The sequence below is a fragment of the Peromyscus eremicus genome, chromosome 9 (assembly GCF_949786415.1).
Source record: "Peromyscus eremicus chromosome 9, PerEre_H2_v1, whole genome shotgun sequence".
Classification (NCBI taxonomy): Eukaryota; Metazoa; Chordata; class Mammalia; order Rodentia; family Cricetidae; genus Peromyscus; species Peromyscus eremicus.
This window is the reverse complement of record NC_081425.1, coordinates 69,326,511-69,398,599: the sequence shown is the minus strand read 5'-3', so window position 1 is coordinate 69,398,599 and position 72,089 is coordinate 69,326,511. Positions and strand designations below refer to the sequence as shown.

The 72,089-nt window shown below is 40.0% G+C and overlaps 8 gene segments (V, D, J or C); all 8 read left to right on the top strand.

Moving 5' to 3' along the window:
* The first annotated feature begins 2,194 nt into the window (after positions 1-2,194).
* On the top strand, positions 2,195-2,950 carry LOC131919027 (T cell receptor alpha variable 22-like). The segment is given in 3 exon segments: positions 2,195-2,246; positions 2,416-2,783; positions 2,882-2,950. Coding segments are annotated over 3 exon segments (489 nt in total).
* A 4,678-nt stretch (positions 2,951-7,628) lies between these two features.
* Positions 7,629-8,138, top strand: LOC131919026 (T cell receptor alpha variable 13-2-like). The segment is given in 2 exon segments: positions 7,629-7,680; positions 7,840-8,138. Coding segments are annotated over 2 exon segments (351 nt in total).
* An 18,475-nt stretch (positions 8,139-26,613) lies between these two features.
* LOC131919025 (T-cell receptor alpha chain V region 2B4-like) lies at positions 26,614-27,200 on the top strand. The segment is given in 2 exon segments: positions 26,614-26,662; positions 26,851-27,200. Coding segments are annotated over 2 exon segments (399 nt in total).
* A 9,730-nt stretch (positions 27,201-36,930) lies between these two features.
* On the top strand, positions 36,931-37,707 carry LOC131919024 (T cell receptor alpha variable 22-like). The segment is given in 2 exon segments: positions 36,931-36,982; positions 37,151-37,707. Coding segments are annotated over 2 exon segments (609 nt in total).
* Positions 37,708-46,626: 8,919 nt separating this feature from the next.
* On the top strand, positions 46,627-47,266 carry LOC131920025 (T cell receptor alpha variable 13-1-like). The segment is given in 2 exon segments: positions 46,627-46,678; positions 46,838-47,266. Coding segments are annotated over 2 exon segments (468 nt in total).
* A 1,941-nt stretch (positions 47,267-49,207) lies between these two features.
* LOC131919023 (T cell receptor alpha variable 9-2-like) lies at positions 49,208-49,703 on the top strand. The segment is given in 2 exon segments: positions 49,208-49,256; positions 49,369-49,703. Coding segments are annotated over 2 exon segments (384 nt in total).
* A 10,329-nt stretch (positions 49,704-60,032) lies between these two features.
* LOC131919022 (T-cell receptor alpha chain V region 2B4-like) lies at positions 60,033-60,607 on the top strand. The segment is given in 2 exon segments: positions 60,033-60,081; positions 60,258-60,607. Coding segments are annotated over 2 exon segments (399 nt in total).
* Positions 60,608-69,586: 8,979 nt separating this feature from the next.
* LOC131919021 (T cell receptor alpha variable 22-like) lies at positions 69,587-70,331 on the top strand. The segment is given in 2 exon segments: positions 69,587-69,638; positions 69,808-70,331. Coding segments are annotated over 2 exon segments (576 nt in total).
* The last annotated feature ends 1,758 nt before the right edge of the window (positions 70,332-72,089 follow it).

Here is a 72,089-nt window from a genome sequence, read left to right as displayed (position 1 = left end):
TGTCCATAGGCCTGTGGATTTATGTCTGGGTCTTTGACTTGATCCAGCTGATTAACCTGTGTTTTTATGCCGATACCATGCTGTTTTTATTATTATTGTGCTATAGTAGAGCTTGAATAGTGATACTTCCAGAAGTTGTTTTATTGTACAGGATTGTTTTAGCTATCCTTGGTTAGTATTTTGTTTCTCCTTGGCTATTTTTATTTTGTTGAGTATTGTTCTTTCAAGGTCTGTAAAGAATTGTGTTGGAATTTTAATAGGAATTTCATTAAACCTATAGATTACTTTTGGTAAGATGGCCATTTTTACTATGTTAATCCTACCAATTCATGAGCATGGGAGAACTTTCCATCTTCTGATATCTTCTTCAGTTTCTTTCTTCAAAGACTTGAAGTTCTTGTCATACAGGTTTTTCACTTGTTTGGTTTGAGTTACCCCAAGATATTTTATATTATTTATGAGTATTATGTAGTGTTGTTTCCCCGATTTCTTTCTCAGCCAATATGTCATTTGTATTTAGGAGGGCTACTGATTTTTTTGAGTTAATCTTGTATCAGCTACTTTGCTAAAGGTGTTTATCAGCTGTAGAATTTCCCTGGTAGAATTTTGGGGGTCACTTATGTTTACTATACTATCATCATGCCTGCCTTCTTCAGAGTCTGACCATCTGCATGTGGGCATTTCTCCTGTTCCTGGGATCACACAACTCTTACTATGCTCTTCCCTGATCCTGCTTGTTTTATTCAGATTCCTGTATTTTAGTCTTCTTCATTAGAGTGTAAACAAATGCCCTTTTATGTAGTCTTAGTATTCACTTTCAGTAAAACTTTAGTCAATGCTTATGGATTTATTTTAAACTAAATTATATAAATCTAATAAATAGCATATGATAAGAAATATCAGCTTATTTAGAGGTCTAATCTCCATGATGTATCACTTTTAAAGTGGTTCATCTTTAACCCCCACTCCATCTTGACTGTCATGTCTTCTGACCATCTTGTATTCCCTCCATCAGGAATTAAAGGAGTGAAGCCCCTTGCTTTGAGGCATTATGGCCTGTAGTCACCTTTGTTGACAGTGTTGGTCCACTAGGGGGCACTGCAGACTTCCCAGAAATGACTTTCTGAAGTGCCTGAAGGGTTGGACAATTAATGAGACCAGAGAACATGTGAGACTATTAGTCACAGATGGCAAAGTTTATTCCTGGTTGGTAGCTTTGCTATTCTGTGGAACTATAAACCTAGAGGAGCCTGGAAATCCACTGTGAGGATGATTTCTTGAGAAGAGAAGGAAATAGAATTTTACTGGGCAACGTGAAGTCTGAAATAAAAACATCTAACTCCGTGACTTCAAGTTTTAACATTTTATGATGAAAATCCCCAGAGGTCATTGATGCAGAAATTATTCCTATAACTGTGATAGCCAAACTTTTCATTGTCTTCTCTCAGGATAGCAGGAACAAGAATAATTAGTTGAGGGGAGGAAAAATAATCAGGCACAAAAACATAAGAAGAAAATAAATACAGAGAACAACACTGAGCTTGAGCAGCACTGTGTGGGTCTGCAGGGTGCAGGGAAGGGACTGGAGAATGACAGAGGTGGAAAATGAATCAGGGTGAATGTTGTGTTCATTACCGGATTGTTTTAACAAATGAAATTTTCATTGGAAACATTTTCTTTGCAGATGGTGATCTATTGATTTCGAGAAAGTGTATATATTTCTCAGTACACATTGCACTCCTTTAAAGAGTTTTCTTTTATAAGAATTTTCTTACAACTGATTTCTCAAATTCTGTCAAATTATGGATAAGAAATGACTTACTCTCTCTGTCCTTCTATGCTCTGTGATGTACAGAGACTTCGCTCTTACCTGATATATCATCCCCTCCTCTCAAATGTCTCTTACTTTAATTGTTACAAACAAACAAACAAACAAGACAACTCAACCAACCCTCTTTAGTTTTCAAGCTGTAGGTGACATAGCTTTCTGTTCCCTGCAGGGTTTTCATCCACAGCTAGGGAGCAGTTATTGTGAGGCTTCACTGGGCTGCTGTGGGTGTGGATTTCCATCAAGATGAAAGAGCTCAGCTTTTATTGGTGCCTGGTGAACAAGGGAGAGCCTGCTCAGGGTTGGAACTAAGTTAGACACTGTCTGGAACTGGGGTGAAGGAGTCTCAGCAGTTTGACAGGATCCATGGAGAGGAGCCTGGGAGCTGTGCTGGGGCTGCTGTGGGTGCAGGCTTGCTGTGAGTTGTGGCTCTCCCAGATGGGTTAGGGGTGTTTCGGAGCTGCCAGTGGGAGGGCCAGAACAAAGCTGACCCAAAGCTCCTCGTGGCAGTCTCCCGGGATATCTGACAGGGTGGAACCTGCGGAAGGATTGCCTGTCATATGGTTTGTTTTCTTTTCTCTGACCAGGTGTGAGAGGGATGCAGGTGGAGCAAAATCCTCCAGCCCTCAGTCTCCACGAGGGGGACAGCTCTGCTCTGAGATGCAATTTTTCTACCACCATGGTGAGGGTGCAGTGGTTCCGACAGAATCCCAGGGGCAGCCTCACCAATCTTCTTTTCCTGACTCCAGGAACAAAGGAGAATGGGAGGTTAAAGTCAACATTCGATTCCAAGGAGCGCTACAGCACCCTGCACATCAGGAATGCCCAGCTGGAGGACTCAGGCACCTACCTCTGTGCTGCTGATGCACAGTGCTCCCAGCAAGCCTGCAGCCTGGCCCCAAACTGCAGCTACAGCCCTGCCCCAGGGAGACTCTGCAGGAGGCTTTGCACAGCTGTGGGGTTTCCAATTTATGCGTGTCTCTGTCATCTCTACTAACACTAGACAGTTCAGGATTGCTGTTTCACCCTTTTCTTACAGATTCCCATTTTCAGGAAGAAGTTCTCATGAAGAGTACTGGGACAACTGACAAAGATGACAAGGTTCACAGTACTGTCAGGTAGATCCACTGCACAGTGTTCACTGCTCTTTATTGTTCTACAAAGGCATCAAACAGACGTGCTCTTCAGGGAACAGAAAAGAAATGACCCAGTGTTTCAGTCAATTGCATATCTTTCAATTATCCAGAAGAATGGGACTTTTATTAGTTTTTTTGAGAATTTCATACAACGTACTTTGATCATATTCAGTTCTTCACCAGTTTCTACCAGTTCCCCCCCTCATCCCTACTTTCCAGATTTTCTTTCTTTGTTTCTTGGAAAAAACAAAACTTGGTAAGTGCTGTCCTTACCACTTGGATGTGTGGCTTTCACTGGAGTGTGGTTGACCTACTGGGGCCATGCCCTTAAAGAAAACAGATTCTCCCTCTCTTAGTAGCTATCAGATGTCAACATGTCCTTAGTTAGGGATGGGACTTTGGGGTCATACCCCACGTTGGAATTTTGTGTAGCTTGATCTTGTGTAGGTCTGTGTGTGCTATTCCAACTGCTTTGAGTTCATAGAAATTAATTTTCCTCATAATTGAAGACTCAATGATAAAATGTATCAATAAGGATTCTCAATTACATACAAATTATATTGGTTTAAATGAAAATTGCCCCCATGGGCTCATATATTTGCAGGCTTTGTCCCCAGTTGATGAACTGTTTGGAAAGCATTAGGAGGTATGGTCTTGTTGGAGGAGGTGCTGGAGGAGGTGTGTCACTGGAAGTGGGCTTTGAGGTTAAAAAGCTCACACCTGGCCCAGTGTCTCTTTCTCTGCCTGCTGTCTACTGATTAGGATGTAAAAACTCTCAGCTACTTCTTCAGGACCATGTCGGCCTGCTGCCATGCTTCCAGTTGTGATGATAGTGGACTAACACTCCGAAACTTTAAGCAATGCCCAAATTAAATTTCTTTTATAAGTTGCTTGGTCATGGTGTCTCTTTATGCCAATAAACAGTAACTAAGACACAAATAATGAAGCCATTTTTACTTTATCAGATTTCCACAACTTACAAAAAATATCTGAGAAAGTAATATTTCATTAAATTATCAGTTTATGTTTATAATAAAAGAAGACTTACACAAACCTCATTTGTATGAGTAATTAAATCATTTCAGAAACAGTGTTCTACTACAATCATCAAACCTAGATTTAATAAAGTCCATGTCTTCAACTATTCATCAGATGTGTGTGCTGCTATTGCACAGTACAAAATATAGCTGTAAAGAGCTCAAGTGTCAGCTTTGTCATTTCCCGAATTCAGATACTGTCACATGTTCATTTTGCAGTTCTATATTTCTGAGGAACATCTGACATCATCCAACTATACACCTTGGAGGAAGTTCCTAAAAGAATAACATTATAAACACTAGTGAGTGAAATTGTACAGGATGAGGCTAGAAAAGTCACAGGATATCATACATCATTGCACCAAACTCAAGATACACTAACAGAGCAATGTCAGTATTTTTTACTACAATTTTTATTATTTTTTGAACTGTTTATACAAGATGATTTGATTATATCCTTTCCCATCCCTCTAGTCCTCCCAGATCCTCCTTATCTCCCTATTTGCCCAACTCAATGTTCTCTCAAATGATCCTCAATAAACCAAAAAAAGAAAAAAAACCCCAAAAACCAAGAAGACAAAACAATCTCCTCCAAAAAAAAAAAAATCCCACTATAGCATAACAATAACAACAAAATCATACACACAAACATGTTTGTTTTGGTCAACTACTCCTGAACTTAAGGTCTGCCCTGGAATGTGATTAAAATACCTATTGTCACTTCACTGGAGAAAACTGATTTTCTCTCTCACAGCACGTATCAATGGTAAAAGGTTTCTGCGTTAGGGATGGGACTTTGTGTCTGCTTCCCCTTCTGTGTGCTGACTTGAAATTGTTCAGGTTTTGTGTACACTGTTACAGTCTGTGTTAGGGTGTATTTGCATCAGCAATGTCTATAAGAGAATATTGTTCAGAGACAAGTAGATGTAGTGTAGTGAATTCAGAGTGGTTAGGGTAGTGCTGGACTATAATCTCAGCACTTGAAAGCTGAAGAAGGAGAATCATAAGTTAGAGGCCAGCCTAGATTTCATAGCAAGATTTATCTTAATTCAATGAGATGAAGTGTGTCAGCTCATCCAAAAGTAAGCGAAAGCCAAGGGGTGATGCAGAAATGGTTCTGTTGCACCCTAGCTTGACAACATCTGAATGTATTCTAATCTTGGACCAGCATTTCTACAATGTTCTCTGTAGGACTTGTGCTGTACATGTATCAGTTGTGACTAGGCATGCAACTGTAGCTGTCTTTGCCCACCAGCCTCCAAGTTATGATAAGGAGACTTATTAATTATGAATGCTTGGCCTAAGTTTAGGCTTGTTTCTAGCCAGATTTTTTTAAAAAAGTTTAAATTAACCCATTTCTATTAATCTATGTACTGTCCCCGAGACTTGTTTACCTCATTTATGTGTTGTTCATCCTGCTATCCTGCTTCCTCCATGTCTGGCTGGCTTGCTGGCCAGCCCACTCTGGATGGTTCTCCCTCTCTTTCTCTTTCCTTCTCTTCCCAGAACCTAGATTCCTTCTCCTACTTATTCTCTCTGCCTTCTCCTGCCTATGTATTGGCCATTCAGCTTTTTATTAGACCAATCAGGTGTCTTAGGCAGGCAAGGTGAAATAGCAACACATCTTTACATAATTTAACAAATTCAGCACAAACAAATGTAACACATATTTACATCATTAACAGAGGCAGAAGAAACAAATGTAACACACCTTCACATAGTTAAAGTAATACTCTGCAGCATAAACAAATGTAACACATCTTTACATAGTTAAAATAATATCCCACAACATCTGTGTGCTTAAGGATAAGTATTTAGAATGTGGTTAGCGATTATACTGGCTTAGGAAAATGACAGTGGGAAGTTCTCTTTTAGAGGTCCTGACCTCTCCAGCCATGGGTGGTTGTTGAAGTTGACAGTACCCTCTCATTGAGTGAGCTATAAGTCCAATTCAATGGTTGTTGGTTACCTCCAAGATATAAGTGACACTATTGAATATTTGGATGCTGGTCATTGTTGTGGCTCTTAGGTATTACAGCTGGATAGGTCTATTGACTGCCCTTTTCCTTGCCTGGTTTCAGAATAGAGTCCTCAGGAAATAGACTGCTAGGTCAGTTGTAGCTCATTCTTCCAAGTCCTATGTCCAAAGTGTGTAATCTCTTTAGGAATGGGGACTTATCTTGAAATCTTTGAGTCAACTAAAGACAATAGCAATAGTCTATGTTGTTTTGGGAGTCCTGTCTTGGGCTGTCCTGACTGAAAATTGAAATGAGGTTTCTCATGCCAGGTGTTATGCTAAACAGTCTATGGCTCTAGGGGAGCATTATCACCCCAAGTGGAATAACATCATTTTGATTATTTATTTATGTATACAAATGCACACACACATATTACATGCAATTTGAGGCAAATAGAAAATAATATGATTGTCTGTGACTTTTTCAAACACCCTGAATCTTATTTATCCCTCCTTTCTCTTTCTCCCTGCTGCATTGATGTTTGTCCTCACTCTCCATTTAAAGCCCCCTTCACCTTTCCCATTTCCACTTCATAGAAACTGTGTCCTGCTATTGCTCTTTCTAGAGCTTCTTTTTCCCATACCCTCTTAGTCCCTGTTTACTGTCCTGGGGTTCATCTAGGTAATTCCCATTGAGGAACATTTCTATAGAACTGGTGGGTTTTGTGGGAGTGGGCATTGCTTTGCCTTTCATAATGCTTGTGTGTTTGTGATATGGTGTAGGCATGTAGATTTCTTTCATTTTGTCTGATACTGTAGCTTGCCTCTGTTGAGTAGAATTTGGTTTCTGTTTTTGCTGTTGCTCAGATCAGGTTAGTTTCAGATCAGGTTTGAAGGCTTTGTAGGTCAGTCAGAGATGCTCATTATTGATGGCAGGGATGAGAGTGATTCTAACTCAGTGGTTATCAAGTGAGTCTGTTGATATGATTCAGGTCTACGTCTGTGTGCTGGTGCAAAAGCTGTTCAAGTCCAGCTATGTCTGAGAGTGACACACAATGGTTCTAGAAAATTTACCAGTCTGGGTTGATATGAAGGCTGCAGGACCCAAAGCAAGCTTTCTGGGAATGTGGGGAAGATAAGAGTGGATGGGGATCTGAGACACTCAACAGGCTGGGCTGGTGCACAGGTGTGCAACCATAGCTAGTCCTGGGACTGTGAAAATTGAGTGGGTTAGTGGGAATTTGGAACACTCACTTGACTAAATTGGTTCACAGTTATGTGACCCTAGGTATGAGAATGTTGTCCTCACATGGATGAGTAGGGAGTTAGTGCACTCAGCTGGTTGAGCAGGTGCACAGGCTGTGTGAGCACAGCTAGGTTGGAAGAGTAAGGATGGCAGAGGTGGGCTGACTTCAGAATCTTTCCTAGAGTAAGAGAAAAACAAACTAGATTTCCGCAGTTAGAAATCTGACCACAGGATGGCAGTGCACCTCAGCTGATGCACAGAAAGACCATCTTAGTGAATTCTAAATGAACAGGCTTTTTCTTATTGGCTGGGCAAATAACTCAGCATGCATGATTGTTATAACAACAAAGGACCAACTGGAACTTTCAATTTGCTCAGAGGGCTAGAGACTGAGCACCTACAATTGATCCGAGTAGGAAGCACAATGAAGACAACTGTTCATGCTTTATTCATTATCCTCTGGCTGCAGATGAACTGTGAGTTGAGGAGTGTAAGATGACTGTGTATGTTAGTGGGAGGTCTGTGGATGCTCAGGAGAATGATTCATTTGAGTTTTCTCTATTTACTACAGGAAAAAGATAGGAAAGAAAAATGACTTGACAACCTTTCTCCTTTCTCTCCATCTTTCTGCACAGGGGAGAGCAGAGGTGAGAAGGTGGAGCAGCATCCTTCCACCCTGAGTGTCCAGGAGGGAGACAGCACTGTCATCAACTGCACTTACACAGACAGTGCCTCAGTCTACTTCCCTTGGTATAAGCAAGAGCCTGGGAAGCATCCTCAGTTCATCATTGACATCCGGTCAAACGCGGACAGAAAGCAGGACCAAAGACTTATCCTTCTGTTGGATAAGAAAGCCAAACACCTTTCCCTGCAAATCAAAGCCACTCAGCCTGGAGATTCAGCTATCTACTTCTGTACAACAAATACACACTGATCCCCAGGCACCTGCAGCCTGTCTTAAAAACTGCCACCAGATTTGGAGTGGCGCCTTTCTTTTTGCTATGTCAGACATTCTAAGACAACATTTTTCACATTGTTTGAGAGTGAAAACTAACATATAGATATTAAAAGTACATAAGATAAGGCCCAAGATGAACCAGGATGTTTAGTACATGTTGTTGTTTGATGCTTAATACTTACTTGGAAGTTCATATTTATTGTGTATAAAGGTGTACTGTGCACTATGATATCTTGGTTTAAGTAAACAGTGGAAATGAATAGTTTGATGAGTAGGTGCAGAGAGTAATGTCTGAAGTAAAGGGTAAGCCTTCACCTCCTTTCTGTGTGAGCTGATTCTAGCAAGTCCATGTGTTCAGCAATCCAAAAGCTCTGTATAACAGATTCGTACAGGAGTTGATGTTACTCTGCTTAGAAAACAATGCATCTAGTGAACTTAAACTTGTCATTCAGATTTCTTTTTTTTTTTGTTTATTCTTTTTTTTATTTTACAATACAATTTAGTTCTACATATCAGCCACGGATTCCCTTGTTCTCCCCCTCCCGCCCACTCACCTACCCCCAGCCCACCCCTCATTCCCACCTCCTCCAGGGCAAAGCCTTCCCCCCCCCCCCCCCCGGACTGAGATCAACCTGGTAGACTCAGTCCAGGCAGGTCCAGTCCCCTCCTCCCAGGCCGAGCCAAGAGACCCTGCATAGGCCCCAGGTTTCAAACAGCCAACTCGTGCAATGAGCACAGGACCCGGTCCCACTGCCTGGATGCCTCCCAAACAGATCAAGACAATCGACTGACTGTCTCACCCATTCAGAGGGCCTGATCCAGTTGGGGACCCCTCAGCCATTGGTTCATAGTTCATGTGTTTCCATTCGTTTGGCTATTTGTCCCTGTGCTTTATCCAACCTTGGTCTCAACAATTCTCGCTCATATAAACCCTCCTCTTTCTCGCTAATTGGACTCCCGGAGCTCCACCCGGGGCCCAGCCGTGGATCTCTGCATCCAGATCCCCCAGTTGTTGGATGGGGTTTCTAGCACGACAATTAGGGTGTTTGGCCATCCCATCACCAGAGTAGGTCAGTTCGGGCTATCTCTCGACCATTGCCAGCAGTCTATTGTGGGGGTATCTTTGTGGATTTCTGTGGGCCTCTCTAGCACTTTGCTTTTTCCTATTCTCATGTGGTCTTCATTTACCATGGTCTCCTATTCCTTGTTCTTCCTCTCTGTTGTTGATCCAGCTGGGATCTCCCGCTCCCCCAAGCTCTCTTTCCCTCGACCCTTGCCCTTTATTACCCCCACTTATGTCTAGGTTGTTCATGTAGATCTCATCCATTTCTCTGTCATTGGGAGATCTCTGTGTCTTTCTTGGGGTCCTGTTTTCCAGGTAGCCTCCCTGGTGTTGTGAGTAGCAGTCCAGTCATCCTTGTTCCACATCTAGTATCCTCCTATGAGTGAGTACATGCCATGTTTGTCTTTCTGAGTCTGGGTTACCTCACTCAGGATGATTTTTTTCTAGATCCATCCATTTGCCTGCAAACCTCATGATGTCATTGTTTTTCTCTGCTGAGTAGTATTCCATTGTGTATATGTACCACATTTTGTTTATCCATTCTTCAGTTGGAAGGGCATCTAGGTTGTTTCCATGTTCTGGCTATTACAAACAATGCTGATATGAACATAGCTGAACAAGTGCTCTTGTGGTATGATTGAGCATTCCTTGGGTATATGCCCAAGAGTGGTATAGCTGGATCTTGGGGGAGATTGATTCCCAATTTTCTAAGAAAGCGCCAAATTGATTTCCAAAGTGGTTGTACAAGCTTGCATTCCCACCAGCAGTGTAAATCCCTGTAGTTTCAATAACATAATCCCTGGTACCTCTGGGCTTTTGGCTCTTCAGATAAATGCTTTTGTAATTTTTGTGACTATAATTGAGTTGCCAAATATACATATACATAAAAACAAAATGTATCAATGTGATTGACCTTTTTTTCTCAGACTGTAAGTTGCTGAAGTTTATTCAAAGGTGAGTAATATATTGTATCAATATATCCAATGATCTATTATACAATGTCAAGGCCATATTTAATTAAATTATAGTAAAAATGGATTTTTATTAAGTAAATAGTTTTGGCTGTTTTTGTCAAACATTCAGAAAGTAACTGAAAAGGATAGGGATGTTGATTCACTCCATTGTGTGATTATGTGATTACACACATGTATCTTATACCAGCCATACTTTGTGAACTTCAAATATGAGCAGCACAGTTTATTTTGAAGAAACACATTATTTCTTTCCATTTATATATTTTATTAAAGATTCCACATCTTCAAGAAAATCAACTCTATTTCTACACACTCATTTTCTGTTGCTACTTTATCTTTCTGGTGTATGTGAAAAAGTGTGTGTATCAATCACTTATTCAGCTCTAGTAGTGGACAGAGAAGGAAATGAACTGATGGTTTCTACAGATTTCTACAGACCAATAGTTTTCTACATATTTCTCTGATTTATATTCATGTTTTGGAGGATTCAAATATTAATGTCATTTAAGGTGTATTTTTGAGTGGTGGATTAATCAATGGTAATAAAGTTGTATAAAAATTAATTCCTTAATATTCCTACTTTTGACAAAGTTGGGATAATTTCTAAAGCATCCACATTCTTCAAAGAATAGATATAATTAACTATTGGTTTGCTGAATGTGATTCCCTCTTGATGGTCTAACCCTCACTGACTTTTCTTACTTGCCCCTCTGTACCACTTGGTCCTGTATTAGAGAAGCAAGTTTACTCTTGATTGGTCCATTTCCCCTATATTTGATAGTGCCATGAAGGGCAAATATGGCTTACATTTTACTATTATAAGAGGAAAAGTATAATTAAATGATTATTGATTTTCCACAGTAGCATTTAAAGGCATATCTAATAATATCTAGGGTTGTAGCACCAGTGATGGTTTTGTAGAGGTGAATACCTCGTTAGTGTAGCTACTGCCTAAGTAAATTCTGTATTAAGAAAATTAGTAAAGAAAAATAGGATAAACTAGAAACACACAGCATCTACTATTAAAGTAAGAAAAAACACCTAAAGGAAAAATAGCGAGTGATTCTGAGGGAGAATTTGAGAAGTAGTGGCTACTGTCATTGAAAATTCTACTATGACAATCATGGTGGGCTGTCTAGTTCATACAAGTGCACAGCATGTGTGTTTCAAGGATTCGGAGTCAGTTCTCATCTTCTGCGGACTATGTAGATTTGCTGGAGATTAGTAAATATCTTAACTATGAGTAACTTTTTGATTACTATTATTTAAGGATGAATGATGTCATACTAGTTGGCAAAATGCAACCAAGGGGAATATCTTGTGCTTTGTCTGCTGACCTGGTTGAAAACTGTATTGATAAGGTAATTTCCAGAAGGTTCAGTGATACCTTTCTCCTGACCTTTTTTAAAGTACCACCTCATCAGGGTTCAGGCCATATAAAGAAAGAGCAGGAAGGACAAATTTTTGGCCTGTTGATGAGGGTACTGTTCATTATTTTGTCTCACTAAGTCTGTGGAAGGATTTCTGTATGTGTTTGGATAATCATGAATGTGCAGGTGTCTCTCTCCAATTATGCTGACTTTGATTCCTTCAAGAATTTACAAAGAGTGGTAGCATGGAGCCATATGGTAATTCTATACTTAGTTTTTGACAATCCTTCATACTGATATCTACAGTGGTTGTACAAATGTACATTCCCACTAGTAGTGTGCAAGGTTTCTTTTTCTCATATGTTCTCACCAACATTTGTTGATTTTTATTTTCTGTAGATTATCATGTTAATCCAAATAAGTCAGACTCGGAAAGACAAATACTGAATGTTTTCTCTCACGTGAGGAATCTAGATTTGAAAACAAAAAGATATGAAATTGGAGGGATACTATTTGCCACGACTAAGAGGAATATAGAATATGAGAGGGTAGGTAAGACTGCATTATAGCAGAATGGATCTGATTAAAATATGTTATACACACATTATCTGTACAATTAGCATATAGTAAAGAAGTAAAAATATGTATGATTTGATGTGCCTGTTAGTGACTAGTTCATGGAAGATAACATAAGATTTTCTAAGGAAGAGGAATGCAAAGGGAAGAAATACTTTGCACAGCCACTGTGGTCCAAGAACAAACACAGTGATTCGTTAGAGCCCTTGCTTGGTGTTCTGAGGATTTAATGTAGAGTCTTGAAAACACTCAGCAAGTGTTCTAGCATTGAGTTATGTCCCAGCATAATACAATAATTAACTTCAGCCTTAGCATATTATTCATTGTTTCCACTTTTTCAGAGGATAGCAGGTGATGAAAAAGTGAAATTTCTGAGTGAGTGTAAGGTATAACTCAGTGCTCCAGGAAACCTTTCTCAGTGAATAGAATAAATACAGGTAGGGAGCACAAAATGAAACTGGATTTTAGCCATTATGAATGTTGTAGATGGGAGTGTTTCTACTCTTGATGAGCACAAAACTATGTATTATTACTAATACTTACTGTTCAAACAGGGAATGAAATTTTGTAAAATTACTGTGGAGATATTTAAATGATCCCATTGGACCGAGTTCTTATTAAAACACCAGATTTTCAGTTTTTATGGGATTTTTGTCATTTCAAAGACAGAGCTGCACATTTCCTGCCATTCTAGAAAACATTTCATATGAGCAATGAAGTTGCAGCTATAATATCTATGCCATGATGAGCGCCTCTGCAAGATTTCACTCCACCAGACTACATTTCTGACTTTGATCATTTCCTTCCTCTATTGACAAAACAAACTAGTCCTTTGTCATGTTTCTGTACAACACATTGGATGTTAAATGCAGGCATTTCTGTAATTAAGATGGACTTACAGCACTTTCCCATGCATTTTTGTTGTTTCACTTTGAGATGTCCTTTATTAAAGATGGGAGTAACTAGGTCATGTTTAATTACCAAGGTCATCTGCTCAAGTGATGGCCTAGTTTCAATATGACTCTTAAGTTGTAGGAATTTTTTTAATGGAAAAAAATTTCATTGAGTAGTATTAAGATATCAAAGAATTCATGCATTCATTGTCCATTTACAATAGGAATACATAGTTTCAAGAAGGTTAGGAAATATCACTGTCACTATAATACATGGAAGTTTCAGACATCAGCATTTTTTAATCCTACCTCTGCATATTTTTATAATTTGATATACCCAAGAGAGAGCCATACGTTTAGCTGCATGATTAATTTTGCTTCTCTGCAAGGACTGGATTTTATTTTATTTTGTTTATTTATTTATTTATTTATTTATTTATTTATATTGGCCATTCAGTTCTTTATTAGACCGTCAGGTGTTTTAGACAGACACAGTATCACAGCTTCACAGAGTTAAACAAATGCAATATAAACAAAAGTAACATCTTAAAATAATATTCTACAACAGAGAAAGAACAAAAGAAAAAGTCCTGCATTGTTACAGGGTTTTACATAATGCTGAATGCTTTCTATATTCTTGGAGGAGGTCTGTCTGTCTGTCATGGATTCTCCCATGAAGTCTGGTTACTTCGTTGTGTAGTAACCAACCAATTTCTAACTGGACTTAAGACCTACTCAACAAGAGGGATACTATGCCTTGTACTGGAAAGTTAGATAATTACTCAGTGCTAGTGAAATTATGGTTATATAAGGAGAATTTATAATCACTAATTTACTACACCAGCAAAATTCCTAAATATAATCCATAAACATTTATCCTTATGCCCACAGGTACTTGTATTCTCCATTCCTCATCAAGGAAACTTCTCTTTGCAGTAGATGGAGACTACTACATAAAACTACAACCAAACAAGATGCAGAGTTGTGGAGCCCAGTTCTCTCAAATATTATTTAAGGACCAGCCTTAATAATATTCTTTCCAAGACTGTTGTTTGGCTCGAACTGTTTTGGGGGCACCCAGGCAGGGGGTTCAGGGTCTGTCCCTGGTGCATGGGCAGGCTTCTGGAACCCGGTGCCTGTGGTGTGATACCTTGCACAGCCTTGGTGCAGTGGGAAGAGGCTTGGATCTGCCTAGGCTCAGTGTGCTGGGCTCTGCTGACTCCCCATGGGAGATCTTGATTTGGGGGAGGTGGGGATACAGGGTGGCTTGGGAAAGAGGGCTGGGGGATGGAAGGAGGGAGGAGGGGGTATCTGTGGATAGTATGTGGAGTGAGTAGAAAATTTCTTAAAAAGAAAAATGAAAGAAAAAAATTAGAAGGTAAAAATTAAAAAAAATTCTTCCCAGGGGCCCAGAAGAGGAGCTACGAACGGCAAGATTTATTTTTAGGAAAAGAATCGAAGTACACCGAGCTCTTTTGTCCATCTACTTTATCCCTCTGGGATAAAATTCTGTGCACACAGCTTCAGTTTTGCTCTCATGTCTAGCTCCTTTCTTGCCTGATTTCTCTCTACATTTATCTGCTGTTCCCTCTAAGTTCTGTCTTAATTCTGTCTTAGTTCTGCCCCATCTAGGTTCTCATCCATTTAGTTCTTTCTCATCTCAGCTCCACTCCCATCTCCTTTCCCATTTTATTCTCCCTCATCTTGTTCTTCCCCATCTGGCTCTTCTTCATCTTCCATCTCGTTCCTCTAGTTCTCTCTTCTCGCCCTTCAGTCTACTTCTTCCCATCTAGTTCATTCCTTTCCAGTTCTTACCCATCTGCTTCCTCCATTCTCTTCTCTCTTCTCCATCTTGTCCTTCTCTGAAAACAAAACTGCCTTTTTATCCTTTGACCCTTATCTCTCCAAGCTATCTCTGCTCCCACCATTTCTGGCAAGTGTGCTCAGTCATTAGGCAACTTGGCTAGGCAACTTCTGTGATAGCTAGATGTACCTGTAAGTTGGAACCCTTTAGTTCTGAGTTAATATTTAAAGATAGATCTAAAACTAGAGATAAGACTTTGGAAAGGAGAAGGTTAGCTTAATTAACACATCCATCAGGTCTTCTCAAACAGGTAGTCTGAATGCTTAAGTCTGTTCTTAGAGAGTACAGAGGTATCTCTGATAAGATACTTTTGTCCATCCGGGGATGGTCCTGTCCAGATGCTGCTAATGACAATAATTACAGAAAGGTCTGAAATTAGGGATCCTGTCTGCATTACTGCTCATGTTCCTTTAGTAGAGTGGAAATTGTGCCCAAAGGATGGTGGAAAAGCTACAATAGCACATGAAAAACTCATAGTAGGAAACAGTTAATAATCAAAAGCCAATATCACCAAGACTCCTTGAGCCTCAGCTTGACCTCTAGAAGACCTTTGGCTTCTTCCAGGTATTAGCTTGTCATAATCAGCTGAAGTCCTACTTCATATATTTTTGTGGCTTGCAGCACAGTTCCAAAGGATACCTACTCTTCCAATTTTTAAAAAAGGATTTTTTAATTGTAAAGTGTGTGTGTGTGTGTGTGTGTGTGTGTGTGTGTTTGTGTGTGTGTGTGTGTGTGTGTGTGTGTGTGTGTGTGTGTGTGTTACATATGTGCCTGGTAGTCATGAAGGTCAGAAGAAGGCATCATATCTCCTGCAATTGGAGTAACAGATAGTTGTGAGGTGCCATGTGGATACAGGGAATTTAACTTGAGTCTTTTGAAAGAGCAGCAAGTGTTCTTAACTGCCAACTACACTCTTAATTTTTAAGATAAGACTTACTAAAAAGGGATCTGGGGAAATGGCTCAGCCATTGAGAGAACTCCCTGCTCTTGCAGAGGACTGGAGTTCCGTACCCAGTGATCACACCAGGAGGGTGCACAACCTCAGGTAATTTCAGCTTAGGAAATCCAATGCCCTCCTGCCTCCATGGACTCCTGCATTCCCTGTACAGACCAACATACAGACATACAAGCATAGACCCAAGTAACAATAAAACAAACCTTGAAAAGTCTTTTATAAATCCAAAATTAATTTAAAATTTGGCATGGCAGTATCAAAACATTATAGAATAGACATGACCACTTTTTGATTGGCTGAAGTAGAGTTATGAAAGCCCCTTGAGTGGCATATATAATGGAGTTATATTCTATGAGGAGAAATTATCATTCTTAGCTAACCTGCCTGTAGATAACTGTCAACTATTTGCAGAGAATATAAAGTTATGTAGTCAGTGTTTTATCAGATTGGATGGAGATTTCAGCACAAAGTCTGGAGGTCTTCAGTCAAGCTAGACAGTTCTGAAATTACTTGGAGACAAGGAGACTAGGCTTTGACTAGTATACCTGTCCTAGTTTGGTTTCTGTTACTGTGATGAAGTATTCTGAGGAAAAGCAAGTGATGGGTGGTGACCCATGACCAGAAATTAAACTACCACGTTATCTCTCATCTATGGATCCTGGCTTCAGATGTTTAGATTTTTTTCTTTAAAGTGGAGTCACAGTAGAAGCCAGGAAACTACAATAGGGCTACCGGAAAAGAAAAATTATCTGAATACAATAGTGTCATGACTGTTTTTAGGGGCAACTAACTACCTTCTCATTGGATTTGAGGCCTACTCTATGGGAGGAGGCACATATTCAGTGTGTCATCTTGTAAAAAAGCCTGGGGCTATGAAATTGTAAAAAAAAAAAAAAAGGAAAAAGAAAGAAAGAAAAATGAAAAAAAAAATGTAAAGAAGAAAGGAAATGTTTTTTAGTACATGATTCTACATCTTATTCAGACACACAGTGTGAAGAGCACATTCTGAATCAACTACAGTAGTTCTGAGTGAGGATATTCCTGATGGGCTCAACCTTCATTACCTTGAATTGTAAGAGACAAAGGTTCTGAACCAAAGGCTGACATTTACAGATTACATTTATAACTTTAAAAAAACTAGAATTAGGAAACAGATGTGGACAAAGGTGAGAAAGAACACCTTTGTAAGAAGACCAATTCTGTCAATGAGGAAAAATTACTAAGACCAAATTAAAGGACAAAAAGATCTCCCACAGAAACATGGCAGCCATGAAAGCCAGACTCATGAGTAGAAGCTTTGACACCTGAATGAAGGAGCTTTTCTGAACATGCTTATGTGAGCTGGCCGCTTGGAATGCTCTCATCAGATCTGCAAGGAAGGGTCACAAATATCTCTCCAAACCAAAATGATAGTCAGCTTTGAGATTCCTAATAGCACACACCACTGGTCACAACGACATTTACAAAAAAGAGTTAAAATGGTCATAGCCTATGTTTGATGTAGGGTATGGAGCAATATGAGTCCTACATGACAGTCACAACTGCTTCCTTGTTGTGGCTCTCCTGTACAGTTAATCTTCAAACATTGTTTCAAGATACCAATGACCTTCTAAGTAAATGAGCAGCATGAACCCATTATTTCAAATGTCTAGAAGGTAAACAGCAGTTTCTAGTCATAATTATTGCATTTTGTAATAACTTTAACATTTTTTAAGACATATTTATTTCACTTTATATACATGAGTGTTTTGCCTGCATTTCTGTTTATGTACCCATGTGTGTGTCTGGTACCCACAGGGGTCATAAGAGAGAGTCAGTTCCCCTGGAAGTAGAGTAACAGATGGTTATGAACCACTATGTGTGTTCTGAGTGTATCAAACCTGCATCTGCAAGAGCAACAAATTCTTTCAAGTGCTGAGCCATCACTCTTGGTCCACATAGTATCTTAATACAAATTCGAATCAGTGAAAATCAACTAGGAAAATCTACTTCTTTACTTTCAATTTATATGCTAAAGACCAAAACAGAAAAACCATCAGTTGCTCCACTACAACACTTTCACGTCAGGTAGAATCCCAAGAAGGACAACATTGAATATGTTAATGGCCACTGTTTATGTTCTTTACATTGATAAGGGCCACTAGATGTCTGACATGTGTCTTGCAAATGAAGTTGAGGATGAGAGCATATCTCTGACTTCTGGGAGGTATGCAAGAGACCCTAGTTTAGTCTCTGTCCACCAGGGGGAGGAGTTTCCTAACACAAGATCATCATCTCTGTGAATTATAAGTTTCCTAGGTTCATCATTTGATGTCATTTCATCATTTCTTCATGTGAAGAGTCAAGAACATTACTTGGGTGACACTAAAGATGAATACTTTCCCAGCTTTAGTGACTGTGATGCTGCTGTTCATGCTTGGTAAGTGAAGTGACTTAAAATTTACACTTTTTCTTCTATGATGTCAGAAAAAATATTTAATCATCTAAGAGCTTTGTCCTTAGTGTGACACAGATATCCTTTCCTTCCTCCAGGGAGGACACATGGAGACTCAGTAACCCAGAAACAAGGTCAAGTGACTCTCTCAGAAGATGACTTCCTATTTATAAACTGCACTTATTCAACCACATCTTACCCAACTCTTTTCTGGTATGTCCAATACCCTGGAGAAGGTCCAGAGCTGCTTTTGAAAGTCACAACAGCCAATAACAAGGGAAGCAGCAGAGGTTTTGAAGCTACATATGATAAAGGATCCACCTCCTTCCACTTGCAGAAAGCCTCGGTCCAAGAGTCAGACTCGGCTGTGTACTACTGTGCTCTGGGTGACACAGTGTCACAAACTGCAGGGGGAGCTGAGCACAAACTCTGAGAAGCAAAGAAAGCCTGACTTCTGATCATCTGCCTTTTGGATGACTCTATTTTCCACACAATTTGTTCGTTGTGCCCCAATATTTCTCTGGATGATGAAAATCATACAGTCATAGCAGAACAAGAAGTAGATGTTACCACAGCTGGATTTCATAGGGGAAACTACAAACCTAGGACATCAGTGGATCCTCATGGAGGATCACAGTGATTTCACAGGAGAGCTATGGAAACAATAGTGGTCAGTTGTCTTGATCTCCATTTAGAAGTCATTGTCTTTATATTGTTGCATGTCACCTTTGGCTCAAGTTATTCACAGAAAGCTAAATATGCCAGAAAAGGTGGCATCTAGATAATGTGTATGTAATTCTATGGCAGGAGAGGCTATCAGAGGGCTACAGCCCTTCTATACCTCAAGATTTGTGGTAAAGAAATATGGGTAGAAAAGAAAGGAGAAAGGGAGGCCTAAGCCTTCAGAGTTTCAATATTTCCCCTTTTGTATATATCCAATCCCCCAGTCTCATCCCAGTCCAGTGGCAGACTACCTGCTGTGGCCTTTCTTCCTTCTTTGCCCACATTCCCAGAGCACTAAGCAGATCCTGATGGCACACCTTGATTTGCTCACTACTGTGGATCTCCTCTCCCCACCTCTCTTCTAGTCTATTTACATGCCTAAGTGTCAGCACCCAGTACCAAGAAATTCATTATATTTGGAACCCTAGTGGCCACACCAGGCAGGATATCAGCCTACCAGGCAACCCACAGCCACCATGCTTTCCTAAGAACCATAGAGGGCAACAGAAACCAAAGAACATAACACGCATCCAATAAAGACAAGACCAGATATCAGCACCAGGAATTACAGTGATTCCAAACCCAGATGCCTAGATTCCAGCATAAATACAATCAATAAAAGCCAGATGGTATGTCTCCACTAAAGCCCAGAAAGCCTACTACAATAGGCCCTGAGAAATTCGATATAGCTGCGACATAAGACAAGTACTTTAGAATAAATGTTATGAATATGTTAGAGGTCTAGAAAGTGGAAATGAATAATTTCCTTAAAGAAATCTATAAAAATATGAATAAACAATGAGATGAAATGAGAAAAATATGTCAAGATTTCCAAGTGGAAATAAAATCAATAAAGAAAACAAAAAGTGAGGGAAACGTGGAAACCAAAAATTTAATAACTCAAATAGGAAGCTCAGAGGCAAGCTTCACCAAGAGATGATAAGAGATGGAAGAAAAAAAATCTCAGCCAATGAAGTTAAGATTGATTACATGGATACCTTGGTCAAAGAAGGTGTTAAAACTAAAACTATCTAGGCACAGAACATCTGGGAAATCTAGGCTACTTTGAAAAGACCAAATAATAGGTATAGAGGAATGAGCATAAACCCAGGTCAAAGGCACAGAAAAATTTTTAAACAATATCATAGAAGAAAATTCCTCCAATCCTAAAAAAGGAGATGCCCATCCAGGTACATGGAGCATATAGATCAGTAAATAGACAGGGCCAGGAAAGAAAGTCTCACAGAGCATGATTTCCAGAACAATTAATGTACAGAACAAAAAAGAATATTAAAATCTACAAGGGGAAAAATAACATATAAAGGCAGACATACTATAATAATACCTGTCTTCTCAATAGAGAATCTAAAGTCTAGAAAGCCCTAGGCAGATGTTCTATAATTCTAAGAGACCACAGTTGCCAGTCAGACTACTACATGCAGCAAAACTTTCAATCACCACAGATGGAGTAAGACATTCAATGATAAACCAAATTAAACAGAATCTTTCTACAAATCCAGACTTACAGAAGCCACTAGAAGGAAAACTTCAACCTGAAGAGGATAATCACACCCATGAAAACACAAGGAATAAATATCAGAGTAGCAAATCTACAGAATGGGGAAAAAGACCAATCACCACAACAAAAATAGGGAATCAACAAACACTGCTCATTGATAACTCTCCATATCAAATGGTCTAACTTTCTCATTAAAACAGTACCCATCCTTATGCTGCATCCAAGAAACACACCTTAACATCAAGCATAGACATCACCTCCGAGTAAAAGGATGGAAAATGTTGCTCCAAGCAAATGGACCTAAGAAACAAGCCAGTAACAACCTTAAACCAAACCTAATCAGAATAGATATGGAAGGATCCTACATACTGAAAGGAAAAATCCATCAAGAGTACATAGTAATTCTTAAATCTATGCATCAAAAACAAGGACATCCAAGTTTGTATAATAAACACCGCTACAGCTTAAATCACATTTGACACTCACACACTGTTAGTGGGAGACTTCAATACCCTACTCTCACCAACAAACAGGTCCTCCAAACAAAAACTGAACAGTGAAATGCTGGATCTAACTGATGACTCATACCAAATGGACATAACAGATATTTAGAGAACATTTCACCCAAACACTAAAGAATATACCTTCTTTTCAGAACCTCATGGAACTGTCTCCAAAACTGACCATAGACTTGGACACAAAGCAAGTCTCCACACACATAAGAAAGTTGAAATAACATCCTCTGTCCTTTCTGATCACCATGAATACCACCACCATCAGAAAGAACAGAGAGTTTACACACTCATGGAAACTGAACAAGTCACTACTAAATGAAAAAAATGGTCAAGAATAAAAATGAAAAACTTTCTGAAACTGATGGAAAATGAAAACACAATGTGCCCACCCCAATTGGACACAAGGAAGGTAGTTCTGAGTCAAGTGCATAGCACTAAGTGTCTACATAAGAGAAAAATGGAGAAATCTTATACCAGTAACTGAATAGCACACATGAAAGCTCTAGATAATAAAAAGAAGAAATAACATCCAAATATATAGATGGCAAGAAATAATCAAACTTCGTGGTTTTTTTTTTTTTTTTTTTTGGTTAGATAATCTATGGCTCTTGTAGGGAACATTGTCAGGCCATGTAGCCCAAATTAGATTAAGATGTGTGTGTGTGTGTGTGTGTGTGTGTGTGTGTGTGTGTGTGTGAGAGAGAGAGAGAGAGAGAGAGAGAGAGAGAGAGAGAGAGAGAGAGAGAGAGAGAGAGATTTTAGGTGAACATAAAATATTATCAAACCTTGAGACTTTATTGAACATCCTATTTTCTTTATCTCTCCTCCCTCCCCCAGCTTCTGTATTGACTTCCCTTACTCTCACCCAATTAAAGCTCCCTCCTCTTTTTTCTATTCCCTCCTTCATATGATCTAGACCTCCCCTCATATGGTCCCTTTCTACTTTGCTGATGTCTGTATTTTCTTGAGTTTATAATTCACACGTGAAGATTTTGAGTTGGGAACAACATGAGAGAGAACATGTGACATTTATCTGTCTGGATCTGGGTTATTATTGAAAGGTATCTATTGACTTCAGTCATTCTGTTGTATGTTTACTATTTGTGTTCTTAGGCAGATTTTACGCTTCAGTGATTATCACTTCGTTTGCTTTCTTTCTATAGTTTCTTGGCCTTGTTTATACATCTCTTCAGATGAAGTATTGCTTCCAGGATCCTCTGTATGGATGGTCTCATGGACTGTGGGGCGCTTACCCACCAACCCCACAGTTCCCCAGAGTTTTCTTGAGTGTGAGCAGCAGGAAATATTAGATAGAAGGATTTATATTGCAGAGATAAACAGATAGAAAATAAAGGATAGCCTCGAGAGGGCCTGGAACCTTTTCCAATGGGCCCCGACTGTCTGTACCCCAGGGTATTTATAGAGACGCCAAGGGGTGGAGCAAAAGACCTCCCCCCATTCCAGCATGGCCAAGTGCACTCAGGCCTGTGGTCCTAATCATCCTCTCTATGAGGACCTGCTGGGTAAAGCCACGAGGAACCTGAAAACGGGCTCCCACAATGGACATGAATTCTTTTAGCCTATTTTTATCATGGATCATTTTTTCTTTCTTCTTCATCTATGGCAGATGGTTTTGCTGGGTACTGTAGTCTAAGTTGGCATGGAGAGTCTTTTAGAACTTAGCATACATTGCTTCAGTCTCTGCTAGCTTTCAAAGTTTCCATGAGAAATCTTGTGCTGGAAGATGATCCTTATGATGGATTTTCTTTTATATAACTTCTCATTTTTTCTTTTGCAGCTCTCCCTACTCTTCCTTTATTATGTATGTTTTGTATATAACTATGATATTCTATATGTAATATCTTTTATTGTCTTATTTATTAGGTATTTATGTGGTTCTTGTATGTATATGGGTTTGTCTTTTCTTAATTTAGGGACGTTTTATTCTATAATCTCTTTGAAGGGCCATTCTATGCCATTGACTTGGGATTCTTTTTCATCTAAGCCAAGAATTTGAATACATGGTTTTTCAAATGTTATTATTATTATTATTATTATTATTATTATTATTGTTATTTTATGTGTATGTGAAGTTGAGCTGTATGTTTCACTATATATCACATACGTGCCTGGTATCAGAGGCCAGAAGAGGAGTCAGATCCCTTAAAACTAGAGCTACAGCTGGTTGTGAGCCACTATATGGGTGCTTGGAATTGAGTCCAGATTCTCTGGAAGAACAGTTGGTACACTGAACCATCAGTCCATCTCTCCAGCTTTAAAATGTGGCTTTTCTATGGTGTCCTTCTGTCCTTGCATGTTCCTTTCTTGTGTTTGAATGTATTTTTGTATTCTTTCCTTTATCTTTGAGCCCTGATATTCTATCTTCTATTCATCCATTCTACTTGTAAGGCTTTCCCCTGAGTTTTCTCATTGGCTTATTAAGCTTTAATTCCATCCTCATTTCAGCTTGAGTTCTCTTCAATATTTCTGTATCTCATTGAATTTTGTTTTCAAATCCTGGATTGTCTTCATCATTTCACTCAGCCTTATGTTTTGTCTTCTTGGGCATCACTCAAGCATTTATTTCATTCAAGATAATTTTCTTTAAGCTCATGGAGCTGCTAGTGTCATTTTAAAAACTCCTTGAATTCTATAATGAAGTTTATTATTGTTCTTTTAAGTTTTATGTTCTGAGGTTCATCTAGGTAATTCTGAATTTGGGGGATGGGAGACATACTGTCTTGACCTTTCATATTGTTTATGTTTTGTGACTAGACTTGGGCATGTAGACTTCTTTGACTGGTTGTGTGTTTTGTGATGATACAGTAGGCTGAGCTGGTACACAGGATTTGTCACCTGGATGAAACTCAGAGGTTGGCCATGATAAACATGGGACTCAGCAGTCTTGACTAGGTCCCTCGTTGTAGACATGGGGTAGGTCTGGGGACTGGTGAGTGTACAGGAAGAGTCAAGCATACTCAATATACTGTGCTGCTGTATAAGGACTGGGCTGGGCTTTGGAGGTTAGATATCCATAGTAAGACTTTTTTAAAGAAGATTCTTCACCATAGCTCCAGTGAACAAGCTAGTAAGTGGAGAGGCCACATTCTCCAGTTTCTGCTTGCTATGAGGATCATAGATCTCTTCTTAAGTTATGTCTCTGCGGAGTGTCAGATTGCACGCACACCTGTGGATCTCATTGAGACTTTTGTTTAAAGCCCCATCAAGAGAAGTCTCCCCTCTCCTACTGTGCTGTCAGCAACCAATGTTAGGATCCTTAGTTTCCTTTATGGTTTAAAGTTTAATGATTTGGGATTTCATCTGTCTCTGTTGTTTACTTTGGGACTCCCACACTTCTGCATATTGCTCCCCTCACCTGGCAGCCACACACTTGATGCTTTGTTTCAGGTTCACAGTGATGCAGGAAAGTGCTGTGTGTCTCTAATAGATCATCTTCCTGCTCTTCCATGAGAACATGTTAATCCAGTCTTACACATTTCATTGGAAGTCTCTTACAGGGAGGTGTGTGTCTTACAAAACTATGCTTCAATTTTAGTTTCATGTTTCTTTTTGGACATTTCCCAAGGCCACTGTGCTTGCTCTCTTTATTTTTTCTCTTGTCCTTTAGTTTTTTTGAGGCAAGGTCTCTCTGTATGTCTCAGGCAGGCCTTAAGCTCACATTCTCTTGCTTCAGCCTCCCAAACCTGAATCCCTTCTGGGATTATAATCATGTGACACTACAATTACCTCTTTCTATAGTTTCATATTTACTGAGAAATGATTGTTGTTATTGTTGTCATGGACAATGCACTCTTGCAGAAAACAGTTTGAGTCTGAGCATCTTTCCCTCATTCTGTTCCCTTTGCACTGGTTGACTGCAAAGGAAGGGCATGATCAAACCATGTTTTGTGTATGCTATTCATTGCTTTTGAATAGGAAAAGGTCTTCATTTACCATCTTCTTCAAGGTCTCAAAGCCCATTTTGGGACAGAGTAGGAGGCACAGAGGTCCTTGTGCTCACAGATGTTACTAGAGGAACGTGGAGTTTGAAACACACAGGGTTGTCCCTTCAAAGGAAGAAATGTATAATCTGTTGTCTGCCCAGAAGGCTGGGAGCATAATGGATGAATGGCCTAGTGACCTGTGTGCTATCTGTGTGGCCAGAGATCCCAGAATCTTCCCCCACCCCCACACCATTATTATAAACTTGTTTTTCTCAGTCAATCTATGGAACTTATCTTTATGAAAAGTGTTCCATGTACTTTACAAAGAGTTTCAGTGTTGTAATGTCCAATATTTATTTAGCTTACTTTCTTCATCAGGGAAATTTATGCATGCTTTATTGATAACACAGAATTCAGTTAATCATCACCAGAAATTCTTTAATGGAAATATGCTGTGCTTGAATATGCCTAAAATAAACTACTAAATATCAGACTACTGAAGAAGGAACCGATACCTGCTACTTATCTTTGTTGAATCAAACTGCATCTTACCTCCCACAGGTCTTTACTCTACTGGCCTTGGAGGTCTCATAGACCTTTGGAGGACAGCTATTTCCTGACTTCTTCTGGACCCAGTTTAGCTTTGACATAGATGTTCCCCTGGTACACAAGGCTTAATGACTACAGTAGAAATGGTGAGTGGGAGAAAGTGACAGTGTTAGAGAAGAAGAGGGAGAAGGAAGAAAGGAGAGGAATAGAAGAGGGGGTCCGTCAGAATAAGGGAAGGTGAGAGAAACCAGATCTAGAACTTTCCCAGATAATTTTCTAACAACAGGGCTTTATTCAAGAAAGGAGAATAAAAAATTAGAAAATGAACATGTTTCCTGGGTTTTATTTAGAGTTTAGGTACTGAACACAGCTCCATCTCTCCTGGTTCAATGCATGTGAAGTTCTGTTTAGACACAAGTGTGGCCCTGGCACAAAATGGAATGAAGAATTCCAGGCCTTTCTAGGCTCTGGCCAAGATAACCAGTCTGTCCAACCATCTGTAAACCTTGAAGATGAATTCGTATGAGGGTGTCTGGAGTAACAATAGTTAGAGCTATGCAGATTTTCATGCAGACATTTCATGGGTGATTTTTCAGTGCAGATGATTGCCTGTGTATGATACCTATGGAAGAAGATAACATATGTTGAGTGTGCACACACGTGTTCATCTCACTTCCCACCTGACTTGGAACACATGTCTCTTAAAAACACCTACTGAACTCTCAAGGGCTTTACCTTTTGATAGATAGGTTAGAAGAGTTTGCAGTTTGAATATTTCTTTGGTCGCTATCATGAGCCCACAGGGTGGCAGTGTTTTCTCAGGGCCCAGGAGCAAAATTCTCAAGTGTGAGAAAAGGGGGGAAGAGGGGAGTGGCAGGAAGAGTAGGAGGGGGTAGAGAAAGGGTTCTAGGAAAGGCTTGGTGCTGCTGAGGTGGTGAAGAGTCACTTTTCTGATTGCTATCAAAGCTGCTTTTCATGTTTCCTTAAGCAGGAGATGTGGAAACTTTTGAATGTGACTCTATGAGTTTAGAGTTGAGAATCTGACTCCTCAGTGAAGAGGGAGGAAGAGAGGATGAAGTCCTTGATTGTTTCTGTAGTGGTGCTGTGGCTTCAGTTAAACTGTAAGTTTGGGAATTACCGTGGGATACATGTGTGATATGTAAAGCTGTTGCTCACTAAAGCTGATGGTAGAAATACATACGTTATTAATCTCTATTTAGGGAGTGGGAGGCCCATGAAAAGCCATTCTGGGGTGTCTGCATCTGTATGCACCCAGTCCTGTTTGTCTGACCTTTGTCTTTCTGCACAGGGGTGAGGAGCCAGCAGAAGGTGCAACAGAACCCAGAATCCCTCAGTATCTCACAGGGAGCCATGGCCTCTCTCAACTGTACTTTCACAGATAGTACTTCTCAGTCCTTCTGGTGGTACAGACAACAACCTGGGAAAAGCCCCAAGGCACTGATGTCTATCTTCTCCAATGGTGAGAAGGAAGAAGGCAGATTCACAGTTCACCTCAATAAAGCCAGCCGGCTTGTTTCCCTGCACATCAGAGACTCCCAGCCCAGTGACCCAGCTGTCTACCTTTGTGCAGTGAGCACACAGTGCTCCCCAGGCACCTGCAGCCTGCACTCAAACCTACTGGGCCTGTCAAGGCTTTAGATAGAGCACAGATCACAGGCTGGGGAAATTCTGTTTCTATTCTATAGGCAATGGGAATTAAGAGCAAGAATAGAGAGGGCTTGATTGGTTGGGAAAATGTTTTGACATTTTGAAAATAACCAGTCCAAAAGGGAAAGGCACACTATTGGTTTGGCTGAAATAGTTTTCTTCTCGTCTCTTCTCTTCTCGTCTCTTCTCTTCTCTTCTCTTCTCTTCTCTTCTCTTCTCTTCTCTTCTCTTCTCTTCTCTTCTCTTCCCTTCCCTTCCCTTCCCTTCCCTTCCCTTCTCTTCTCCTCTCTTCTCTTATGTTGATGGTTCTACAAGAATTATACACTCTTGCCGGGTGGTGGTGGCGCACACCTTTAATCCCAGCACTCGGGAGGCAGAGACAGGTGGATCTCTGTGAGTTCAAGGCCAGCCTGGGCTACCAAGTGAGTTCCAGGAAAGGTGCAAAGCTACACAGAAAAACCCTGTCTCGAAAAACAAAAAAAAAAAAAAAAAAAAAAAAAAAGAATTACACCCTCTTCATGTGGCTATCTTGGCAAGTTGGATGACATGCACATGGCAATTAGACTTACCTTATACCATGCCATGAAGACCACTGTAACGTCACCTCTACAGCTGTGTGACTTGCTTTCTTTTTAAAACTTTTCAATTAATAAAATATTTGTTTTCTAATTTTGAAAAACTTGCTTACAAAGTAGCACTTTTTTCCTATGGCAGTTTCATACATACACTTCCCCAAGCTAATTTCCTCTGACGTCTTCTTAGTCCCCATTCTTAATGACATACTTGCTCCCAGTATCCCCCCTTCCACTTCTATATCATATGTTCTATTATTTTCACACTCATCTTTCTTATTGCCTTTTTTTCTAGCTTCTTGGCATTTACACATAGTCAGTCACATGAATACGTACAGATAAAAATTAGAAGCTAAGGTTTGCATGTGTTTATCTTTCTGAGGCTGGAATAACTCACTTAGTATAGAATTTTCCAACTGCATCCATTTTCATGCAAATTCTATCATTTCATTTCTTTTATTGATGAATAATATTCATGTATATGTATATATTGTTGAATTTTTGGCGGACCTGTGCAGATCTTGTCTGTTGGACCTAGGGTTGGAAGACCTGAAAAATGGGGTGGATAACAGTCTAGTGCTGTAGACAACCTTACCTCAGTTTTATTTTACTTTTATACACAAATGTAACAAAGAAAGCAGTGATCCAAGGAAGGTTGTTCAAGTTCATGAAAATGCAACCAGAAAAATGTAAGCAAATGCCAATAAGCACATACTAAATATTAACAGAGGAGCCCTTTCTCAGAACTTTCTCAGGACAGACCAATTTTTGTTTTAATTTTATTATTAAGAAATTTTCTATTCATTTTACAAACCAAGCACAGATCCATTTCTCCTGCCTCCTCCCGATCCCCAGCCTTCCCCCAATATACTCTCCATTCCCACCTCTCCAAGGCAAGGCCTTCCATGAGGACTCAGCAGAGCCACGTACATTCAGTTGAGGCAGGTCCAGGTCCCTCCCCTTTGCACCAAGGCTGCAAAAGGTGTCCCACCATAGGCACTGGGCTCCAAAAAGTCTGCTCATGCTCCAGGGACGGATCCCATTCCCACTGTCTGGGAGCCGCCTAAACAGTTCAAGCTAAACAACTGTCTTGCCTATCCAGAGGGCCTAGTCCAGTACCATGGTGGCTCCACAGCTATTGGTCCACTAGTTTGGCTGGCCATCTCTGTACGTTTTACCACCTTTGACTACTAGCAATAGTCGAGAGGGTGCCTGAACTGGCCTACTCTGGTAATCAGATTAGTGAATACCCTAACTGTCATCATAGAGCCTTCATCCAGTAACTGATGGAAACAGATGCAGAGATGGCCGGGCACCAGACCAAGCTCCTGGGGTCTAATCGATGAAAGAGAGGACACATTCTATTAGCAGAGGACATTGAGATTAGAACAGACCAATTTAAACACAGTTCCCTGGCACATACCTGTCTGGGAAAGCATGAAAGCAAGGCAGAAGCCATATCCAGGTTCAGGGTGCACTGACCAGATTGGGTTCTATAGCTATTATCTGACATCCAAGTCATAGCTATAGCACTAAACATGTCATTAACTGAATGTAAATGTTTAACACAGGAGGCACGAAATCATGTCCAAGAACAGTCCTGTGAACAAAACGCACCTGAGGTAAAAGGCCCTCTGCCTGTTTTCCTGCAGCCTCTCTCCCAGTTCCTCAGGGCTCTGTTCACCATGTGTCATTCTTTTGACTGTGTCCCATATATATTAATAAAATCTCCACCAAATTTTCATTATCCATCCTTTTGTTGATGAGCATCTAGGCTGGCTTCATTTTCTAGAAATTTTGATTAGAGCAGTAACAAACATTGTTGAGCAGTTATCTCTGTGTAGTGTGTGGAGTCCTTCATATATATATGCAAGAATTACAAAGCTGGACCCTACAACACTTCCTCTTTTAGATTTCTGAGAATGCTTTACATACATTGATTTCCATAGTTGTTACACCAGTTTGTGCTTCTGCCCATGGTGAATGAAGGCTCCGTATTTCCCAACATCCAACACCTTCACCAGAGTTTGCTGTCATTTGATTACTTGATGATTGCTAATCTGGATGGGGTGAGATGAGTGTCATATTAGTTTAACTTCCATTTCACTGATGACTAAGAATGTTCAGTGCTTCATTTATTGGCTATCTATATTTTTTCTTTTGAGAACTCTCTGTTCATTTCTATAGCTCATTTTTGGTTGATTGCTTTCATTGTCTAGTGGGTCAATCCTCTGTCAGATAACTAGCTCACAAGATTTTCTCTCATTTGCAGTTGTCTCTTTGCTCAGTTAGCTCTCTCATTCATTGTTTTCTTGTATGTATTTTCATTAATTCATTTATTTTTGAGACAGAATTTTATTTTGGAGCCTAAGGTGGCCTAAAATTCCTGATCTCCTGTTTCACCATCCTGAGACCTGGGATTACAGGCCTGAGCCACCATAAGTATCTCCATTTACTACTTTTTAAGTTGTAGTGCTGAAATGGTCCCCTCACTTAGCATATTCACCCTGGAGCTCACTGAAGCTTTATCACAAGTTCATTCAATGTTTCTGATTTTTATTATGTATCAATACATTAAAATGTTTCATACATTAACAGAGATCCCTTAGATTTAGTAAGGGATGTTCTTTTTCTTTAGTCTCTCAAGACATTTGGATATCATATTTGGAATGCACTAACAAAACACAACTGAAAAAGTCATCAAATTGTCTTGAGAAAGTGGTAAGTGAGAAACTAACTAGTTTAAATGAGAGAGATGGCTCAGCAGTTAAGAGCACTGACTGATGTTCCAGAGTACCTGGGTTCAATTCCCAGGCCATCTGTTTCTGACCATGCCAGGATTAAAAAAAAAAAAAAAGAAACCAACTAACTTTATAGTTACGGATATATAACTATGTTTTAGTTACAGCTCTCACTGCATTGCTTTTCTCAGCTGCAACCACACACCTACATTAAACAACTCCATGTATGATGAGCTGAAGGAAGGATCAGAGTGAGAGTGTGAGAACTGGATGAAACAGCAACAACAACAGAACTTGTATGGTAGAGAGATCAAAGAGAGGGTTTATGTTGCTTTTATAGTGTAAGCTCTGTGTAAGGATTCATTGCTGTATAAATCTTGACGTATGTGTACTGAATGAGTAATTTTTTCTCCTTCCTTCCTTCCTTCCTTCCTTCCTTCCTTCCTTCCTTCCTTCCTTCCTTCCTTCCTTCTTCCCTCCCTCCCTCCCTCCGTCCTTCCCTCCCTCCCTCCCTCCCTCTCTCTCTCTCTCTCTCTCTCTCTCTTTCTCTCTCTCTCTCTCTCTTTCTCTCTCTCTCTCTCTCTCTCTCTCTCTCTCTTTCTTTTATTCTTTCTTGGTGTAGAAGGAACCTTAATGTGTTCTAGACTCCAGTGGGATTTGTCCTGGAGAACAAAGACCTCCATAGATCGCCTCTCAAAGACACATTGACAGGCCTTAGATATACGTATGTGAGTAAGTGTGAAGACACTGAAGATCTTATTACCACCCTCTTTTCTGGTCCTTGGGCACAGTGGATTTTACCTGGCTTGAGTGCCAAGTCCAGGAAAATGTCTGATGTAATAAGTTTCTGCAACAGATTGAATTACACCTATGAAATGGGGTTAAAACTTTCACTATTGTAAAGCTGAAGTTGTGGTCTGTATGTTAGAACACTGTTTATGTAGTCTATGGGTTCAGAAAACCCTAGATAGGAGGGATTGGATATTTCATTTGGGTTTTTAACAGACAGACACATTTACTGAAAGTATGGAGCATAATCATGATTTTCTACAATTCTCCATGTTTACAAGTGGAGACTCTAAACAAATATTTTCAAACCATGGAAGAAAAATGTGAAACATTCTGAAGTATATACCCACAAGACATTGTAGTTTACTATAGGAGATAGACAAAAACGAAGGGATAGTCAATCATTTTTAATTTTTAAAATTTTATGTCCATTGGTATTTTGCCTGCATGTATGCCTGTGTAAGGGTTTCAGGTTCCTTGGAACTGAGGTTACAGACAGCTGTGAGCTGCCATGTGGGTTGTGGGAACTGAACTCAAGTCGTCTGGAAGAGCAGCCAGTGTTCTTACCTGCTGAGCAATCTCTCCAACCCCATAAGAAAATCATTCTTAATTAAGGATATGACCACTGGTGAGTTTCCAGTGTTCCAGTGGATGTTCCCATCATGGATATGTGGGTAGCGCTAACTGGATTTAGTAGGTTAAAAAAAAAGTCAGGAAGTTTGGAGAGGAGCTTGTTAGGGAGGATATATATGTAACTATATATATGGATTGGATGTGGGAAACTGGGGATAAATGTGATATACCATTGTGTATATGTATGGCATTTTCAATAATAAAGAAAAATTGAAAAGGCATTGAGGAAGAATAAACGGTGTTCTAGAATAAAAAAATTAAAAAATTTGCTCAGCGTTTTATTGTATAATTCCCAGGAATTATGACATTTTGGCAAGAATACATATAAGGTTCCAATCTGAGTATTGGTTTTGTTATTATAGGTCTGTGGTAGTTTGAATGAGAATGTTCCTCATATTCTCATTATTGAACACTTTGTCCACAGTTGGTAGCATTGTTTGAGGAGACATTCAGGAAGTGTACCATTGCTGAGGAAGTTAGTCCCTGGCCTGGGCTTTGAGAGTTGTAGCCTCACCCACTTCCAGTTCCCTCTCTCTGCATCATGCTGTGGGAAAAGATGTTATCACTCAGCTTCTTGCTCCAGCTACTGCTTGCTGACATGTCTTCCATCTGTGAAAAGAAAAACTATTATCTACTCTTACAAATTGGTGACATTTTGTCGGGCTTGGTTTAAATTTAAGAATGTAGAAGGAGATAACAGGGTGTCCCTCATACATCATTGTTGTCTCTATGTTTCCCACCAGTTTCTTCATGAATGAGGCTGTCTAGCAGTGTGGTCATTTGGACATACACATGAATGAGCAGGCTTTGTACTAGACTGAAAGAGCAGAAACTTACAATTCAGTTGCTTCTCTCCTTCCCTGAATCCAATGTCAATTTAAAGGGATCCCAATGAAGTTCTTGTTCTTCTCTAAAACTACATGATCTAGGCCTCCACTTCTGCATTCTTTTCAGATGATCCCACAAGAATGGCTAAAAGCTTTGCTTCCAGCATTTAATAACTTTTCTAGTCCAGTGTACCAAATGTTTTCACAAAATCGTCAAAAGATGTAAAAGCCACTTGGTCAGATCTGTCACTGTAATGACCCCACTTCCTTGGCGCCAGTGTCTGTCTTTTCTGTTGCTGGGACAAAATATCCTGTCAAGCAGCAACATGGGCAGAAAGGATCTCTCATAACTCACAATTCCAGGTTATTGACCATCACAGCTGGGAAATCAAGGCAGCTAGCACTAAAAAGAGTTGGTCTCATCACTAAGGATGTTGAGATGTGGAGAATTGAATGTGAGGTTGCTTATTACTCAGCTACCTTTGTCTACAGTTGAAGGTCCCAGAGGAGGGAATGTTGCCATCCAATTCCAGGTAGGGTCTTCACACATCAATTATGTAACAAAGAAAATCCTCTACAGACATGCCCACAGGCCAATATGATCTAAAAAATTTCTAATTGAGACTTTTCTCAAGTGAGTATGTTCTTGGCTTTTTTATTTCCTCCTTTGTAGTCCTATCTTCTGTCACATTGACAAATACTTGTGTCTTTACCACTTTAGAACATACAATGTATATTTTTGTCTTATAATAATCAGTCTTAGGTTAGATGTCTGTATACATGAATTGCTTCAGTACTGTACGTTTCCCTCTGTATCATGCTGTCCTTTTTTCTTCCCACAGGGTTGTTCTATGAAACTGTATTTGTTAATTCTCCATTTATATTTTTCCCTTTCCTAGTCTTCTATCATAAGAATCATCTCAGTGTCTGCTTACCGATACTGCACAAAGCTATACACAATGTAATAACTTTAGAGTTCCTCAAGGTAACTGATAAATTACAGCTAAAAATTCAAAAATTACTAATAAAAACAAAGCCATCACACCATCTGAGAGCATGAGTCCCCTCTGACCTCAGGGACTTTCCTTTTGCTTCATCCTTGTCTCTTCTGGTAGAAAAACATGCTAGTGAATAAAGAGAAAAGCATGCTACATGTGAATTAAGAGAGGATCCTTAAGCAATTGGGATGATGCTGGATCCCTAGCTAGATAAACAGCAGTATCTGTGCTAATCAGTAGAAGATGATACAAGGGAGCAGTATGCCCTATGTGTGCTAATGTATACCCACAAGACTTATTATTACAGTTTACAACATTTTTATAACTTTTGTTTTTTTTGAGATTATAGTATAACTACATCATTTCTTCCTTCACCTTTCCTCCCTTCAAATCTTCCCACGTTACCTCTCTTTTCTTCTCTTTGAAATTCAATGCCTTTTATAAATAAAGGTATATGTTTGTATGTACATGTTGTCCATGTGTATGTATATATATTCCTGAATATAACTTTCTCAGTTTATAAAATGTTACTTGTATGTATATTTTCAGGGCTGACTATTTGGTATTGAATAACCAACTGTTGCCCTATTCTCTGTGGAATACTGTTTCTCTGACTCTCAGCAATCATTAATTGCCTGTAGTTTTTTTCTTTTCTTTTTTTTCTTTTTCTTTGTGTGTGTGTGTGTGTGTGTGTGTGTGTGTGTGTGTGTGTGTGTGTGTGTGTGTATGTGTGTAGGGCTAAGGTGTGGTCTTTGTCCATCCACTTTGGCATGTGTATTATTGTTGTCCTTGGTCAGGTCATGTCTAGACAGTGATGTTTTACTAAAAGGTATGCATTCAATATATCACTTTCTATGAATATATACTGTAAATAGACTAGTATAAATTTTCTATTATTTCACATATTTTTGCCCATGAATATAAATCTCCAGCAAAACTGTTGGCAGCCTAACTCTCAAAAGGAAAAAAGGAAGACAGAGTTTGAGTATGAGTGATGAAATAGCCAGAATGGATAAGGATAACATTAGAGGAATTTAGCCATAATGCAATGTTTTATTATTTTGATAGTTCATGTTCTCATGCATTTTTATATAATCACCAATAAAATCATGAAAGCCATCAATGATTTATACCAATTATTTTCCATTATTTCCATAAATGTGAGTGTGGGAAGAAACTGTGCTTGCCTTCCTCAGAGTCTGACCATCTGCATGTGGGCATTTCTCCTGTTCCTGGGATCACACAACTCTCAGTTTACACTCTTCCCTGATCCTTGCTGTGGGATGGTCTGTATGTCAAATTGCTCTGATTGGTCAATAAATAAAACACTGATTGACCAGTGGCCAGGCAGGAAGTATAGGTGGGACTAACAGAGAGGAGAATTGAAAGAACAGGAAGGCGGAAGGAGACACTGCCAGCCGCAGCCATGACAATTAGCATGTGAAGATGCCGGTAAGCCATGAGCCATGTGGCAAGGTATAGATTTATAGAAATGGATTAATTTAAGCTATAAGAACAGTTAGCAAGAAGCCTGCCACGGCCATACAGTTTGTAAGCAATATAAGTCTCTGTGTTTACTTGGTTGGATCTGAGTGGCTGTGGGACTGGCAGGTGACAAAAATTTGTCCTGACTGTGGGCAAGGCAGAAAAACTCTAGTTACAGATCCTGTTTGTTTTATTCAGATCCCTGTATTTTAGTCTTCTTCATTAGAGAGTAAACCAGTGTCTCCTCCCCTTCCATGTATTCTTACTATTCATTTTCAGTAAAACTTCAGTCAATGCTTATGGATTTATTTTTAACTAAATTATAAAAATCTAATAAATAGCACATGATAATAAATATCGGCTTATTTAGAGGTTTAATCTCCATGTTGTATTACTTTAAAAGTGGTTCTTGTTTAATCTCCACTCCAACTAGACTGTCATGTCTTCTGACTATCTTGCATTTCCTCCATCAGGAACTAAAGGAGGGAAGGGGGTTGCTTTTGTGTGACATATGAAGTTATGGCCTGAAGTCACCTTTGCTGACGGTGTTGGTCCACTAGGGGGCACTGCAGGCTTCCCAGAAATGACTTTCTGAAGTGTCTGAAGGGTTAGGTGGTTAAAGAGACCAGAGAACATTTGAGGCTGTCAGTCACAGATGGCAAAGTTTGTTTCTGGTTTGTAGCTGTGCTGTGCTGTGGAACTATAAACCTAGAGGAGCCTGGAGATCCACTGTGAGGATGATTTCTTGACGAGAGATAAGGAAATAGAATTTTACTTGTCAGTGTGACGTTTTCCAAGCTCAAAAGAAAACATCTAACTCCATGACTTTAAGTTTTAAGATTTTATGATGAAAATCTCCAGAGTTCACGGACCCAGAAACTATTCCAATACCTATGATAGCCAAACTTTTCATTGTCTCCTCTCAGACTAAGAGGAACAAGAATAATTAGTTGGGGCAAGGAAAAGTAACAAGGCACAAAAATAGAAGAAAAATAAATACGGAGAACAGCACTGAACTTGACCAGCAATGTGTGAGTGCGGGGAAGGGATTGAAGAAGGACAGAGGTGGAAAATGAATCAGGGTGAATGTTGTGTTCATAATCTGATTGTTGTAACAAATGAAAGTTTCATTGGGAACATTTTCTTTGCAGATGGTGATCTGCTGAATTCAACAGTGTATTTATTCTCTAGCACAAATTGCACTCCTTTAATGAGTTTTTTTTTATAAGAATTTTCATACAACTGATTTCTCAAATTCTGTCAAATTATGGAATTTAAGAAATGGCTTACTCTCTCTGTCCTTTTATGCTCTGTGATGTGCGGAGACTTCGGCTCTTACCTGATATATCATCCCCTCCTCTCAATTTCTCTCAAATGTCTCTTACTTTAACTGTTACAAACAAACAAACAAACAAACAAACAAACAAACAGGACAACCCAACCAACACTCTTTAGTTTCAAGCTGTAGGTGGCATGACTTCCTGCTTCCCTTCGCTGTGTTCATCCACAGCTTGTGAGGTCTCACTGGGCTGCTGTGGGTGTGGTTTTCTATCAAGATGAAAGAGCTCAGATTTTATTGGTGCTCAGTGGGTGAGGGAGAGCCTGCTGCTTGTTGAAACTAAGCTAGACACGGTCTGGAACTGGGGTGAAGGAGTCTCAGCAGTTTGACAGGATCCATGGAGAGGAGCCTGGGAGCTGTGCTGGGGCTGCTGTGGGTGCAGGTTTACTGTGAGTTGTGGCTCTCCCAGATGGGTTAGGGGTGTTCCACAGCTCCAGTGGGAGGAGCAGAACAAAGCTGACCCAAAGCTCCTCATGGCTGTCTCCCGGGATATCTGAAAGTGTGGAAACTAAGGAAGGACTGTCTGTCATATGATTTGTTTTCCTTTCTCTGAGCAGGGGTCAGAGGGATGCAGGTGGAGCAGAATCCTCCAGTTCTGAGTCTTCTGGAGGGAGCCGGTTCTGCTTTGAGATGCAATTTTTCTACCACCACGAGCAGTATGCAGTGGTTTCGGCAGAATCCCGGGGGCAGCCTACTCAGGGTGTTCTTCATGGCTTCAGGAACAAAGATGAATGGGAGGTTAAAGTCAACATTCGACTCCAAGGAGCGCTACAGCACCCTGCACATCAGAGATGCCCAGCTGGAGGACTCAGGCACCTACCTCTGTGCTGCTGATGCACAGTGCTCCCAGCAAGCCTGCAGCCTGGCCCCAAACTGCAGCTGGGTGTGCAGCTACAGCCCTGTCACAGGGAGACTCTGCAGGAGGCTTTGCACAGCTGTGGGGTTTCCAATTTATGCTGTATCTCTGTCCTCTCCACTAACACAGACAGTTCAGGATTGCTGTTTCACATCATTGCACCCTTTCCTTACAGATTCCCGTTTTCAGGAAGAAGTTCTCATGAAGAGTACTGGGACAACTGACAAAGATGACAAGGTTCACAGTACTGTCAGGTAGATCCACTGCACAGGGTTCACTGCTCTTTAATTATTGTTCTACAAAGGCATCAAACAGAGGTGCTGTTCAGGGAACAGAAAAGAAATGACCCAGTGTTTCAGTAAATTGCAGATCTTTCAATTATCCAGAAGAATGGGACTTTTATTAGTTTTTTTTTGAGAATTTCATACAATGCACTTTGATCATATTCAGTTCTCTACCAGTTCCTACCAGTTTCACCCTTCGTCCTTACTTTCCAGCTTTTCTCTCTTTGTTTTTGGGAAAAAACAAAACCTTCAAGTACTGTGTGTGTTGTCCTTACCTCATGGATGTGTGATCTTCGCTGGAGTGGGGTTGGCCTACTGGGGCCATACCCTTAAAGAAAACAGATTCTTCCTCTCTTAGTAACTATCAGATGTCAACATGTCCTTTTTTTAGGGGTGGGACTCTCTGTTCATGCTGCCATGCTGGAATTTTGTGTATCCTAGGCTTGTGTAGGTTTGTGTGTGCTATTCCAACTGCTTTGAGTTCATATAAATTAATTTTCCTTATATTTGAAGTCAATGATAAAATTCATCAATAAGTATCCTCAATTACATCTAAATTATATTGGTTTAAATGAAAATTAACTGCGTGGGCTCATATATTTGCATGCTTTGTCCTCAGTTGATGAACTGTTTGGAAAGCATTAGGAGGTGTGGTTTTGTTGGAGGAAGTGTTGGAGGAGGTGTGTTACTGGAAGTGGACTTGAGGTTAAAAAGCTCACACCAGGCCCAGTGTCTCTTTCTCTGCTTGCTGTCTACTGATCAGGATGTAAAAACTCTCAGCTACTTCTTCAGGACCATGCCAGCCTGTTGCAATGCTCCCAGCCATGATGATAATGGACCAACCCTCTGAAACTTTAAGCAAGCCCCCAATTAAGTTTCTTTTATAAGGTACTTAGTCACCCTGTCTCTTTATACCAATAAACAGTAACTACGACACAAATAATGAAGCCATTCTTTATCAGATTTCCACTACTTACAAAAAATATCTGAGAGAATAATATTTCATAAAATATAAGTTTATGTTTACAATAAAAGAAGACTTACACAAAACTCATTTGTATTAGGAGTTAAATAATTTTAGAAACAGTGTTCCACTACAATCATCAAACCTAGATTTAATAAAGTCCGTGTCTTCAACTATTCATCAGATGTGTCTGCTGCTTTTGCACAGTACAAAATACAACTGTAAGAGCCCAAGTGTCAGCTTTGTCATTTCCCAAATTCAGAAAATGTCACATGTTCATTTCGCAGTTTTACATTTCTGAGGAGCACTTGACATCCTCCGACTATACAACTTGAAAAGGAAGTTCCTAAAAGAATAACATTTTAAACACTAGTGAGTGAAATTGTACAGGGTCATGCTAGAAAAGTCACAGGATATCATATATCATTGCACCCAAACCCAAGATACACTAACAGAGCAATGTCAGTATTTTTATTACAATTTTATTATTTTTGAACTTTTTTCTTTTAAAATTAAATTTTCTATTCATTTTACCTACCAACAACAGATCCACTTCTCCTCCCTCCTCCTGGCCCCAAGGCTCCCCCCAGCCCACCTCCTCCAAGGCAAGGTCTCCTGTGGGGAGTCAGCAGAGCCTGGTACATTCACTTGAGGCAGGTCCAAGCCCCTCCTCCCTGCATCAAGGCTTCCAAAGCTGTCCTACCATAGGCACTGGGCTCCAGAAAGCTGGCTCATGAACCAGGGACACATTGTGTTTTGTTATATTCTTTCCTGTCCCTAAGTCCTCCCAGATCCTCCTCATCTCCTTACTTGCCCAGCTCAACGTTCTCTCAGATAATCCACAAAACCCAAAAAAATAAGACAAAGACAACTTCCCTCCAAAGACAAAACATCCTCTCTCCAAAGACAAAAACCCACTACAGCATAACAACAACAACAAAAAGAACAACAACATACACACAAGCATGTTTGTGTTGGTCAACTACTGAACTTGGGGTCTGTTCTGAATGTGGCTAAAATACCAATTGTCACTCCACTGGAGATAACTGATTTCCTCTCTCACAGCAGGTATCAATGGCAAAAGGTTTCTGGGTTAGGGATGGGACTTTGTGTCTGTTTCTCCATCTCTGTGCTGAGATTTTGTGTGACTTGAATTTGTTCAGGTTTTGTGTACACTGTTACAGTCTCTGTTAGGGTGTATTTGCATCAGCAATGTCTATTAGAGAATATTGTTCAGAGACACGTAGATGTAGTGTAGTGAATTCAGAGTGGTTATGGTAGTGCTGGCCTGTAATCTCAGCACTTGGAAAGCTGAAGCAGGAAAATTGTAAGTTAGAGGTCAGCCTAGATTTCATAGCAAGATTTATCTTAATTCAGTGAGATGGAGTGTGTCAGCTCATCCAAAAGTAAGTGAAATCCAAGGAGTTATGCAGAAATGGTTCTGTTGCACCCTAACTTGACACTATCTGAATGCATTCTAATCTTGGACCAGCCTTTCTACAATGCTCTCTTAGGGCTTGTGTTGTACATGTATCAGTTGTCATAGGCACCCAACTGTAGCTTAGGCTTGCTTTAGCCAGCTTTATTTTTAACTTAAATTAACCCATTTTCATTAATCTATGTACTGCCCCGAGGCCTGTTTACCTCATGTATGTACTGTCCATCTTGCTATCCTGCTTCCTTCATGTCTGGCTTTCTGGCCAGCCCACCCTGGATGGCTCTCCTTCTATTTCTCTGTCCTTCTCTCTCTAGAAACTAGATTCCTCCTCCTACTTATTCTCTCTGTCTGCCAGCCCCACCTATCCCTTTTCTGCCTACCTATTGGCCATTCAGCTTTTTATTAGACCAATCAGGTGTCTTAGGCAGGCAATGTGAAACAGCAACACATCTTTACATAATTAAACAAATGCAGCACAAACAAATGCAATACATCTTTACATCATTAACAAAGGCAGAGGAAACAAATGTACACACCTTCACATAGTTAAAGTAATAATACTCCATAGCATAAATAAATGTAACACATCTTTATGTAGTTAAAATAATATTTCACAACATCTGTGTGCCTAAGGATAAGCATTTAGAATGTGGTTAGGGATTATACTGGCTTAGGAAAATGGCAGTGCGAAATTCTCTTTTAGAGTTCTTCCTATCCAGCCACGGATGTTTGGTGAAGCTGACATTACCAGGTAGGAATTCTCTCCCATTGAGTTAGCTATGAGTCCAATTCAGTGGTTGTTGGTTACCTCCAAGACAGAAGTGACACTATTGAAGATTTGGATGCTGGTCATTGTTGTGGCTCTTAGGTATTACAGCTGGATAGGACTATTGACTGCCTTTTTCCTTGGCTGGTTTCAGAATATCTCTGGATACTATGAGAGTCCTCAGGAAATAGACTCCTAGGTCAGTTATAGCCCATTCTTCCAAGTCCTATATCCAAAGTGTGTAATATTTTTAGGAATAGGGACTTGTCCTCAAATCTTTGATACAACTAAAGACAATAGCAATAGTCTATGTTGTTTTGGGAGTCCTGTCTTGGATTGTCCTGACCAAAAATTGAAATGAGGTTTCTCATGCTAGGTGTTATGCTAAACAGTCTATGGTTCTAGGGGAGCATTATCACCCCAAGTAGAATAACATCATTTTGATTATTTATTTATGTATACACACACACACACACACACACACACACACACACACACACACACACACATATATATTACATTAATTTGGGGTAAATAGAAAATAATACGTTTTCCTGTGACTTTTTGAAACACCCTGAATGTTATTTATCCCTCCTCCCTCCCTCTCCCCCTACACTGATCTCTGTCCTCACTCTGCATTTAAAGCCCCCTTCACTTTTCCCATTTCCACTTCATAGAAACTGTGTCCTGCTATTGATTTTTCTAGAGCTTCTTTTTCCCATACCCTCTTAGTCCCTGTTTACTGTCCTGGGGTTCATCTAGGTAATTCCCATTGGAGAACATTTCTATATCACTGGTGGGTTTTGTGGGGGTGGGGGTTGCTTTGCCTTTCATAATGCTTGTGTGTTTGTGATATGGTGTAGGCATGTAGACTTCTTTCCCTGTGTCTGATATTGTAGCTTGTCTTTGTTGAGTAGAATTTGGTTTCTGTTTTTGCTGTTGCTCAGATCAGGTTGGTTTCAGATGAAGTTTGAAGGGTTGATATGTCAGTCCTTCAAATAGAGATACCAATTATTAATGTGAGGGATGAGAGTGATTCTAATTCAATGGTTATCAAGAAAGTATGTGAAATGAAGACACCACATATCCAAACCTATGGGACACTATGAAAGCAGTACTAAGAGGGAAATTCATAGCACTAAACGCCCACATAAATAAGCTGGAGAAATCTCACACTAGTGACTTAACAGCACACCTGAAAGTTCTAGAACAGGAAGAAGCAAAGTCTCCCAGGAAAAATAGATGCCAGGAAATTATCAAAGTGAGAGCTGAAATCAATAAAATAGAAACAAAGAGAACAATACAAAAAATTAATGAACAAAGAGTTGGTTCTTTGAGAAAATCAACAAGATAGACAAGCCCTTATCCAAACTAACCAAAAGACAGAGAGAGAGCATCCAAATCAACAAAATCAGAAATGAAAAGGGGGACATAACAACAGACATTGAGGAAATCCAGAGAATCATCAGGTCATACTTCAAAAACCTCTATTCCACAAAACTGGAAAACCTAAAAGAAATGGATAATTTTCTGGATAGTTACCACATACCTAAATTAAATCAAGACCAGATAAACTATTTAAATAGTCCAATAACCCCTAACGAAATAGAAACAGTCATTAAAAGTCTCCCAACCAAAAAAAGCCCAGGACCAGATGGTTTCAGTGCAGAATTCTACCAGATCTTCAAAGAAGAGTTAATACCAATACTCTCTAAATTGTTCCATACAATAGAAACAGAAGGAACATTACCAAACTCCTTCTATGAGGCTACAATTACCCTGATTCCCAAACCAAACAAGGATACAACCAAGAAAGAGAACTACAGACTGATCTCCCTCATGAAGATTGATGCAAAAATACTCAATAAAATACTGGCAAACAGACTCCAAGAACACATCAAAACAATTATCCACCATGATCAAGTAGGATTCATTCCAGGGATGCAAGGATGATTCAACATACGAAAGTCTGTCAATGTGATACACCATATAAACAAACTCAAAGAAAAAAACCACATGATCATCTCACTAGATGCTGAAAAGGCATTTGACAAAATCCAACACCCCTTCATGATAAAGGTCTTGGAGCGATCAGGAATACAGGGAACATACCTAAACATAATAAAGGCAATTTACAGCAAGCCAACAGCCAACATCAAATTAAATGGAGAGAAACTCAAAGCAATTCCACTAAAATCAGGAACGAGGCAAGGCTGTCCGCTCTCCCCATACTTATTCAATATAGTACTTGAAGTTCTAGCCAGAGCAATAAGACAACATAAGGAGATTAAGGGGATACAAATTGGAAAGGAAGAAGTCAAGCTTTCCCTATTTGCAGATGACATGATAGTATACTTGAGCAACCCCAAAGATTCCACCAAGGAACTGATACAACTTATAAACACCTTCAGCAACATAGCAGGATACAAGATCAACTCAAAAAAATCAGTAGCCCTCCTATATACAATGGACAAAAAAGCGGAGAAGGAAATCAGAGATACATCACCCTTTACTATAGCCACAAATGACATAAAATACCTTGGGGTAACACTAACCAAGCAAGTGAAGGACCTATATGACAAGAACTTTAAGTCCCTGAAAAAAGAAATTGAAGAAGATGTCAGAAAATGGAAAGATCTCCCATGCTCATGGATAGGCAGAACTAACATAGTAAAAATGGCAATCTTACCAAAAGCAATCTACAGATTCAATGCAATCCCCATCAAAATACCAACACAATTCTTCACAGACCTGGAAAGAATAATACTCAACTTCATATGGAAAAACAAAAAACCCAGGATAGCCAAAGGAATCCTGTACAATAAAACAACCTCTGGAGGCATCACGATCCCTGACTTCAAGCTGTACTATAGAGCTACAGTAATAAAAACAGCTTGGTACTGGCATAAAAACCGACATGTGGACCAATGGAATCGAATTGAAGACCCTGACATTAATCTGCACACCTATGAACAAATAATTTTTGACAAAGAAGCCAAAAGTGCACAATGGAAAAAAGAAAGCATCTTCAACAAATGGTGCTGGCAAAACTGGATATCAACATGTAGAAGGCTGCAAATAGATCCATATCTATCACCGTGCACAAAACTTAAGTCCAAGTGGATCAAGGACCTCAACATAAACCCAGCTACTCTGAACCTGCTAGAAGAGAAAGTAGGAAGTAGTCTTGAATGCATTGGCATAGGAGACCACTTTCTAAATAGAACACCAGTAGCACAGACACTGAGAGAAACAATCAATCAATGGGACCTCTTGAAACTGAGAAGCTTTTGTAGGGCAAAGGATACGGTCAACAAAGCAAAGCGACAGCCTACAGAATGGGAAAAGATATTCACCAATCCCACATCTGACAGAGGACTGATATCCAGAATATATAAGGAACTCAAGAAATTAGATATCAAAATGCCCAACAGTCCAATTAAGAAATGGGCTATAGAACTAAACAGAGAATTCTCAACAGAGGAAACTCAAATGGCTGAAAGACATTTAAGGAATTGCTCAACATCCCTAATCATCAGGGAAATGCAAATCAAAACAACTCTGAGATACCACCTTACGCCTGTCAGAATGGCTAAGATCAAAAACACTGAAGATACCTTATGCTGGAGAGGATGTGGAGCTAGGGGAACTCTCCTCCACTGCTGGTGGGAATGCAAGCTTGTACAACCACTTTGGAAATCAATATGGCGCTTTCTTAGAAAATTGGGAATCCATCTCCCCCGAGATCCAGCTATACCACTCTTGGGCATATACCCAAGGAATGCTCAACCACACCACAAGAGCACTTGTTCAGCTATGTTCATATCAGCATTGTTTGTAATAGCCAGAACATGGAAACAACCTAGATGCCCTTCAACTGAAGAATGGATAAACAAAATGTGGTGCATATACACAATGGAATACTACTCAGCAGAGAAAAACAATGATATCATGAGGTTTGCAGACAAATGGATGGACCTAGAAAAAATCATCCTGAGTGAGGTAACCCAGACTCAGAAAGACAAACATGGTATGTACTCACTCATAACAGGATACTAGATGTGGAACAAGGATGACTGGACTGCTACTCACATCACCAGGCAGGCTACCTGGAAAACAGGACCCCAAGAAAGACACAGGGATCACCCAATGACAGAGAAGTGGAATGAGATCTACATGAACAGCCTGGACATGAGTGGGGGTAGTGAAGGGCGAGGGTCGAGGGAAAGAGAGCTTGGGTGAGTGGGAGATCCCAGCTGGATCAACAACAGAGAGGGAGAACAAGGAATAGGAGACCATGGTAAATGAAGACCACATGAGAATAGGAAGAAACAAAGTGCTAGAGAGGCCCACAGAAATCCACAAAGATACCCCCACAACAGACTGCTGGCAATGGTCGAGATACAGTCCGAATTGACCTACTCTGGTGATGGGATGGCCAAACACCCTAATTGTCGTGCTAGAAACCTCATCCAACTACTGAGGGATCTGGATGCAGAGATCCATGACTAGGCCCCAGGTGGAGCTCTGGGAGTCCAATTAGCGAGAATGAGGAGGGTTTATATGAGAGAGAATTGTTGAGACCAAGGTCGGATAAAGCACAGAGACAAATAGCCAAACAAACGGAAACACATGAAATATGAACCAATGGCTGAGGGGTCACCAACTGGATCAGGCCCTCTGAGTGGGTGAGACAGTTGATTGGCCTGATCTGTTTGGGAGGCATCCAGGCAGTGGCACTGGGTCCTGTGCTCATTGCATGAGTCGGCTGTTTGAAACCTGGGGCCTATGCAGGGTCGCTTGGCTCGGCCTGGGAGGAGGGGACTGGACCTACCTGGACTGAGTCCACCAGGCTGATCTCAGTCTGTGGGGAAGGCTTTGCCCTGGAGGAGATTGGAATGGGGGGCGGGCTGGGGGGAAGGTGAGGGGGATGGGAGGGGGGAGAACAAGGGAATCTGTGCCTGTATGTAGAACTTAATTGTATTGCAAAATAAAAATTAAAAAAAAACAGACAAAAAAAAAGAAAGTATGTGAATAAACCTCAGGTCTATGTCTGTGTGCTGGTGCAAAAGCTGTTCAAGTCCAGCTTTGCCTTGGAATGTGGGGATGACACACAGAGGTTCTTGGCAACTTAGCACTCTAGGTTGGTATGAAGCTGTAGGTCCCAAAGTAGGCTTTCAGGGAGTGTGGGGAAGATGTGAGTGGATGGAGATCTGGAGCTCTGAACTGGCTGGGCTTGTGCACAGGAGGTATAACCATGGGTAGTCCTGGGAATGTGAAGATTGAGTGGGATATTGGGGATCTCGATCACTCACCTATCAGACTGGTTCACAGAAAATGTAACACAGCTAAGTTCAACAATGTGGTCCTTACATGGGTGAGCAGGAAGTTTGTGCTCTCACTTGGCTGAGCAGGTGCACAGTCTGTGTGAGCACAGCTAAGTTGGAAGAGTGAGGATGGCAGAGGTGGGCGGAATCTTTCCTAATAAGAAGAAAATGAACTAGATTTCTGCAGTTAGAAATCTGACCACAGGGTGGCAGTGCACCTCAGCTGATGCACAGAAAGGACGTCTTAGTGAATTCTAAATGAACAGGTATTTTCTTATTGGCTGGGCAAATAACTCAGCATGTATGATTGTTATAACAACAAAAGGCCAATTGGAACTTGCTAGATACCTGATTGGCTAGAGAACAAGCACCTACAACTGATCCTAGTGGGAAGCGCAATGAAGACAGCTGTTCATGCTTTATTCATTTTCTTCTGGATGCAGATGGACTGTGAGTTGAGTAGTGTAAGATGACTGGGTATGTTAGTGGGAGGTCTGTGGGTGTTCAGAAGAATTGTTCATTTATGTTTTCTCTATTTACTACAGGAAAAAGATAAGGAAGCATAATGACTTGACAACCTTTCTCCTTTCTCTCCATCTTTCTGCATAGGGGAGAGCAGAGGCAAGCAGGTGGAGCAGCATCCTTCCACCTTGAGTGTCCAGGAGGGAGACAGCGTTGTCATCAACTGCACTTACATAGACAGTCTCTCAGTCTACTTCCCTTGGTATAAGCAAGAGCCTGGGAAGCATCTTCACTTCATCATTGACATCTGGTCAAATGCAGAAAGAAAGCAGAACCAAAGACTCACCCTTCTGTTGGATAAGAAAGCCAAACACCTTTCCCTGTACATCACAGCCACGCAGCCTGCAGATTCAGCCATCTACTTCTGTGCAGCAGATACACACTGCTGCCCAGGCACCTGCAGCCTGTCTTCAAACCTGACACCAGGGCTGGAGTGGCACCCTTTTTGCTATGTCAGACATTCTAAGACAACATTTGTCACATTGTTTGAGAGTCGAAACTAACATACAGATATTAAAAGTACATATGGTAAGTAGCCCATGATGACCCAGAAAGTTTAGATTATATTCTTGATTTATCTTAATGGTTATTTAAAAATTCATATTTATTGTATATATTAAGCATATATTATTCACTATGAAGTCTTGGTTTAAGTAACAATGGAAAATGAATAGTTTGGTGAGTAGTCACACAGAGTAACATTTGAAGTAAAGGGTAAGCTTTCATCTCCTTTCTGTGTGAACTGATTCTAGCATGTCCATGTGTGTGGCAATCCAAAAGCTCTGTATAACAGATTCTTACAGGAGTTGCTGATATTCTGCTTCAAAAACCATGCTGTGGCCCAACTGTGCTTAACGATCAACCTGACAAGCAAGTCATTCCCACTGCTGCAATAGTGACCTGACGATTTGTAGGGGTAACAAACTACTTTCTCCTGGGATTTGAGGCCTGCTTTGTAGGAGGATGTACATATGCAGTATGTCAATCTGTACAAAAGTGTAAGGCTGTAAAATTGTAAAAATAAAAAAGAATGAAGAAAGAAAATGCTGTTTTAATAAATGATTCTACATCTTACATAGGAAAACAGTGTGAACAACACATTCTGAAGCAACTACAGATGTTGTAAGTGAGGAAAATCAAAGTGGGCTCAACATTCATTACCTTGAACTGTAAGAGACAAAGGTTCTGAGCCAAAGACTGTCATTTACAGATTATATTTATAAGTTAAAAACAACAATTAGGAAACAGACGTGGACAGAGGTGAGAAAGAATAGCTTTGTGAGATGACAAATTCTGTCACTGAGGAAAAATGAGTAATACCAAATTAAAGAACAAGGAGCTTCCGCAGAAACATGGCAGCCAGGAAAGCCAGACTCATGAGTGGAAGCTTTGACACTTGAAGGAAGAAGCCTTTCTGAAGACACTTATATGAGCTGGATGCTTGGAATGCCCTTATCAGGTCTTCAAGGAAGAGTCACAAATGTCTCCCCAATCCCAAATGATAGTCAGTTTTATCTTTCCCAGCAGCATGCACCACTGGTCACAATGACATTTACAGAAAAGAGTTAACAAAATGGTCATAGCCTACATTTGATGTAGAGCATGGCACAGCATGTGAGTCCTGCATGCCAGTCACAACTGCTTCCTTTGTTGTGGTTGTCCTGTACATTTATTTTCAAACCTTGTTTCAAGACACCAATGATCTTCTAAGTAAATGGTAAGGCAAACCCATTATTTCAAATTTCTAGAAGGTCAAAAGAACATATTTTAATCCATTTCATAATAATTTTAAGAAATTTTAAGGATTTATTTATTTATTTTATGCTTATGAGTGTTTTGCCTGCATTTGTGTTTAGGTATCATGTGTGTTCCTGGTGCTCATGGAGATCAGAAGGGAGTGTCAGTTTCCTTGGAACTGGAGTTATGTATGGTTGAGAACTACTATGTGTGTTCTGAGAGTCAAACCTGGGGCTTTTGTGAGAGCTACGAGGCCTTTCAAGTGCTGAGCCATCACTTTAGGCCTGTATAATACCTTAACACAAATTCAAATATGTGAATATGAACTGGTAAAATCTACTTCTTGCCTTTAATTTATACTCTGGTAAAAACTAAACCGAGATCCCATCAGTTGCTCTACTATAAAACTTTCATGTCATGTTGAATAAGAATGAAAACATTGAATATATTAATAGCCATTGCTTATATCCTTTATATTGACAAGGGTCACTTGACTTCTGACATGTGTCTGGCAAATGGTGTTGAGGATAAGAGCACATTTCTGCCTTCTGGGAGGTATGCAAGAGACACTAGTTTAGTTTCTGTCCACCAGGGGGAGGAGTTTCCTGACACAAGATCATCATCTTTGTGAATTATAAGTTTCCCAGGTTCATCATTTGATGCCATTTCATCATTTCTTCTTGTGAAGAGTTAAGAACATTATTGTGGGTGACACTAAAGATGAATATTTCCCCATCTTTAGTGACTGTGATGCTGTTGTTTGTGCTTGGTAAGTGAACTGACTTAAAATTTGCACTCTTTCTTCTATGATGTCAGAAAAATATTTAATCATCTAAGAGCTTTGTCCTTAATGTGAAACAGGTATCCTCTTCTTCCTCCAGGGAGGACCCGTGGAGATTCAGTAACCCAGAAACAAGGTCAAGTGACTCTCTCAGAAGATGACTTCTTATTTATAAACTGCACTTATTCAGACACAGGGTACCCGACTCTTTTCTGGTATGTCCAATATCCTGGAGAAGGTCCAGAGCTGCTTTTGAAAGTCACAACAGCTAACAACAAGGGAAGCAGAAGAGGGTTTGAAGCTACATATGATAAAGGATCCACCTCCTTCCACTTTCAGAAAGCCTCAGTCCAAGAGTCAGACTCGGCTGTGTACTTCTGTGCTCTGAGTGACACAGTGTCACAAACTGCAGGGGGAGCTGAGCACAAACTCTGAGAAACAAAAGAAAGCATGACTTCTGATCATCTGTTTTTTGGACGACTGTTTTCCACACAGTCTGTGCATTGTGCCTCAATATTTCTCTGGCTGTTCAAAATCATACAAATGGTCAGAGCAGAACAAGAAGTAGATGTTACCACAGCTGGATTTCATAGGGGAAACTACAAACCTATGACATCAGTGGATCCTCATGGAGGGTCACAGTGATTTCACAGGAGATGCAGGGAAACAATAGTGGTCAGTTGTCTTGGTCTCAATAAACAAGTTATTGTCTTCATATTGTTGCATGTCACCTTTGGCTCAAGTTATTCACAGAAAGCTAAATATGGCAGAAAAAGTAGCATCTAGATAATACGTACATAATGCTATGGCAGGAGAGGCTATCAGAGGTCTACAGCCTTCCATACAGCAAGATCTCTAATAAAGAAATATTAGTAGAAAATATTGAAAAAGGGGACACTTTTGACCCAGGTCAAAAGCACAGAAAATATTTTAAACAAGGTTGGTGATCTTCAGAGTTTCAATATCACTCCTCTTCTATAAATCCAAACCCTAGTCTCATCCCAGCCCAGGAGCAGACTACCTGCTGTGGCCTCTCTTCCCTCTTTGCCCCCATTACCAGAGCTCTAAGCTGATCTTGATTACACACCTTGATTTCTTCACTACTGTGGATCTCCTCACCCCACCCCTCTTTTAGTCTATTTCCATGCTTCAGTGTCAGCACCCAGTAGCAAGAAATTCATTTTATTTGGAACCCTAGGGGCTACACCTGGCAGGATATCAGCCTACCAGGCAACCCACAGCCACCATGTTCTCCTAAGAACCATAGAGGGCAACAGAAACCAAAGAACAGAACATGCATCCAATAAAAACAAGAGCAGATATCAGCACTAGGAAGTACAGTGATTCCAAACCCAGATGCCTGGATTCCAGTATAAAAACAATCAGCCGGGCGGTGGTGGCGCACGCCTTTAATCCCAGCACTCGGGAGGCAGAGCCAGGCGGATCTCTGTGAGTTCGAGGCCAGCCTGGGCTACCAAGTGAGTCCCAGGAAAGGCGCAAAGCTACACAGAGAAACCCTGTCTCGAAAAACCAAAAAATAAAAAAAAATAAATAAATAAAAATAAAAACAATCAATAAAAGCCACATGGTATGTCTCCGCTAAAGCTCAGAAACCCTACTGCAATAGGCCCTGAGAAATTCATTATAGCTGAAACATATGACAAGCACTTCAATATAGATGTTATGAATATATTAGAGGTCTTGAAAATGGAAATGAATAAATCTCTTAAAGAAATCAATGAAAACACAAACAAGCAATGGGATGAAATGAGAAAATTATGTCAAGATTTGCAAGTGGAAATAGAATCAATAAAGAAAATAAATAGTGAGGGAAAAGTGGAAACCAAAAATTAGTAACTCAAACAGGAAGCTCAGAGGCAAGCCTGATCAAGAGATGATAAGAGATGGAAGAAAAAAAATCTCAGCTAATGACAATATGAGAGATGACATGGATACCTTGGTCAAAGAACATATTAAATCTAAAACTATCTAGGTACAAAACATCTAGGCTACTTTGAAAAGACCAAATAATAGGTATAGAGGAATGGGAAGAAACCCAGGTCAAAAGCACAGAAAATATTTTAAACAATATCATAGAAGAAAATTTCCTCAATCATAAAAATGAAGATACCTATAAAGGTATATGGAGCATACAGAACAGTAAATAGGCTGGACCAGGAAAGAAAGTCTCAAGGAGCATGATTTCCAGAACAATTAATGTACAGAACAAAAAAATGAATATTAGAAGGTACAAGGGGCAAAAACTAAATAACATATATATGCAGACATAGTATAATAATACCTGTCTTCTGAATAGAGAGTCTAAAGTCTAGAAGGCCCTGGGCAGATGTTCTGCAAATTCTAAGAGACCACAGTTGCCAGTCAGACTACTACATGCAGCAAAACTTTCAATCACCATAAGTGCAGTAAGACATTATGACAAATTAAACAGAATCAATCTACAAATCCAGCCCTACAGAAGCCACTAGAAGGAAAACTTCAACCTGAAGAGGATAACCACAGCCATGAAAACACAAGGAATAAATAATCAGACCAGCAAATCAAAAGAATGGGGAAAGAGATCCACCACCACAACAAAAACAGGGAATCAACAAACACTGCTCATTGATAACACTCAATATCAAATGGTCTAAATTTTCCATTAAAACAGTACCCATCCTTTTGCTGCATCCTAGAAACACACCTTGGCATTAATCATAGACATCACATTTGAATAAAAGGACAGAAAAAGATGCTCAAAGCAAATGGACCTAAGAAGCAATCCAGTGTAATCATGTGAATATCTGACTAAATAGATCTCAAACCAAACCTAATCTGAAGAGATATGGAAGGATGCTACTACTCATCAAAGGAAATAGTAATTATCAAAATCCATGCACCAAAAACTCAACTTATTAAAATAAATATTGCTAAAACTTAAATCACATTTGACACTCACACACTGTTAGTGGGAGATTTCAATACCCTACTCTCATCAATAGACAGGTCCTCCAAATAAAAACAGAACAGAGAAATGCTGGATCTAACTGATGACTTATACCAAATGGACAAAGCAGATATTTAGAGAACATTTCACCCAAACACAAAAGAATATACTTTCTTTTCAAAACCTTGTGGAACTTTCTCTGCAATTGACCATATAGACTTGGACACAAAGCAAGTCTCAACACACATAAGAAAGTTGAAATAACATCCTCTATCCTTTCTGACCACCATGAATACCACTACTACCAGAAAGAACAGAGTTTACAAACTCATGGAAACTGAACAAGTCACTACTAAATGAAAAATGGTCAAGGACAAAAATGAAAAACTTTCTGGAATTGAAGGACAATGAAAACAGAACATGCCCACACCAATTGGACACAAGGAAGGTAGTTCTGAGGCAAGTTCATAGCACTTAGTCTCTATATAAGAAAAATATGGAGACATCTTATACTAGCTACCTAACAGCACATGGAAGTTCTAAATAACGAAAAGAAGAAATAACATCCAAAGATATAGATGGCAAGAAATAACCAAACTTCGTTTTTGTTTGGTAGATAGTTTATGGCTCGTGTGAGGAGGACTGTCAGTGTCAGCCCAAGTGGTCCAAGTTAATTTAAGATGCGTGTGTGTGTGTGTGTGTGTGTGTGTGTGTGTGTGTGTGTGTGTGTGTATGTGTGTGTGATTTTATTTTATTTTTTTATTTAAAAGATTTTTTTTTCATTTTACATACCAATCACAGTTCCCTATCCCTCCCCTCTTCCCATTATTCCCTCACCTTTCCCCCACCTCACCCACCATCCACTTCTCAGAGAGGGTAAGGCCTCCATGGGGAGTCAGCAAAGCCTGGTACATACAGTTGAGTCAGGAACAAGCCCCTCACCCCTATATTGAGGCTGAGCAAGATATCCCTCCATAGGGAATGGGCTCCAAATATTCAGTTTATATGCTAGGAATAAATCCTGGTCTCACTGCCAGCGGCCCCACAAACTGCCCAAGCCACACACAACTGTCATCCACATTCAGAGGACCTAGTTTGGTCCCATTCACATTGCCAGCTGTCAGTCCAGAGTCAGTGAGCTCTGACTAGCTCGGGTCAGTTGTCCCTGTGGGTTTCACTATCATGACCTTGATTTTTTTGCTCTTACAATCCATCTCTCTCTTTTTGACAGGGTTCAGTGTTCTCCTCCCAGTGCTTGGCTGTGGATCTCTGCATCTACTTCCATCAGTTGCTGGATGAAGGTTCTATGATGACAATTAGGGTATTCATCAATCTGATTACAGGGGAAGGCCAGTTCAGGCACTCTCTCCACTATTGCTTGGAGTCTTAGCTGGGATCATCCTTTTGGATTCCTGGGAATTTCCCTAGCCCCAGGTTTGTCCCTAACCCCATGATGGCTCCCTCTATCAAAATATCTCTTTCCTTGCTTCCCCCCTCTCTCCCTCCTCCAACTTGACCATCTTGTTTCCTCTTACCTGCCTCCCCTTCCCACCTCCCTTTACCTGCCCCCAAGCTTCCTATTTACTCAGGAGATCTTATCTATTTCCCTTCCTAGGGGGATCTATGCATGTCCCTCTTAGGATCCACCTTGTTACCTAGCTTCTCTGGGGTTGTGGATTGTAGCCTTGTTATCTTTTGTGTACATCTGATATCCACTTATGAGTGAGTGCATACCATGTGTGTCTTTCTGGGTCTGGGTTACCTTACTTAGAATGTTTTTTTTCCCCCTAGTTTATCCATTTGTCTGCAAATTTCATAATGTCATTGTTTTTAGCACTTGAGTAATACTCCATTGTGTAAATGTACCACATTCTTTATTCGTTCTTTGGTTGAGGGGCATCTAGGTTGTTTCCAGATTCTGGCAATTATGAATAATGCTACTATGAACATAGTTATGCAAGTGTCCTTGTGGATATATGCCCTCGAGCAACCTTTGGATATATGACCAAGAGTGCATTGCTGATCATGAGGTAGATTTCTTCCCAATTTTCTGAGAAATTGCCATACTGATTTGCACTCCCAACGGCAATGAAGGAGTTTTCCCCTTGCTCTGCATCCTCTCCATCATAAGCTGCCATCAGTGTTTTTGATCTTAGCCATTTTGACAGGTATAAGATGATATCTCAGAGTTGTTTTGATTTGTGTTTCCCTGATGGCTAAGGATGTTGAGCAATTCTTTAAGTGTCTTTTGGCCATTTAAGATTCTTCTGTTGAGAATTTTCTGTTGAGATCTGTAGCCCATTCTTTAATTTGATGATTTGGTATTTTGAGATCTAGTTTCTTGAGTCTTTATGTATTTTGGAGATCAGCCCTCTGTCAGATGTGGGGTTGGTGAAGAACTTTTTCCCATTCTGTAGGCTTTTGTTTTGTCTTATTGACCATGTCCTTTGCCTTACAGAAGCTTCTCAGTTTCAGGAGGTCCCATTTATTAATTGTTGCTCTTAGTGTCTGTGCTACTGGTGTTATATTTAGAAAGTGGTCTCCTGTGCCAATACATTCAAGGCTACTTCCTACTTTCTCTTCTATCAGGTTCAGTTTAACTGGCTTTTTGTTGAGGTCTTTGTTCCATTTGGACTTGAGTTTTGTGAATGATGATAGATATAAATTTATTTGTATTCCTCTACATGCTGCCCTCCAGTTATGCCAGCATCATTTGTTGAAAATGCTTTGTTTTTTATTGTATATTTTCAGTTTCTTTTCAAAAATCAGGTGTTTCAGGTGTATGGATGTGTGTGTGTGTGTGTGTGTGTGTGTGTGTGTGTGTGTATGTCTGATTTTAGGTGAACATAAAATAATATAAAACCTTGACTTTATTGAACATCCTATTTTCTGTCTCTCCTCCCTCCCCCTGCTTCTGTATTGACTTCCCTTACTCTCACCCAATTAAAGCTCCCTCCTCTTTTTTCCTTTCCCTCCTTCATATGATCTAGACCTCCCTTCACATGGTCTCTTTCTACTTTGCTGATGTCTGTATTTTCTTGAGTTTATAATTCACACCTGGAGATTTTGAGTTGGGAACAACATGAGAGAGAACATGTGACATTTGTCTATCTGGATCTGGGTTATTATTGAAAGGTGTCTATTGACTTCAGTCATTCTGTTGTACATTTACTATTTGTGTTCTTAGGCAGATTTTACGCTTCAGTGATTATCACTTCATTTGTTTTCTTTCTATAGTTTCTTGGCCTTGTTTATATATCTATATATGAAGTTTTGCTTCCAGGATCCTCTGTATGGATGGTCTTATGGACATGAATTCTTTTAGCCTATTTTTATCAAAGATAGTTTTTCTTTCTTTTTCATCTATGGCAGATAGTTTGGCTGGGAACTGTAGTCTAGGTTGGCATGGAGAGTCTTTTAGAACTTGGCAACATTGCTCCAGTCTCTGCTATCTTTCAAAGTTTCCATGGGAAATCATATACTCTTATGATGGATTTTCCTTTATATATAACTTCTATTTTTTCTCTTGCAACTTTCTATACTCTTCCTTTGTTCTGTATGTTTTGTGTTTTAACTATGATATTCTATGTAGAATATCTTTTATTGTCTTATTTATTAGGTATTTATGTAGTTCTTGTATCTATATGGGTTTTTCTTTTCTTAGTTTAGGGAAGTTTTCTTCTATAATCTTTTTGAAGAAGTATTCTATGCCATTGACTTGGGATTCTTCTTCATCTATGCCAATAATCTGAATACACGATTTTTCAAATTTAATTATTGTTATTATTATGACTTTATGTGTATGTGCATTTTAGCTGCATGTGTATCTGTATATCTCATACTTGCCTGGTACCGGAAGAGGATGTCAGATCCCCTAAAACTGATGTTACAGCTGGTTGTGAGCCACTATATGGGTGCTTAGAATTGAATCCAGATCCTCTGGCACAGCAGTTGGTACACTTAACCATCAGGCCATCCCTACAGCTTCAAAATGTGGCCTTTCTATGGTGTCCTACTGTTCTTGCATGTTCCTTTCTTATGTTTGAAATTTTTTTCCTATTCATTCCTTTTTCTTTGAGCTCTGATGTTCTATCTTCTATTCTACTTGTAAGGCTTCTCCCCAAGTTTTCTCATTGGTTTATTAAGCTTTAATTCCATCTTCATTTCAGCTAGAGTTGTCATCAATATTTCTATATCTCATTGAATTTGGTTTTCAAATCCTGGATTTTCTTCATCATTTCATTTAGCCTTCTATTCAGATATTTTCTTGTGTCCTGCCTAGTCCGCAGCTGCTCAGACCCAAGTAAACACACACAGAGGCTTATATTAATTAAAGCTTCTCAGCCATTAGCTCAGGCTTACTACTGACTAGCTCTTACACTTAAACTCAGCCCATTTTTGTTAATCTATATATTGCCATGTTTTCTGTGGCTTTCCCTGTGTGCCATTACATGCTGCTCCCTGGACATTGGGCTGGCATCTTCTGACTCAGCCTTCCTCTTCCCAGAATTTTTCTTATCTGCTTATCCCACATATACTCCTTGCCTGGTTACTGGCCAATCAGCGTTTTGTTTATCAACCAATCAGAGCCACACATTCACAGCATACAGAGCAACATCACTCACCACAGCCTTATGTTTAATTTTCTTAAATATCACTCAAGCATTTATTTCATTTAAGATCATTTTGTTTAAGCTCTTGGAGCTGCTTGTGTCATCTTTAAACTCCTTGATTCTTTAACAAAGTTCATAATTGTTCTTTTAACTTCTATTTTCTGAGGTTCATCTAGGTAATCCTGGATTGGGGAATGGAGAACATACTGTCTTGACCTTTCATATTGTTTATGTTTTGTGACTAGACTTGGGCATGTAGACTTCTTTGACTGGTTGTGTGTTTTGTGATGATACAGTAGACTGAGCTGGTACACAGGATTTGTCACCTGAATGAAACTCAGAGGTTGGTCATGATACACGTGGGACTCAGCAGTCTTGACTAGGTCCCTGGTTGTAGACATGGGGTAGGCCTGGGGATTGGGGAGGGTACAGGAAGAGTCAAGCATACTCAATATCTTATGCTGGTGTGTAAGGACTGGGCAGGGCCTTGGAGGTTGGATATCAATAGTAAGACTTTTCTAAAGAAGATTCTCCACCGTGGCCCCAGTGAACAAGCTAATAAGTGGAGAGCCTTATTCTCCAGTTTCTACTTGCTATGAGGATCACAAATCTCTCTTCTTAAGTTATGTCTTTGCAGAGTGTCAGATTGCACACCTATGGATCTCATTGAGACTTTTGTTTAAAGCCCCATCAAGGGACGTCTCCCCTCCCCTACTGTGCTGTCAGCAGCCAATGTTAGGATCCTTAGTTTCCTTTATGGTTTACAGTTGAGCAATTTGGGAGTTCATCTGTCTCTGTTGTTTACTTTGGGACTCCCACACTTCTGCGTATTGCTCCCCTCACCTGGCAGCCACACACTTGATGCTTTGTTTCAGGTTCACAGTGATGCAGCAAAGTGCTGTGTGTCTCTAATAGATCATCTTCCTGCTCTTTCATGAGAACATGTTAATCCAGTCTTACACATTTTATTGGAAGTCTCTTACAGGGAGGTGTGTATCTTACAAAACTGTGCTTCAAGTTTAGTTTCATGTTTCTTTTTGGACATTTCCCAAGGCCACTGTGCTTGTACTATTCATTTTTGTTTCTTGTCCTTTAGTTTTTTTTGAGACAAGGTCTCTCTGTATGCCTCAGGCAGGCCTTAAGCTCACATTCTCTTGCTTCAGCCTCTCAAACCTGAATCTCTTCTGGGATTATAACCATGTGACACTATGATTACCTCCTTCTAATAGTTTCACATTTACTGAGAAATGTTTGTTGTTATTACATTCATGGACAATGCACTCTTGCAGAAACGGTTTGAGTCTGAGCATCTTTCCCTCATTCTGATCCCTTTGTACTTGTTGATTGTAAAAGAAGGGGATGATCAAACTATGTTTTGTATATGCTGATTTATGGCTCTTAAATAGGAAAAGGTCTTTAGTTATCAACTTCTTCAAGGTCTCAAAGCCCATTGTGGGACAGAGTAGGAGGCACAGAGGTCCTTGTGCTCACAGATACCACCAAAGGTAACCTGGAGTGTGAAAAATACAGGGTTGTTCCTTCAAAGAAAGGAATGTATAATCTGTTATCTGCCCAGAGGGCTGGGAGCAGAAGTGGTGAATAGCCTGGTGACCTGTGTGCTATATGTGTGGTCAGAGTCCTCAGCAAGCTACCCCTCCAAACCCATTCACACTTAGAATAAGCTTGCTTTTCTTAGCCAATATATTGAACCCATCTTTATGGAAGGTGTCCCATGTACTTTACAAAGAGTTTCAATGTTGTCACTTCCAATCTTTATTTAGCTTAGCTTTAGTCTCAAGGTGATTTATGTATGCTTTATGGTGCACCACACAGGATTGGGGTAGGGGAAGAGGGGAGGTTGGTGGGTGGGACTGAGGGGAGAGGAGAGGAGAGAGGGAGGGAGGCAATTGTGATCAGGCTGGGAACATTTACTTAGTAAACTAATTAATTGATTAATAAAAAATAAAAAAGAGTTAATATTCATCAGAAACATTTTCACCAAATTTTGCTGCACTGAATTATGCCTAAAATATACTATTCATGATCAGGCTGCCAAAATGTGAGCCAACATCTGGTCCTTACATGTGTTGATCCAAACTGCCTTCTTGTCTCAACAGATCTTTACTCTGCCAGCTGTGGAGGTCTCACAGACTCTTATAGGTCAGCTGTGTCCTGACTTGTTTCTATGTGGACCCAGTTCAGCTCTTGCATAGATATTCCCCTGGTACAGAAGCCTTCATGACTGTGTTAGAAATGGAGAGTGGGAGAAAGTGACAGTGTTCAGGAAGAAGATAGAAGGAAGAAAACAGAGAAATAGGGAGGGGCATCTGCATCAGAAAGAAGGAAGGTGAGAGAAACCAGATCTAGAACTTTCTCATATCATTCCCTACACAATAGGACTTCACTCAAGAAAGAAGAATAAAAAATTAGACAAATGAACAAGTTTCCATGGTTTTATTTAGAGTTTAGGTACTGAACACAGCTCCATGTCTCCTGGTCCAATGCAAGTAGTGTTCTGTTTGGACACAAATGTGCTCCTGGTACAAAATGGAATGAATTCTAGACCTTTCTAGGCTCTGTCCAAGATAACCAGTCTGTCCAGGCCATCTGCAAACCTTGAAGATGGATTTGTATGAGGGTGTCTGGAGTAAAAATAGTTAGAGCTATGCTGTATGAAAGAACCACACTCAGATTTCCATGAAGATATTTCACAGGTGATTTTTTAGTGTAGGTGACTGCTTGTGTGTGATATCTATGGAGGAAGATAACATGGGCTGAGTGTGCACACATTTACTCTCTTCTCTCCCCACCTGACTTGGAGCACATGTCTCTTAAAAACACCTACTGAACTCTCAAGGGCTTTACCTTTTCATGGTTAGGTTAGAAGAGTTTGCAGCTTGAATATTTCTTTGGTCACTAACATGAGCCCACAAGGTGGCAGTGTTTTCTTAGGGATCCTGAGGAAAGTGCTCAAGTGAAAGAGAAGTGGGGAAGAGGGGAGGGGCAGGAAGAGGAGGAGGGGGTAGAGAAAGGGTTCTAGGAAAGGCTTGGTGCTGCTGAGGTGATGAAAGAAGTCAGTTTTCTGATTGCTAACAAAGCTGCTTTTCATGTTTCCTTAAGCAGGAGATGTGGAAACTTTTGAATGTGACTCTATGAGTTTAGAGTTGAGAATCTCAATCCTCGGTAAAGAGAGAGGAAGAGAAGATGAAATCCTTCATCGTTTCTATAGTGGTGCTGTGGCTTCAGTTAAATTGTAAGTTTGGGAATTCCTGTGGGATACATGTGTGATATGTAAAGTTGTTGCTCACTAAAGCTAATGATAGAAACATCCATTTTCAATCTCTAGTTAGGGAGTGGGAGGCCCATGAAAAGCCATTCTGGGGTGTCTACATCCAGTCCTGTTTGTTTGCTATTTATCTTTCTCCACAGGGGTGAGCAGCCAGCAGAAGGTGCTACAGAATCTGGAATCCCTCAGTGTCCCACAGGGAGCCAATGTCTCTCTCAACTGCACTTACAGTGATCAAAATTCTCAGTACTTTTGGTGGTATAGACAACAGCCTGGGAAAAGCCCCAAGGCACTGGTGTCCATCTTCTCCAATGGTGAAAAGGAAGAAGGCAGATTCACAGTTCACCTCAACAAAGCCAGCCGGCATGTTTTTCTGCACATCAGAGACTCCCAGCCCAGTGACTCAGCTGTCTACCTTTGTGCTGTGAGCACACAGTGCTCCCCAGGCACCTGCAGCCTGCACCCAAACCTACTGGGCCTGTTAAGGCTTTAGATAGAGCACAGATCACAGGCTGGGGAAATTCTGTTTCGATTCTATAGGCAATTTGAATTAAGAGTAAAGAAGGTTTGATTGATTAGGAAAGTATTTTGACATTTTGAAAATAACCAGTCCTAAAGGGAAAGGCACACCATTGGTTTGGCTGAAATAGTTTCCACTCTTCTCTTCCCTTATGCTGATAGTTCTACTAGAATGTATACACTCTTCATGTGGCTATCTTGGCAAGTTGGAGGACATGCACATGGCCATGAGACTCACCTTATGCCATGTCATAAAGACCACCGTACCGTCATCTCTACAGTAGTATGACTTGCTTGCTTTTTAAAAATCTTTCAATTAAAAATATTTGTGTTCTACTTTTGAAAAACTTGCTTACAAAGTAACACTCTTTCTTATGGCAATTTCATACATATTTACATTTGTTTGACCCTTCCCCAAGCTAATTTCCTCTGCCATTTCTTTACTCCTCATTATTACTGATAACTTATTGCTCTCAATATCCCCCTTCCGCTTCCGTATCATATGTTCTATTATCTTCACACTCTTCTTTCTTTTTTTTTTTTTTTGGTTTTTCGAGACAGGGTTTCTCTGTGTAGCTTTGCGCCTTTCCTGGATCTCGTTCTGTAGACCAGGCTGGCCTCAAACTCACAGAGATCCGCCTGGCTCTGCCTCCCGAGTGCTGGGACTAAAGGCGTGCGCCACCACCGCCCGGCCACACTCATCTTTCTTAATGCCTCCTTTTCTTTCTTTTTCTAGCTTCCTGGCTCTACATACACTCAGTCCTATGAACACATACAGATAAAAATTAGAAGCTAAGGTTTGCATGTGTTTGTCTCTCTGAGGCTGGAATAACTCACTTAGTATGGAATTTTCCAACTGCACTCATTTTCATGCAAATTCTATTATTTTATTTTTCTTTATTTATGAATTATATTCATATGTATGTATACATTGTTGACTTTTTGGCGGGCCTTTGCAAATCTTGTCTGTTGGACCTGGGATTGGAGGACCCAAAAGAGTGCAATGGACTACAGTCTAATGCTGTAGACAACCTTACCTCAGTTTTATTTTACTTTTATACACAAATGTAACAAAGAAAGCAATGATTCAAGGAAGGTTGTTTGAGTTCATAAAAACATGATCAGAAAAAATGTAAGGAAATGTCAATAAGCACATACTAAATATTAACAGAGCAGCTCTTTCCCAGAACTTTCTCAGGACAAACCAATTTAAACACAGTTCCCTGGCACATACCTGTCTGGGAAAGCATGAAAGCAAGGCAGAAGCCATATCCAGGTTCAGGGTGCACTGACCAGAATGTGTTCTATAGCTATTATCTGACATCCAAGCCATAGCTATAGGACTAAACATGTCTTATTAACTGAATGCAAATGTTTAACACAGGAGGCACGAAATCATGTCCAAGAACAGTCCAGTGAACAAAACGCACCTGAGGTAAAAGGCCCTCTGCCTGTTTTCCTGCAGCCTCTCTCCCAGTTCCTCAAGGCTCTGTTCACCATGTGTCATTGTTTTGACTGTGTTCCATATATATATATTTATAAAATCTCCACCAAATTTTCATTATCCATTTTTTTGTTGATGAACATCTAGGCTGGCTTCATTTCATAGAAATTTTGACTAGAGCAGTAACAAAAATTGTTGAGCAGTTATCTCTTTGTAGTCTATGGAGTCCTTCAGATATATATCCAAGAATTACAAAGCTGGACCCTACAATACTCCTCTTTTAGATTTCTGAGAATGCTTCACATTAATTTCCATAGTTGTTACATCAGTTTGTGCTTCTGTCCATGGTGAATGAAGGCTCCCTTTTCCCTAGCATCTTCACCAGCATTTGCTGTCATTTGATTACTTGATGATTGCTATTTTGGATGGGGTGAGATGAGTATCAGATTAGTTTAACTTCCATTTCACTGATGACTAAGAATGTTCAATGCTTCATTTATTGGCTATCTGTATTTTTTCTTTTGAGAACTCTCTGTTCAGTTCTATAGCTCATTTTTGGTTGATTGCTTTTATTGTCTAGTGGGTCAATCCTTTGTCAGATGACTAGCTCACAAGATTTTCTCTCATTTGCAGTTGTCTCTTTGCTCAGTTAACTGTCTCATTCATTGTTTTCCTGTACATATTTTCATTAATTGATTTATTTTTGAGACAGGATTTTATTTTGGAGCCTAAGCTGGCCTAAAATTCTTGATTCTCCTTATTCACCATCCTGAGATCTGGGATTACAGGCCTGTGCCACCATAAGTATCTCCATTTACTACTTTGTAAGTTGTAGTGTTGAAATGTTCCCCTCACTTAGCATATTCACCCTGGAGCTCACTGAAAATTTCCCACAAGTTCATTCAATGTTTCTGATTTTTATTATGCATCAATATATGAAAATGTTTCATACATTAACAAAATCCTTAGAGTTAGTAAGTTAGTAATCTCAAGACATTTGGATATCATATTTGGAATACACTAACAAAAGAGGACTAAAAATGTCATCAAAATTGTCAGTTAGAAACTAACTTTACAGTTACAGATATACAACTGTGTTTTAGTTACAGCTTTCACTGCATCACTTTTCTCAGCTGCAAACACACACCTACATTAAATAGCTACATGTATGATGAGCTAAAGGAAGGATCAGAGTGAGAATGTGAGAACTGGATGAAACATCAACAACAACAAAACTTGTATGGCCAGAGAGATCAAAGAGAGAGAGGGTTTATGTTGCTTTTATATAGTAAGTTCTGAGTAAGGCTCTATTCCTGTCTGAATCTTTTTTTTTTAAAATTTTTCTTTATTAAGAATTTTCTACTCTACATATCACCCACAGATCCCACCTCTTCCCTCCTCCCACCCCCTATCCTCTCTCTGAAGCCACCCCATATCTCCACACTCCCCAAATCAAGGTCTCCCACGGGGAGTCAGCAGAGCCTGGCACAGTGAGCCTAGGCAGATTCAGGCCCCTTCCCACCGCACCAAGGCTGAGCAAGGTGTCACACCACAGGCACCAGATTCCCAAACGCCTTCCATGGACAGATGCACCAGGTACAGATCCGGATCCCCCTGCCTGGGCGTCCCCAAAACAGTTCGAGCCAAACAACCATCTTCCATATTTAGAGGGTCTAGCCCAGTCCCATGGGGGCTCCACAGCCACTATTCTACAGTTCATGGGCTTCTATTAGTGTGGCGGGTCATCTCTGCATATTTTCCCATCATGATCTCAAGTCCCCCGCCTGCGGAATCCCTCCTCTCTCTCATCGATTGAATTCCTGGAGCTCAGCCTGGCGCCTGGCCATGGATCTCTCCATCTGCCTCCATCAGTCACTGGATAAAGGTTCCATGATGTCCTGTCTCAATCTTGACACAAGTGTACTGAGTGAGTCTTTCCTTCCTTCCTTCCTTCCTTCCTTCCTTCCTTCCTTCCTTCCTTCCTTCCTTTCTTTTCCTTCCTTCATTCCCCTCCCTTCCTCCTCTCTCTCCTTCCTTCCTTCTTTCCTTCCTCTTTCTTTTTCTTTCCCTCCCTCCCTCCCTCCCTCCCCCTCCGCCTCCCTCCTTCCCTCCCTCCTTCCCTCCCTCCCTCCTTTCTTTCTTTCTTTCTTTCTTTCTTTCTTTCTTTCTTTCTTTCTTTCTTTCTTGGTGTAGAAGGAATCTTAAAGTGTCTAGACTCTAGTGGGATTTGTCCTGTAGAACATAGACTTGCATAGATCGGTTCTCAAAGGAACATTGACAGGCTTTAGATATATGTATGTGAGGAAGTGTGAAGACGCTGAAGATCTTATTACCACCCTCTTGTCTGATTCCTGGGCACAGTGGATTTTACCTGGCTTGAGTGTCAAGTCCAGGAAAAATGTCTGATGTAATAAGTTACTGCAATATATTGAGTTACACCTATAAAATGGGGTTACAACTTATACTATTGTAAAGCTGAATTGTGGTCTGTATGTTAGAACACTGTATGTGTAATTTATGGGTTCAGAAAACCTAGATAGGAGGGATTGGATATTTTATTTGGATTTGTTCACAAACATACTTACTGAAAGGATGAACATAATCAAGATTTTCTACACATTCTCCATGTTTACAAGCGAAGACTCTGAATAAATATTTCCAAACCATGGAAGAAAAATGTGAAACATTCTGAAGTATATACCCACAAGATTTTGTAGTTTACTATTGGAGATAGATATAAAGGAAGGGATAATCATACATTTTTAATTTTAAAATTTTTATGTCCATTGGTGTTTTGCCTGAATATATGCCTGTGTAAGGGTTTCAGGTTCCTTGGAACTGAGGTTACAGACAGCTGTGAGCTGCCATGTGGGTTCTGGGAAATGAACACAAGTCATCTGGAAGAGCAGCCACTGAGATAATCATTCTTAATTGAGGACATGGCCAATGGTGAGTTTTCAATGCTCCAGTGGATGCCCCCATCATGAACATGTGGCTAGCACTAACTGGACTTAGTAGGTTATAAAAAAGTCATGAAGTTTGGAGAGGAGCTTGTTGGGGAGTGTGTGTGTGTGTGTGTGTGTGTGTGTGTGTGTGTATGATGTGGGATACTGGGAAATATATTTCATTGTGTATATGTATGGCATTTTCAATAACAAAGAAAAATTGAAAAGGCATTCAGGAAGAATGAAACCGTGTTTTAAAATAAAAAATTAAAAAATTTGCTCAGCTTTTTATTGTATAATTCCTGGCATTATGACATTTTGGCAAGAATACAGAATAAGGTTCCAATTGAATACTGGTTTTGTTATTATAGGTCTGTGGCAGTTTGAACGAGAATGTTTCTCATAGTCTCATTATTGAACACAGTTGGTAGCATTGTTTGAGGGGACATTCAGGAGCGGTATCATTGTTGAGGAAGTTAGTCCCTGGCCTGGGCTTTGAGAGTTGTAGCCTCACCCAATTCCAGTTACCTCTCTCTGCCTCATGCTGTGGGGAAAGATGTGATCACTCAGATGTGATCCTGCTCCAGCTACTGCTTGCTGACATGTCCTCCATCTGTGAAAAGATAAAAAGAAAAAATATTATCTATGTTTACAAATGGGTAACATTGTGTTGGTCTTGGTTTAAATTTAAGAATGTAGGACGAGATAACAGGGTGTCCCTCATACGTCATTGTTGTCTCTATGTTTCCCACCAGTTTCTTCATGAATGAGGCTGTCTAGCAGTGTGGGCATTTGGACATGCACATGAATGAGCAGGCTTTGTACTAGACTGAAAGAGCAGAAACTGGCATTTCAGTTGCTTCTCTCCTTCCCTGAATCCAAAGTCAATTTAAATGGATCCCAATGAAGTTCTTGTTCCTCTCTAAAACTGTATGATCTAGGCCTCCACTTCTGCATTCTTCTCAGCAGCTTATCTCGATGATCCCACTAGAGTGGTCAAAAGCTTTGCTTCCAGCATTTAATAACTTTTCTAGTCCAATATATCAAATACTTTTACAAAATAGTCAAAAGATGTAAAAGCCACTTGGTCAGATCTGTCACTGTAAGGACCCCATTTCCTTGGCGCCAGTGTCTGTCTTTTCTGTTGCTGAGACAAAAATACCCTGACAAGCAGCAACATGGGCAGAAAGGATCTCTCATAACTCACAATTCCAGGTTATTGACCGTCACAGCTGGGAAATCAAGGCAGCCAGCACTAAAACAGATGGTCTAATCACTAAGGATGTTGAGATGTGGAGAATTGAATGTGAGGTTGCTTTATTACTCAGCTACCTTTGTCTACAGTTGAAGGTTCCAGATGAGGGAATGTTGTCATCCACTTCCAGGCAGGGTCATCACATCAATTATGTCAACAAAGGAAATCCTCTACAGACATGTCCACAGGCCAACATGATCTAAACAATTTCTAATTGAGACTCTTCTCAGGTGAGTGTGTTCTTGGCTTTTTTTGTTTCCTCCTTTGTAGTCCTATCTTCTGTCACATTGACAGATACTTGTGTCTTTACCACTTTAGAACATACAATGTATAGTTTCGTCTTAAAATAATCCACCTTAGGTTGGATGTCTGCATACATAAAATTGCTTCAGTACTGTACATTTCCTTCTGCATCATGCTGTCCTTTTTTCTTCCCACAGGGTTGTTCTATGAAACTGTATTTGTTATTTCTCCACTTATATTTTTCCCTTTTCCAATCTTCTATCATAAGAATCATCTCAGTGGCTGCTTACCGATACTGCACAAGAGTTACTCACAATGTAGTAATTTTAGAGTTCCTCGAGATATCTGATAAATTACAGCTACAATTCACCAATTACTAATAAAAACAAAGCCATCACACCATCCGAGAGAGTGATTCCCTCTGACCTCAGGGACTTTCCTTTTGCTTCATCCTTGTCTCTTCTGGTAGAAAAACATGCTAGTGAATAAAGAGAGAAGCATGCTACATGTGAATAAAGAGAGGATCCTTAAGCAATTGGGATGATGCTGGATCCCCAGCTAAACACACAGCAGTATCTGTGCTAATCAGAAGAGGTGGACACAAGGAAGCAGTATGCTCTGTGTGTGCTAATGTATACCCACAAGACTTATTATTACAGTTTACAACATTTTTATAACTTTTGTTTTTTTGAGATTATAGTATAACTACATCATTTTTTTCCTCCCTTCAAACCCTCCCATGTTACCTCCCATTGCTCTCTTTGAAATTCATTGCCTTTTGAAAATGAAGGTATATGTTTGTATGTACATGTGTATGTATATATATTCCTAAATATAACTTTCCCAGTTTATAAAATGTTACTTGTATGTATATTTTCAGGGCTGACTATTTGGTATTGAATAACCAACTGTTGCCTTATTCTCTGTGGAATATTGTTTCTCTGACTCTTAGCAATCATTAGTTGCCTGTAGTTTTTTCTTTTCTTTTTTGGTGTGTATGTGTGTGTGTGTGTGTGTGTGTGTGTGTGTGTGTGTGTGTGTGTGTAGGGGAAAGGAGTGGTATTTGTCCATCCACTTTGGCATGTCTATTGTTGTCCTTGGTCAGGTCATGTCTAGACAGTGATGTTTTACTAAAAGGCATGCATTCAAAATGTCACTTTCTATGAATAAATACTGTAAGACTAGTATGAATTTTCTATCATTTCAATATTCTTGCCATTAATATAAATCTACAGCAAAACTATTGGCAGCCTAACCCTCAAATTGAGAAAAGGGAGACAGAGTTTGAATATGAGTGATGAAATATCCAGAATGGATAAGGATAATATTAGAGGAAATTATCCTTGATGCAATGTTTTATTGTTTTGATAGTTCCTGTTCTCATGCATTTTTACATAATCACCATTAAAATCATGAAAGCCATCAATGATTCATACCAATTATTTTCCATTATTTCCATAAATGTGAGTGTGGGAAGAAACTGTGCTTGCCTTCCTCAGAGTCTGACCATCTGCATGTAAGTATTTCTCATGTTCCTGAAATCGCACAACTCTCAGATTACACTCTTCCCTGATCCTGTTTGTTTTATTCAGAACCCTGTATTTTATTCTTCTTCATTAGAGAGTAAACCAGTGTCTCCTCCCCTTCCATGTATTCTTACTACTCATTTTCAGTAAAACTTTAGTCAATGCTTATGGATTTATTTTTAACTAAATTATAAAAATCTAATAAATAGCACGTGATAATAAATATCGGCTTATTTAGGGGTTTAATCTCCATGATGTATCACTTTCAAAGTGGTTCATCTCTAACCCCCACTCCATCTAGACTGTCATGTCTTCTGACCATCTTGCATTTCCTCCATCAGGAACTAAAGGAGTGAAGGGGGTTGCTTTTGTGTGACATGTGGAGTTATGGCCTGAAGTCACCTTTGCTGATGGTGTTGGTCCACTAGGGGGCACTGCAGGCTTCCCGGAAATGACTTTCTGAAGTTCCTGAGGGTTGGTGGGTTAAAGAGACCAGAGAACATGTGAGGCTGTCAGTCACAGATGACAAGGTTTATTCTTGGTTGTTAGCTGTGCTGTTCTGTGGAACTATAAACCTAGAGGAGCCTGTAAATCCACTGTGAGGATGATTCCATGAGGACAGATAAGAAAATAGAATTGTACTAGTCAACATGATCTCTGAAGCTCACTAGAAAACATCTAACTCCATGACTTTAAGTTTTATGATTTTATGATGAAAATCTCCAGAGTTCACGGACCCAGAAATTATTCCAATACCTGTGATAGTCAAACTTTTCATTATCTCCTCTCAGACTAGCAGGAACATGAATAATTAGTCGAAGGGAGGAAAATAATAAGGCACAAAGACAGAAGAAGAAAACACAGAGAATACTATTGAACTTGACCAGCAATGTGTGGGTCTGCAGGGTGCAGGAAAGGGACTGAAGAAGGACAGAGGTGGAAAATGAATCAGGGTGAATGTTGTGTTCATAACCTGATTGTTTTAACAAATGAAAAGTTTCACTGAAAACGTTTTCTTTTCAGATGGTGATCTGCTGATTTCAACAAAGTGTATTTATTCCCCAGCACAAAGTACACTCCTTTAAAGAGTTTTCTCTTATAAGAATTTTCATACAACTGATTTCTCAAATTCTGTCAAATTATGGAATTTAAGAAATGGCTTACTCTCTATCTTTACATGCTCTGTGATCTAAGGAGACCTCAGCTCTTTCCTGATATATCATCCCCTCCTTCTCTCAAATGTCTCTTACTTTAACAGTTACAAACAAACAAACAAACAAACAAACAAACAAACAGGACAACCCAACCAACACTCTTCAGTTTCAGCTGTAGGTGGCATGACTTCCTGCTTCCCTTCACGGTTTTCATCCTCAGCTTGTGAGGCCTCACTGGTCTGCTGTGGGTGTGGTTTTCCACCAGGATGAAAGAGCTCAGATTTTATTGGTGCTCAGTGGGTGAGGGAGAGCCTGCTGCTTGTTGGAACTAAGCTAGACACTGTCTGGAACTGGGGTGAAGGAGTCTCAGCAGTTTGACAGGATCCATGGAGAGGAGCCTGGGAGCTGTGCTGGGGCTGCTGTTGGTGCAGGTTTGCTGTGAGTTGTGGCACTCCCAGATGGGTTAGGGGTGTTCCTGAGCTGCCCGTGGGAGGGGCAGAGCACAGCTGACCCAAAACTCCTCTTGGCTGTCTCCCGGGATATCTGACAGGGTGGAAACTAAGGAAGGACTGTCTGTCATATGGTTTGTTTTCTTTTCTCTGAGCAGGGGTCAGAGGGATGCAGGTGGAGCAGAATCCTCCAGCCCTGAGTCTTCTTGAGGGAGCCGGTTCTGCTATGAGATGCAATTTTTCTACCACCACGAGGAGTGTGCAGTGGTTCCGACAGAATCCCAGAGGCAGCCTCATCAGTCTGTTCTTCATGGCTCCAGGAACAAAGGAGAATGGGAGGTTAAAGTCAACATTCGACTCCAAGGAGCGCTACAGCACCCTGCACATCAGAGATGCCCAGCTGGAGGACTCAGGCACCTACCTCTGTGCTGCTGATGCACAGTGCTCCCAGCAAGCCTGCAGCCTGGCCCCAAACTGCAGCTCTGTATGCAGCTACAGCCCTGTCACAGGGAGACTCTGCAGGAGGCTTTGCACAGCTGTGGGGTTTCCAATTTATGCTGCATCTCTGTCATCTCTACTAACACTAGAGAGTTCAGGATTGCTGTTTCACATCAGTGTGCCCTTTCCTTACAGATACAAATTTTCAGGAAGAAGTTCCCATAAAGAGTACTGGGACAACTGACAAAGATGACAAGGTTCACAGTACTGTCAGGTAGATCCACTGCACAGTGTTCACTGCTCTTTATTGTTCTACAAAGGCATCAAACAGACGTGCTCTTCAGGGAACAGAAATGATATTACTCAATGTTTCAGTCAATTGCATATCTTTCAATTATGCAGAAGAATGGAACTTATATTTGTTTTTTTTTTGAGAATTTCATACAATGCACTTTGATCATATTCAGTTCTCCACCAATTCCTACCAGTTCCACCCCTCGTCCATACTTTCCAGCTCTTCTTTCTTTGTTTCTGGGAAAAAACAAAACTTGGTAAGTGCTATCCTTACCACTTGGATGTATGGCTTTCACTGGAGTGTGGTTGACCTACTGGGCCCATGCCCTTAAAGAAAACAGATTCTCCCTCTCTTAGTAGCTATCACATGCCAACATGTCCTTAGTTAGGGGTGGAACTCTGCCCATGCCCCCATGCTGGAATTTCATGTAGCTTGAGCGTGTGTAGGTCTTGTGCATGCTATTCCAGCTGCTTTGAGTTCACATAAATTAATTTTCCTTATAATTGAAGACTCAATTGTAAAATGTATCAATAAGTATTCAAATTACATGCAAATTATATTGGTTTAAATGAAAATTGCCCCCATGGGCTTATATATTTGCGTGCTTTGTCCTCAGTTGATGAACTGTTTGGAAAGCATTAGGAGGTGTGGTTTTGTTGGAGGAAGTGTTGGAGGAGGTGTGTCACTGGAAGTGGGCTTTGAGGTTAAAAAGCTCACACCTGCCCCAGTGTCTCTTTCTCTGCCTGCTGTCTACTGATCAGGATGAAAAAGCTCTCAGCTACTTCTTCAGGACCATGCCAGCCTGCTGCCATGCTCCCAGCCTTGATGAAAGTGGACTAACCCTCTGAAACTTTAAGCAAGTCCTGAATTAAATTTCTTTTATAAGATGCTTGGTCTTGGTGTTTCTTTACACCAATAAACAGTAACTAAGACACAAATAATGAAGTCATTTTTGCTTTATCAGATTTCCACAACTTACAAAAAATGTCTGAGAAAGTAATATTTCATTTATATATATTTATGTTTACAATAAAAGAAGACTTACACAAACCTCATTTGTATAAGTAATTAAATCATTTTAGAAACAGTGTTCCACTACAATCATTAAACCTAGAATTAATAAAGTCCGTGTCTTCAACTATTCATCAGATGTGTGTGCTTCTGTTGCACAGTACATAAGACAGCTGTAAGAGCTCAAGTGTCAGCTTTGTCATTTCCCCAATTCAGAAACTGTCACATGTTCATTTTGCAGTTTTACATTTCTGAGGAGCACCTGACATCATCCGACTATACAACTTGAAAAGGAAGTTCCTAAAAGAATAACGTTTTAAACACTAGTGAGTGAAATTGTACAGGGTCATGCTAGAAAAGTCACAGGATACATCATTGCACCCAAACCCAAGATACACTAACAGAGCAATGTCAGTATTTTTATTATAATTTTATTATTTTTTGAACTGTTTATACAAGATTTTTTTGATTTTATTTTTTCCATTAATATTTTTTCCAAAATATTATTTTCCAATCAAATATAATATTTGATTATATTCTTTTCCATCCCTCTAGTCCTCCCAGATCCTCCTTATCTCCCTACTTGTCCAACTCAATGTTCTCTCAAATAATCCTCAAAAAACCCCAAAAAACCAAGAAGACAAAACAACCTCCTCCAAAAAAAATTCCACTACAGCATAACAATAACCACAAAAG